The 72089-nt window shown below is 42.0% G+C and overlaps 1 protein-coding gene and 1 non-coding gene across 3 annotated transcripts; one reads left to right on the top strand and one right to left on the bottom strand.

Moving 5' to 3' along the window:
• Positions 1 to 29110: 29110 nt before the first annotated feature.
• On the top strand, positions 29111 to 29182 carry TRNAT-UGU (transfer RNA threonine (anticodon UGU)). The gene has a single exon. It is a non-coding gene; the product is annotated as a tRNA-Thr (tRNA).
• An 802-nt stretch (positions 29183 to 29984) lies between these two features.
• On the bottom strand, positions 29985 to 61722 carry LOC147608020 (U-box domain-containing protein 4-like). Of its 2 annotated transcripts, XR_015264647.1 has the most exons (6): positions 61417 to 61700; positions 59483 to 59753; positions 32881 to 32997; positions 30746 to 32749; positions 30509 to 30641; positions 29985 to 30410 (listed from the first exon to the last, which is right to left on the bottom strand). XR_015264647.1 is itself a non-coding variant. In XM_086790192.1 (5 exons), the coding sequence occupies exons 2-5, from the start codon at positions 59747 to 59749 to the stop codon at positions 30561 to 30563; spliced, it is 2469 nt and encodes an 822-aa protein (XP_086646318.1). In that variant the 5' UTR covers positions 59750 to 59753; positions 61417 to 61722; the 3' UTR covers positions 29985 to 30560. The 2 variants fall into 2 exon arrangements, 1 of the variants encoding a protein (XP_086646318.1); XM_086790192.1 differs by having other exon boundaries at positions 29985 to 30641; positions 61417 to 61722.
• Positions 61723 to 72089: the final 10367 nt, after the last annotated feature.

The raw sequence follows: 72089 nt of genomic DNA, 5'->3' as shown, positions 1-72089 counted from the left end.
TCAACCAAATTCAATGGCGTAATCTTGGGTGCATTAGGATTATGTGGACATTGAGCAATCAAATGATCTATGTCACAACAATTACATGTAAGTACCGGCATTCCTGATGTGCTCCCTTGATTTGGTTGCATCTGAGTAGCGATCTTCTGTAACCTATTAGGGCACTCCGCTACACGATGCGGTCCACCACAATCATAGCATTGAAGAGGTGGTCTCCTTGCCAAGGTATTAAGGTTTTGCCCTCTTGTGGCGAGAGCAACCGCTTGATATACAGGCTTGACTTGCCCGAAATGATCCTCCATGTAATTCCTACAAAGGCCATTCTACCATGCACAATCCTGATATTTTATGCATGCACATGTAGAGATTGGCCCTATGGCCATCCTAAAATTCACCATCATGGATGGTAGAATGGACCTAGGTCCAATCTAGGTCCAATCTTTCAAAGCACACTGTATCATGGATGCATGTGTAGAGATTGGCATAGGGCCATTCTTCCATGGACAATCTTGATGTATTTTGCATGCAAATGTAGATATTGCCCCTAGGGAGTTGACACAAGGGAGTGAAGAATGGCCCTAGGGTCAATTCTTGTAGGCACATTGTGTAGGTAGAAAGGCTCCATGGCCCCTCTAGAACACATTGTGCGTACAAGAAAGGGCCATTCTACCATGCACAGTCTAGATTGGCCCTAGGGCCATTCTTTCAAGCACATTGTGCATGGTGGAATGTCCTTATGGCCAATCTTGATGCATTTTTCATGCATGTGTAGAGAGAATGGCCCTAGGGCCAATCTAGATTGTCCATGGTAGAATGGCCCTATGACCATTCTTGTAAGAACAATGTGTTCTAGAGGGGCCATGGGGACACCATTCTATCTACACAATGTGCTTGTAATGACTCTAGGGCCATTCTTCACTCCCTTGTGTCAACTCCTTAGGGCCAATATCTATATATGCATGCAAAATACATCAAGATTGCCCATGGAAGAATGGCCCTATGGTGGCCAATCGTTACACATGCATGCATGATATAGTGTGCTTGAAATATTGGACCTAGGTCCATGCTACCATCCATGATGGGGTGAATTTTAGGATGGCCATAGGGCCAATCTCTACACGTGCATGCATAAAATATCAGGATTGTGCATGGTAGATTGGCCCTCGTAGGCCCAATGTGCTCTAGAGTTTCCATGGGGCCATTCTACCTACACAATGTGCTTGAGAATGGTCCTAGGGACATTCTTGCTAGTCTTAATATTCTAATATTTTATGCAAGAACATTTAGAGATTTTCCCAAGGACCATTCTAAAATTTACCGACAGTTGATACAAGGGAGTGGCGAACGGCCCTAGTTGTGTAGGCCGAATGGCCCCATGGCCACTCTAGAGCACATTGTGCCTACAATAATGGCCCAAGGGCCATTCTACCATGCACAATATTGATATTTTATGTATACACGTGTAGAGATTGGCCCTATGGCCATCCTAAAATTCACCATCATGGATGGTAGAATGGACCTAGCTCCAATCTTGCAAGCACACTGTATCATGCATGTATGTGTAGAGATTGGCCCTAGGAGCTGACACAAGGAGTGGAGAATGGCCCTTAGGGCCATTGTGTAGGTAGAATAGCCCCATTGCCACTCTAGAGCACATTGTGTAGGTAGAATGTCCCCATGGCCACTTTAGAGCACATTGTGTAGGTAGAATGGCCCCATGGCCACTCTAGAGCACATTGTGCCTCCAAGAATGGCTCAAGAACCATTCTACTATGCACAATCTAGACTGGCCCTAGGGTCATTACAATGGATTTTTGACACCTCACAATAGGGATTCCCCTCATCAGTGAGGCACCTACTTCACACATGTGGTGGAGTTTTAAATCATTAAAAATTGAGATATTTCATCTCTCCTCTCTCCTAATTCAAGTCTAGTTCCAAAAAGTAAGCTAAATTGACCTAAAAATGGTCAAAAATTGACTAAACTAAACTAGAAAATTCTAGAACCAGTTTGCGTAGTTAGGAGATCACTTTTTCCTACAAATAGAAGCCTCCCCCTTTGTTGAAGCTTAATAGTGTTTTATGCACTGTTACTCTACTCCTTCCAAGAGCCAAGAACTGTGAATTTCTTAATAATTCACTAGTTTTTGACCATTCCCTCTTCTAAAGATTTGGTGGCCACTCTTGTTGCAAACAAGAGTAGAACCCTCAAACCATCAAGCCAAAGGAAAGCTCCCAGAATTCATGTAAGTTAGAAATCTTATATTTTTCTTTACTCTTTTTCTTGGAAAGGCTTCCCCCTCTCTCATTCTTAAAATCAGTCCTTCTTTATCCTAGTTAAGTGATCTAATAATTGGAATTAAACTTTTCATATTATTTCTCTCTTAAAAGTGAAAACTGATTAGTTTAGAATGCTTTAAACCAATTGGGGATAACTCCTAAGTAGATTAAGATTAGAAAAATTAAAAAATGGTCAGCCATGCAAAGGAGGTTATGGCAAAATTTTCTAAAAAATTGTGAAATAAATTTCATCTTTTATTAATCAAAAAGAGTAATCCCCATCGTTTGTGTATTCTAAAAGTGTCATTTTCATTCATGCAAAGAAAGATGCATATTAATTATTATTTTTATTATAAAAGAGTGATTTTTAATAGAATTAAAATCTATGCATAGAAAGATGCATATTGATTATTTTTTTATTATAAAAGAGTGATTTTTAATAGAATTAAGTTCTATGCATAGAAAGATGCATATTGATTATTTTTTTATAAAAGAGTGATTTTCATTAGATTTAATATCTATGCATAGAAAGATGCATATTGATTATTTTTTTATTTTAAAAGAGTGACTTTCATCAATATTGATTTTTATGCATAAATAGATGCATAAAAGAATATTTTTTTATTATAAAAGTGTTACTTTCATCAATATTGATTTTTATGCATAAATAGATGCATAAAAGAATTTTTTTTAATAAAAGTGTTAATTTCATCAAAATGGATTTTTATGCATAAATAGATGCATAAAAGAATATTTTTTTATTATAAAAGTATTACTTTCATCATTATTGATTTTTATGCATAAATAAATGCATAAAAGAATAATTTTTATTATAAAAGTGTTACTTTCATCAATATTGATTTTTATGCATAAAATGATGCATAAAAGAATATTTTTTTAATAAAAGTGTTACTTTCATCATTATGGATTTTTATGCATAAATAGATGCATAAAAGAATATATTTTTATTATAAAAGTGTTACTTTCATCATTATTGATTTTTATGCATAAATAGATGCATAAAAGAATAATTTTTATTATAAAAGTGTTACTTTCATCATTATTGATTTCTATGCATAAATAGATGCATAAAAGAATAATTTTTATTATAAAAGTGTTACTTTCATCATTATTGATTTTTATGCATAAAATGATGCATAAAAGAATTTTTTTATTATAAAAGTGTTACTTTCATCAAAATGGATTTTTATGCATAAATAGATGCATACAGAAATTTTTATATCAAAATAAAAGTTCTCTTTAATCCTTGTTTAAATCCCATGAATATGGGTAAATGAATTAAGTAAATACTGTGTGAAAGAAAATTTTATCGTTTCATATTCTCTAGGATGATAATGAGAAAATTCAGAAAAACTATTGAAGTCGAAATTTTAGATAAATGACTAATTTATTCCTCCTAAGAATTCGTGTTTAGTTTTGAATTCAGTAAAGTAGTAATTGAAATATTACCTTCGAGAAAGATAGTTCAGGGAACCTTGCCAGACTCAAACCCTGAATCAGACTATGACCAAGATGTAACTCCTTCGTCAGATTCAAGAAATGACGATGTGACCAGTTCAGTAATCTACACTCAAATCACCCACCGAATCTGAAACTAAGTTAAGACCTTTGATTTTGATCTGAGGATCAAGAATTCAGAATTCGAGGAATTCTTCTTGGGAATCCAGAACTGTGATCTAGAAGTCTTGGGTTGTTACGAAATTAAGATATACTCATTGTATTCTTCAAAAGAAAATCAAAACTGAAAACTTGCATAGAAACCCTGTTTTCTTAAAGAACTGTCTTAAACACCATATTGGGGAATATGGGAATTTTCCAGTAGTTTGGGACACATGGTCAAATCTTTGGATTAATCATAACTTGAACACTGTTACTCCAAATTGAGCGCTCTATAGCTCACTAGATTCCATTTTCCAAGCGCTTTCCAACAATAGGTCACATGATATGGTTTTGAGAAACTTATAGGCATGTTATCCAGGTCCCACCTTTTTGGTATTCAAAAAATGGGAGTTGGGAAATTCCCAAACTCACGAATATAGTGTTCTTACGCCAGAATGTTGGAGGGAGCATTTGGTATATGTGTGTTCTAAGGGAAGTTCGGTTGCAACAGCTGGCGGGGAGTGTTCAAAGGACGGCTCACGTGGCAAAGCCTGCCCAAGTCTTGACCAGCCTCGGTATGGTTAAAATGGTGCGCTTCTGATACAATGGACGAGGGCCGACGAAGCAGTCCCTGAGTGAAGTGCCAGGACACCTAAGGAGGATCCTGGAGGGTTTTGACCAGGCGATGCACGGGCTCGCGGTACCAAGGACATTCATGCGTATGTCGTGGAAGATACATATGTATGATGGCGAGAAACTTATTGTAATCTGTTATTACTAGATCTCGTTGTTGACTTGCTGGTCTCAACGGAGTGTCCAGAGTGATACTATTTTGTGAGAAACAAGGATTGAATGGAAATTTTGAGTTATGATATCTGTAACCAGTAATTGTTTGACAATGGATTGTTTTATAAATTAAAGTTTAAAGAGGAGTGTGTGAGTATCTGTATTCTAAAGCAAAAGTTAAGAAAGGCATTCAATTATGGGTGGGTGAGTACTTGTTTGGTTCTACCAATTCCAGTCGTTGGGTGGTGGCTAACCCATGGGCCGGATGGGGTTAGGCTGGAATCTGTAGAGTTTTAATAATAAAATTGATAGATAGGAATACGTTTAGAACTCGAATAGTTAAATAGTAACCTGAAGACTTCTCTAATGAATAGATCAACAACTATGCCTGATTCAATCAAGAAAAAAGCATTGATTCCTTCAAGTTAAGCCTGTAATAGTTTCCCTTCTATCTGGTTTAATCAGATGAAGGTTAATTCAATATCTTGACCTCATTAGAAAGATTCGCTAAGTAATTCAAAATGGTAGAATCGTCCCCGATTTTCAAGCATGGGAATTTTCCCAGTTTCGGTTTTTGGAATGACCACCAGCTTAGTCTCGTGCTGCCCAGACATTCGAGGGCGAGGCCCCGAGTGAGAAACCCTACCCCGCGTAAGAGGAAGCCACTTCCGCTGCTACCATCCGAGAATCTAGTGCGCAGAGGGGGCAGTGGGATCTCACACATTGTGTGCATGGTATAATGGACCTAGGTACATTCTTTCAAACACATCATGGATGGCAAAGATTGGTCCTAGAGAAATGTCATAAGGGAGTGGATAATTTCCCTAGGTTCATTCTTTCAAACACATTGTGTGCATGGTATAATGGACCTAGGTACATTCTTTCAAACACATCATGGATGGCAAAGATTGGTCCTAGAGAAATGTCATGAGGGAGTGGATAATTTCCCTAGGTTCATTCTTTCGAAAACATCATGGATGGTAGAGATTGGCCCTAGGGAAATGTCATAAGGGAGTGGAGTATGGCCCTACGGGCTACTCTTGCAAGCACAATGTGCATTGGAATGGCCCTAAGGAAGTTCCACCATTCTAAAGAACATTATGGATGGTAGAGTGGACCTAGGTTCAATTTTTCAAGCACATTGTGCATTATAGAATGGCCCTATGGCCATTCTAAAGTATATTGTGGATGGGAGAATGGACCTAGAGCCATTCTAAATCACATCATGGATGGTAGATTGGCCCTAGGGCCATTCCCTCTACACATGCATGTGAAATACATCAACCTTGGCCCTAACGCCATTCTACCATGCACAATGTGCTTGAAAGAATGGCCCTAGGGCTATTCTAGAGAACATTGTACATTGTAGAATGGACCTAGGGCCATTGTCTCAAGCACATCATGGGATGGTGGAGATTGGCCCTAGGGAAATGATGCAAGGGAGTGGAGAATGGCCCTAGGGCCATTCTTGCAAGCACATAGGAGTAGAGAATGGCCTCAGGAATTGGCGTGCACATTTAGAGATTGTCTCAAGGGCCATTCTAAAATTTACTAGTAGTTAACACAATAGGAGTGGAGAATGGAGATAGGGCCATTGTCTCAAGCACATCATGGGATGGTGGAGATTGGCGCTAGGGAAATGATGCAAGGGAGTGGAGAATGGCCCTAGGGCCATTCTTGCAAGCACACAGGAGTAGAGAATGGCCTCAGGAATTGGCGTGCACATTTAGAGATTGTCCCAAGGGCCATTCTAAAATTTACTAGTAGTTAACACAATAGGAGTGGAGAATGGAGATAGGACCATTCTGGCAAGTCTTAAGATTCTAATATTTCATGCAAGTACATGTAGAGATTGGCCCAAGGACCATTCTAGAATTTACCAACCATTGATATAAGGGAGTGGAGAATGGCCCTAGGGTCATTCTCAAGCACATTGTGTAGCTATAATGGCACCATGGCCACTCTATAGCATATCGTGCCTGCAAGAATAGCCCAAGGGTCATTCTACCAAGAAACATCGTGATATTTTATGCATGAACATGTAGATATTGGCCCTATGGCTATCCTAAAATTCACCATCATGGATGGTAGAATGGACCTAGGTCCAATCCTTCAAGCACACTATAGCATGCATGCATGTGTAGAGATGGCCATAGGTCCATTCCTCCATGGAAACTCTTGGTGTATTTTGCATGCATGTGTATAGATTGGCCCTACGGAGTTGACACAAGGGAGGGGAGAATCGCTCTAGGGCCATTCTTGCAAGCACAATCTACATTGGAATGGCCCTACGGCAATTGCACCATGCACAATGTGCTTGAAGAAAGAATGGCCTTAGGCCCATTCTAAAGAGCATCATGGATGGTAGAATGGACTAGGGCCAATCTTTCAAGCACATTGTGCATGGTAGAATGGCCCAATAGCCATTATAAAGCACATTGTGGATGGTAGAATGACCCTAGGGCCATTCTAAAGCACATCATGAATGGTAGATTGGCCCTAGGGCCATTATCTCTACACATGCATGCAAAATACATCAAGATTGTCCCTAAGGCCATTCCACCATACACAATATGCCTGAAAGAAAGGCCCTAGGGCCATTCTAGGGAACATCATAGATGGTAGAATGTACCTGGGGCCATTGTCTCAAGAACATTGTGGATTGTAGAGATTGGCCCTAGCGAAATGACACAAGGGAGTGAAAGAAATAATATCCATACGGCCATTTTAGAGAACATCATGGATGGTAGAATGGACCTAGGGCCATTCTCTCAAGGACATTATGTATGGTAGAATGACCCTAGGGATCTCTCAAGCACATTATGGATGTTAGAGATTGGCCCTAGGGAAATGACAAAAGGGAGTGGAGAATGGTCGTAGGGCCTTTCTTGCAAGCACGATGTGCACTGTCATGGTCCTAAGGCCATTCCACCATGCACAGTGTGCTTAAAGGAATTACCCTAGGGCCATTCTAAAGAACATCACGGATGGTAGAATGAACCTAGGTTCAATATTTCAAGCACATTCTGCATGGTAGAATGGCCCTAGGGCCATTCTCTCAAGCATAGCATGGACGGTAGCGATTGGGCCAAGGGACATGTCACAAGAGAGTGGACAATGGACCTAGGTTCCACTGTTTAAGCACATCGTGCATTTTAGAATGGCCCTATGTCCATTCTAAAGTGCATTGTGGATAGTATAATCTGCATTTTAGAATGGCCCTGTGGCCATTCTAAAGTGCATTGTGGATGATATAATGGCCCTAGGGCCATGCTCTCAACAAATACATGTAGAATACATCAAGATTGCACTAAGGACCTAAGACCATTCCACCATGCAAAAGTGCTTGAAAGAATGGCCCTAGGGCTATTCTATTGAACCTAGGGCCATTCTCGCAAGCCATTTATGCATAGTAGAATGACCCAAGGGCCACTCTCTCGAGCACATTGTGGGATGGTAGAGATTGGTAGAGATTGACCCAAGGGCCATTCTTGCAAACACAATGTGCACTGGCATGGCCCTAAGGCCATTCCACCATACACATGCGCTTGAAGGAATGGCCCTAGGAAAATTCTAAAGAAAATCATGGATAGTAGAATGAACCTACCATTCAATCGTTCAGGCACATTGTGCTTGGTAGAATGGCTCAATGGGCAATTTAAAGCACATTGTGGATGGTAGAATGGCCCTAGGGTCATTCTAAAGCACATCATGGATGGAAGATTGACCCTAGGACCATTCTCTCTACACATACATGCAAAATACATCAAGATTAGACCTAGGGCCATTCTCTTAAGCACTTTGTGCATGGTAGAATGGCCCTAGAGCCATTCTCTCAAGGACATTGGAAATGGACCTAGGGCCATTCTCGCAAGAATATTGTTGATGGTAGAATTTCCCTAGGGCCATTCTAAAGCAAATCATGGATTGAAGATTGGCCCTATGGTCATTCTCTCTACACATACATGTAAAATACATCAAGATTGGCCCTAGGGCAATTCTCTCAAGCACTTTGTGCATGGTAGAATGGACCTTGGTCCATTCTTGCAAGTACAATGTGCATTGGAATTGGCCTAAGGCCATTCCACAATGAACAATGTGCTTGAAAGAATGCCCCTAGAACCATTATGAACAATGTGCTTGAAAGAATGCCCCTAGAACCATTATGAACAACATCATGGATAGTAGAACGGATGGTAGGGCCATTTTGTAAAGCACATTGTGCATGGTAAAATGGCCATATGGCCATTCTAAAGCACATTGTGGATGGTATAATGTCCATAGGGCCATTATCTCTACAAATGCATGTAGAATAAATCAGGATTGGCCCTAAGGCCCTAAGGCCATTCCACCATGCAAATATGCTTGAAATAATGGCCCTAGGACTATTCTGTAGAACACAGGGACATTCTTGAGCCCTTTATGCATAGTAGAATGACCCAAGGGCCATTCTCTCAAGCACATTGTTGATGGTAGAGATTGGTCTCCTAGGGAAATGAAACAAGGGAGTTGAGAATGGTCCTAGGGCCATTCTTGCAAGCACAATGTGCACTGGTATGGCACTAAGGCCATTTCACCATACACCATGTGCTTGAAGGAATTACCCTAGGGCCATTCTAAAGAACATCATGGATGGTAAAATGAACCTAGGTCTAATCTTTCAAGCACATTGTGCATGGTAGAATGACCCTAGGGCCATTCTCTCAACAAGCACAACATGGATGGTAGCGATTGGGCCTAGGTGCATGTCACAAGGGAGTGGACAATGGACCTAGGTCTAAATTTTTAAGCACATTGTGCATTTTAGAATGTCCCTATGGCCATTCTAAAGCACCTTGTGGATGGTATAATGGCCCTAGGACCATTCTCTCTACAATGCATGTAGAATACATCAAGATTGGCCCTAAGGCCCTAAGGCCATTCCACCATGCAAATGTGCTTGAAAGAATGGCCCTAGGGCTATTCTATAGAACCTAGGGCCATTCTCGCAAGCCCTTTATGCATAGTAGAATGACCCAAGGGCCATTCTCTCAAGCACATTGTGGATGGTAGAGATTGGCCCTAGGGAAATGAAACAAGGGAGTTGTGAATGGCCCTAGGGCCACAATGTGCATTGGCATGGCCCTAAGTCCATTACACCATGCACATGTGCTTGAAGGATTGGCCCTAGGGATATTTTAAAGAACATCATGGATGGTAGAATGAACCTACGTCCAATCTTTCAAGCACATTGTGCATGGTAGAATGGCCCAATGGCCAATCTAAAGCACCTTGTGGATGGTAGAATGGCCCTAGGGTCATTCTAAAGCACATCAGAGATGGAAGATTGGCCCTACAACCATAATATTCTCTCTACACATACATGCAAAATACATCGAGATTAGGCCAATCTCTTAAGCACTTTGTGCATGGTAGAATGGCCTTTGAGACATTATCTCAAGGACATTGGAATGGGCGTAGGGCCATTCTCACAAGCACATTATTGATGGTAGAATATACCTAGGCCCATGCTAAAGTAGAACATGTATGGATGATTGGCGCTAGGGCCATTCTCTCCACAAATGCATGCAAAATACATCAAGATTGGCCCTAGGGCCATTCTCTCAATCACTTTGTGCATGGTAGAATAGACCTTGGTCCATTCTTGCAAGTACAATGTGCATTATAATTGGCCTAAGGTCATTCCACCATACACAATGTGCTTGAAAGTATGGCCTTACGACCATTATGAACAACATCATGGATAGTAGAATGGATGGTAGGGCAATTCTTTAACGCACATTGTGCATGGTAAAATAGCCCTATGGCCATTCTAAAGCACATTGTGGATGGTATAATGGACCAAGGGCCATTCTCTATATAAATGCACGTAGAATACATCAAGATTGGCCCTAAGGCCGTTCATCCATGCAAATGTGCTTGAAATAATGGCCCTAGGGCTATGTTGTAGAACCAAGGGCCATTCTCGCAAGCCCTTTATGCATAGTAGAATGACCTAAGGGCTATTCTCTCAAGCACATTATGGATGGTAGAGATTGGCCCTAGGGAAATGAAATAAGGGAGTTGAGAATGGCCCTAGGGCCATTCTTGTAAGCACAATGTGCTTTGTCATGGCCCTAAGGCCATTCCACCATGCACATGTGCTTGAAGGAATGGCCGTAGGGCAATTCTAAAGAACATCATGGATGGTAGAATGAACCTAGGTCCAATCTTTGAGGCACATTGTGCATGGTAGAATGGCCCAATGGCCAATATAAAGCACATTGTGGATGGTATAATGGCCCTAGGGTCATTCTAAAAGCACATCAGAGATGGAAGATTGGCCCTGACCATTTTCTCTACACATACATGCAAAATACATCAAGATTAGCCCTGAGGCCATTCCTTAAGCACTTTGTGCATGGTAGAATGGCCCTAGAGCCATTCTCTTAATTGGAATGGACCTAGGGGCATTCCTGCAAGCACATTGTTGATGGTAGAATTGCCCTAGGGCCACTCTAAAGAAGATCATGGATGGAAGATTGGCCCTACGGCCATTTTCTCTACACATGCATACAAAACACATCAAGATTGGCCCTAGGGCCATCCTATAAAGCACTTTGTGCAAGGTCCATTCTTGCAAGTACAATGTACATTGGAATTTTCCTAAGGCCATTCCACCATGCACAATGTGCTTGAAAGAATGGCCCTAGGACCATTATAAAGAACATCAGTATAGTAGAATGGATGGTAGGGCAATTCTTTAAAGCGTATTGTACATGGTAAAATAGCCCTAGAGCCATTCTAAAGCACATTGTGCATGGTAGAATGGCCCTAGGGCCATTCTAAAAAAGCATATCATGGATGGTGGAATGGCCCTAGTAGGGACATTCTCTCAAGCACATTGTGCATGGTAGAATGGCCCTAGGACCATTCCATAATTCACCATCCATTGACATAAGGTATTACAGAATGGTCCTAGGGATTGGCATGCACATATAGAGATTGGCCCAAGGACCATTCTAAAATTTACCACTAGTTGTTACAATGGGAGTGGAGAATGGATTTTAATATTTTATTTAAGCATTCTAATTTACTAGGAGTTGAAATTTACAATTCTAAAATTTTCCAGTAGTTTACACAATGGGAGAGGAGAATGGATGTTAATATTTGCAAGCAAATGTAGAGATTGGCCCAAGAACCATTCCAAAATGTTACCAATGTCTGATACAAGGGAGTGGAGAATGGTGCTAGCCTGCCATTCTCAAGCACCACGTGTAGGTAGAATGGCCCCAGGGCCACTCTAGAGCAAATTGTGCTTGTAAGAATGGCCCAAGGAAAGATTATCCAAGCACATGGAAATATTATCCTAATGGGAGTGGAGAATGGATTTTAATATTTTATGCAAGCATTCTAATTTACTAGGAGTTAAAATTTACCATTCTAACATTTACCAGTAGTTGATACAATGGGAGGGGAGAATGGATGTTAATATTTTATGTAAGCAAATGTAGAGATTGGCCCAAGGACCATTTGAAAATGTTACCAACGGCTGATACAAGAGAGTCAAGAATGGTGCTAGCACCATTTTCAAGCATCATGTGTAGGTAGAATGGCCCCAGGGCCACTCTAGAGTAAATTTTTCTTGTAAGAATGGCCTAAGGGCCATTCTAGCATGCACAATCTTGATATGTTATCCATGCACATGGATATATTTTACCATGCACAATCTTGATGTATTTTGCGTGTAGAGATTGGCCATACGGAGTTAACGCAAGGGAGTAGAGAATGGCCCTAGGGCAATTCCACCATGCACAATGTGCTTGAAAGAATTCCCAAGGGCCATTCTAAACAACATAATGGATGGCAAAATTGACCTACGCACATTCTCTCAAGAACATTGTGCATGGTAGAATGGCCCTAGGGCCATTCTTGCAAGTACAATGTGCATTGGCATAGTCCTAAGGCCATTCCACCATTCACAATGTGCTTGAAGGAATGGCCCTAGGACCATTCTAAAGAACATCATGGATGGTAGAATGAACCTAGGTCCAATCTCTCAAGCACATTGTGCATTGTAGAATGGCCCTACGACCATTCTAAAGCACATTGTGGATGGTATAATGGGCCTAAAGCCATTCTACAATGCACAAGGGAGCGATTGGCCATAGGGAAATGTCACAAGGGAGTGGAGAATGTCCCTAGGGACATGATTGCATGAACAATGTGCATTGGAATGGCCCTAAGGCCATTCCACCATACACAATGTGCTTGAAAGCATGGCCTTAGGGCCGTTCTAAAGAAAAGCATGGATGGTAGAGTGGACCTAGGTCCAATCTTTTCCAAGCACATTGTGCATTGTAAAATGCCCCTATGGCCATTCTAAAGCACATTATGGATGGTATAATGGCCCTAGAGCCATTCTAAAGCACATCATGGATGGTAGATTGGTCCTAGGGCCATTTTACAATGCACAATGCATGTAGAATACATCAAGATTGGCCCTAAGGCCATTCCAACATGCATAATGTGCTTGAAAGAATGGCCCTAGGTCTATTGTATAGAACCTAGGGCCATTCTTGCAAGCCTTTTGTGCATAGTAGAATGGTCCTAGGGCTATTCTCTTAAGCACATTATGGATGGTAGAGATTAGCCCTAGGGAAATGACACAAGGGAGTTGAGAATGGCCCTAGGGACATTCTTGCAAGCACAATACACATTAGAATGGCCCTAAAGCCGCTCCGCCATGCACAATATGCTTGAAGGAATGGGCCTAGGGCCATTCGAAAGAACATCATGGATGGTAGAATGACCTTAGGCCCAATCTCTCAGGCACATTGTGCATGGTAAAATGGCCCAGTGGCCAATCTAAAGCAATTTGTGGATGGTAGAATGTACCTAGGGCCATTCTTAAGCACATCATGGATGGAAGATTGGCCCTAGGGACATTCTCTCTACACATACATGCAAAATGCATCTAGATTAGCCCTAAGGCCATTCTATCCCAATTTGTGCACGGTAGAATGGCCCCAGGGCCATTCTCTTGAAGGACATTGTAATGGACCTAGGGACATTCTCTCAAGCACATTTTGGATGGTAGAATGGCCCTAAGGCCATTCCACCATGCACAATGTTCTTGAAAGCATGGTCCTAACGCCATTCTAAAGAACATCATGGATGGCAGAATTGGCCTAGGTCCAATCTTTCAAGCACATTGTGCATTGTAGAATGGCCCTATGGCCATTTTTAAGCACATTGTGGGTGGTATAATGGCTCTAAAGACATTCTAAAGCACATGATGGATGGTCCTAGGCCCAATTTTAAGCACAATGTGTAGGTAGCATGGCCCCACGGCCACTTTAGAGCACATTGTGCCTGTAAGAATGGCCCAAGGCCATTCTAGGCCATTCTACGATGTACAATCTTGATATTTCATCCATGCACATGGAGAGATTGGGTCCAAGGGCCTTCCTGAAATTCACCATAGTGGATGGTAGTATGGACCTACGTCCAATCTTTTAAGCACGTTGTATTAAGCATGCATGTCTAGAGATTGGCCCTAGGGCCATTCTTCCATGGATAATCTTGATGTATTTTGCATGCATATGTACAAATTGGCCATAGGCAATTAACACAAGGGAATAGAGAATGGCCCTAGGTCCTTCCACCATGCACAATGTGCTTGAAAGAATGCCCTAAGGCCATTCTAAACAACATCATGGATGGTAGATTGGCCCTATGGCCATTCTAAAGCACATTAAGGATGGTATAATGGCCCTAGCGCCATTCTAAAGCACATCATGGATGGTAAATTGGCCCTAGGGCCATTTTGAAGCACAATGTGTACATGGTAGAATGGTCGTATATGAACATTCTGAAGCACATCGAATTGCACCTAGGGACGTTCTCTCAAGCACTTTGTGGATGGTAGAATGGTCCTAAGGCTATTCCACCATGCACAATGTTCTTGAAAGCATGGCCCTAATGCCATACTAAAGAACATCATGGATGGTAGAATGGACCTAGGTCCAATCTTTTAAGCGCATTGTGCATTGTAGACACTACAACAAAAAGAGGGATTAGTGATGGTTATAGCGTGGCTTTTATAAAAGGATTTGAAAAAGTGTCGAAGTGTAAGCATCACTATTAGTGCCACTATTTTTTGATGCTATAAACGTCACTATATCCCATGTTATGAGCGCTGCTATATTCGACGCTCAGCGGCTCTATAAAAAAAAAATATCATCGCGCTATTTTTATCACTTATCAAGAGCTGTAAAAAACATCTGCGTTATTATTTTTGCCACTCAGTGGCACTGATAAAAGATCAGTGTTACTATTTTTGCCGCTCAACGACGCTGCTAAAAAATGAAACGTCGCTATTTTTGTTGCTCAGCGGCACTATAATTTTTTACTTTGGAACAAAGATTGGGGCTAATGCCCTAATTTGCCCCAAAAAATTTTAATTCAATATATTAAAACTATTCTTATTTGTACAAATACACATATCAACATATTAAAATATAAAACAAAACATAGTAACTCACGAAATCTTTATTGTATTGAATCCCAAACGCCATGAAAGGTAAGTTACATCAAAAATGCCATAACATGCAAGTTACATTGAGTATGAAGTTACAAAACATTAAACACAATAGGCCGATATCTACTTATCCTCCTCCTCCTTATTATCATCGTCATGGTCCTCCTCGTCTTCCTTGCATATTGACTCATCATCATTTTCTTGTATCACACAAGATCAAGTAATATTAAAACACAAACACTATAACAGAATGAGGGTCTAGCAACGAAAATAGCAGTATTTTAATAACTAGAAGGGTAGCTAGGTGTCGGGCCATTTTTGCTGCTAGAAACACTGCTATTTTTGCTATGCACGGGTTCACTGCTGCTCAGCAAAGCAAAAATAGCATACGGCCTATGCATAGCCTATGCATAGCGTATGCATACCCTATACATAGTGTGTGCATACCCTATGCATAGCCTATGCATAGCATATGCATAGTCTATGCATAGGCCTGTGCATACCCTATGCATAGCATATGCATACCCTATGCATAGGCCGTATGCCATATGCATAGGGCTTATGCATAGGCCGTATGCATACACCCTACTCATAAGGCCTATGCATTTACTAAGCATAAGGCCTATGCATACCTTATGCATAGGTCGTATGCCATATGCATAGGCCTATGCATACAGCTATGCATAAGCCCTATTGCATAAGGACTATGCATATGGCCTATGTATACACTATGCATAAGCCCTATTGCATAAGGACTATGCATATGGCCTATGTATACACTATGCATAAGGCCTATAGGCTCTTGACCTAAACCTAATCCCCAGCACCCACCAGGGGTGCAAAAACACAAAGAGAAGAAGTATAAAAACAAAGAGGGCTTACCTCTACTAGAGCCGAATCCGTGAATCATTGTGTGGCCTATGCCCTTGGTGGTTATTCGCCTTGAATAGACCTACAAAAGATTATCATAATAAATCAAAACATTAGTTCATTAGTTCATAAGGCCTATGCATATAGCCTATGCATAAGCCCTATACATACGGCCTATGCATAGCCCTATTGCATAAGAGGGCTATGCATAAGGCCTGTGCATAAGCCCTATACATACTGCCTATGCATAGCCCTATTGCATGAGGGATATGCATAAGGCCTATTGCATAAGAGGGATATGCATAGGGCCTATGCATAAGGGTATGCATAAGCCCTATGCATACGGCCTATGCATAAGGCTATGCACAAGCCCTATTGCATAAGGCCCATGCATAGGGCTTATGCATAGCCTAGCCCTATTGCATAAGAGGGCTAGGCATAGGGCTTATGCATACCCTATGCATAGCCTATGCATAAGGCTATGCAGCATAAGCCCTATGTATAGCCCTATTACACATAAGGCCTATGCATAAGCCCTATGCATAAACCTATGCATACCCTATTGCATAAGTGGGCTATGCATAAGGCCCTATTGCATAAGAGGGCTATGCATAAAGTCTATTTCCTATTGACCTAACCCTAATCCCCCGGCACCCAAGGGTGCAAAAACACAAAGACAAGAAGCACAAATAAAGAAAGAGGGCTTACCATATGAGAGGCTATGCCCAAAACCTTTCTCACTTGAATAATCTTATAAAAAAAGAAACATAATAAATAAAAAAGTTAGTTCTCTCATTAATACATTAGTAATAAGCAAGAACAAGAGAAAAAAGAGGTGAGTACCCTAAACCCTACTCTTAATGCATAAGTGAATGGAAAAACTAGTTCATGTTAAGCCTAAACCCTAGCATAATGCATAGAATGCTTAATAGAAAGGTTTGATGGAGAGCTCTCAAAGCTCTCTATTAGAGCTCTATGCATTAGGCTAGGGTTAGGGAAAGGGAGAGGAAAGAGAGGGGAAGGGAGAAAAGGAGACAGGGGAAGGGAGAAAAGCTCACATAAAAATATACCTAAGCTTTCCATGAAAGCTTGGAAGAAGACATGAAACCAATGAAACCATGAAGAAAGCAAGAAAGTGCTTACCTTGGAGAGGGAGACTTGATTGATGCGAAACCGTTGAGGGATGAGTTGTGGTGGGAGGAATACTTGGGCTGTAGGCGTAGGCTGTGCATGTGTAGTATAGGGGAAGTAAATAGGTATTGACACCCACCTCGGCGTAGTAATTTAGGCGGGAGTCACAGTTCGCAGATCGCTACTGAGCAGTAAAATTTTGCTACTAGCTTTATTGCTGAGCAACCAATTTTTTGCTGATGAGCAACGTATTTTTGCTACTGTCCAGCGAAAAAACGCTACTGTGGTCGTCGCTGTTTAGCAAAACAAAACCCTGGGTAATTTTTTGTTTGCATTACTGGATGTTGTTGTGTGTTTTGTATGAATCCTAAATCAATTTTGGCTAGGTTGAAGATGTCTTACAGTGATCATCAAGGGCCGGAAGTTGGATCCGAGGAGGCATGGTTGAGAGAAAAAATTCTATGTATGTGTGATCGTCGATGATGCAAGGGCCAGTATATATAAGACAACATCGTATAACAATTGAGTATGTCCAGACATATGGTCTTCATCATGAGGCAGTGGCACGACCAAGTGCGGATGATGACATGGAAGAGAACCATAGGAGAGTTCTAGGTAACATGCCACACCATTCAATGACATCGGGTAGAGTGCGAAAGGTGGCAAGGCTTTATATGGAAAGCATGGCTGAGACTCATCTTCCCCAATTAATAAATGAGGTGCCTCCACCATTGCCATTGCCACATGAGGAGGAAGAGAATCTCATCATGGAGGACATGGTAAATGACTTCTTTGGACGGGAGGTCATAGATGATAGTGAGCAAGCTCCAATGTCACAAGAGGAGGAAACCTTGCATAGAGAGTCAAGCACCCCTTTGTATGAGAGATGTTCGTACTCCACACTTTGAGAAAACTTGGAGCTACGCTTATGGATGGAGTGATGCAAGTGTCACAAGTCTTCTTCGATAAGACCGCCTCATTCCATTGGAAATATTTCATGTTCTAATATTTTGACATATGATTTCTTACCCTATGTTATAGGCTTCTCAAGAAGATTCTTCTCCCTTAAAATCTATTACCGAACTCACGAGATGGGTGTCGTAAAATGCTCTCTATGCTAGTATGGATTACACAAAATTACATGCATGTCCCAATGATTGCATGCTATTTAGAGGGGTTAATAAAGATGCAACACAATGTCTACAATGTGGGGAGAGCCGCTATAGGGATGATTTGCAAGGAGATAAAGTTCTCCGAAAGGTTTTGAGACACTTCCCTATCATTCCTCCGCATCCAACACATGTTTAAATGTAAGGGGATTACAAAACACATGTTTAAATGTAAGGGGATTGTAGAACTCATGATGTGGCATGCTGATTCACCGGCATGGCAACATGTGGAGCATCAATGGCCAGAGTTTAAAGATGAGCCTTGTCACTTACGTCTTGGCTTGAGCATGGATGGTGTTAACCCATTTGTCTTCAAGTCCACATCATGGTCTACTTGGCCTATTGTATTGGTGAATTACAACCTCCCTCCACGGGTGGCAATCAAGAAAGGCCATATCATGCTTGCTCTCCTTGTACTACCAGGTAAGTATAAGGTGGCAAACATGGATATGTACCTCAAGCCTTTGATTGAGGAGAGCTTGCGACACTATGGCAAGGTACCAAAGTACATGACGTTTCAAGGCCAATAAATAGGCGTGGCGGAGGTGAAAGGAGTTTTGCTTTGGACGATGCATGACTATCCCGAGTTTTCGAAGTGCTCAGGTACCTACTTGAACCTTATATGCATAAGAGTTTAGCCTTTAAACTTTATAATTATATCTCTATCTCAATCATCTCAGTTTTAAAATAGGTTTGTAACCTTCGGACATCATGCATGTCCGATTTGCAAAAACCATCACTTGTTTCGAAAAGACCTTCTACACTTAAGAAGGTGGTGTATGAAAAACATCATCAATTTATCCCTCCTTCACATCCCAAGTATGTGCCACATGATGTCTCACCACTTGTGAGATGAGAGGTAGAGATTGGTTTTGAGGCATGGAGAAGCACTCCCAATCCACCACCAAATGGGATGTTTAGACACTCAATCTTCTTTCGACTTCCATATATTGGTGTGACATGAAGATCAATCATCTCTTAGATCCCATACAATTGGTAAAAGAGATACAAAGGGTGCAAGGGATGACTTACAAAACATTGGACGCCTTCAAAGTGCATGGCCAATTGAAAGTGAGAGTGGCAAAATAGTCCTACCAAAGGCACCATGGGTATTAACCAAGAGAGAGCACAATAAGGTGAAAAGTGCGATCGTTTCTTTTCGTATACCAACGGGAGTAATGCATTCATTAAAGGGTGCCTTCACAAAGACCAAAAAGAAAGGAGGGGAAAAATTATATGGCCTCAAGACACATGATTGGCACAAGATATTACAGGTATATAAATATTCACTTATTCATTTTCTCTTTGTGGTACATGATTTGTAAGCTCATATACTAACTTCCATTTTTTTATATGCATAGTTTATTCTTCCAATTGCTATAGTTAGTTGTGGAGAAAAGAAGGTGAGAGAGACTATTTGTTCTACATCGGTACCCCTTTAGGGGCGATCACATGCTATTTACAAAATGGGAAGCTTGGTGGAGGTATGAATCTTCTCTTCAATTCACTAATTTATATTGCTTATTTGGAATTCTCATGCGCTCACAAGTTATCTACTGGTAAATAGTACACATAATTGCTATGTATGTAGGTACATATCCTTAAAGGAGATAGATCCTACATCCATTGAGATGGCTCGTCTCAATGCTATTAAGGATATGTAGGTACATATCCTTAAAGGAGATAGATCCTACATCCATTGAGATGGCTCATCTCAATGCTATTAAGGTAGTGTGTATGATTGAGGACAGCTTTCCTAGAACAATTCTCACTAGCCAATTACATCTTGTGGTGCATTTGGTTGATAAACTGGCGTTGTGTGGTGTTGTTCATGTTCGATGGATGTTTTTTCTTTGAAAGGTTCATGAAAATCTTAAAGGACTTTATGAGACAAAGAGCAAGGCCAGAAACAAGCATGGCAGAGGGATGGTTGATGCAAGAGTCTCTTGTTGTATATCTCAAAACATCTATCTCGCATAGATCCTTCTATGCCACGATTGTGGAGCAATGAGGAGGATGAGCAACTAATCACTAATGTGCCTCAGGGAAAAGGAAGGCAACAAAGACTAAATGAAGCATTACGCCACAAGGTGAATACACTCTGCATTCTAAATAGTCCCATCATGGAGAGAAGTGGATTGGGAGATACAAGGATGCAATCAATAGACAAAAGGATGAGAGAAGAGCTTTCAAAAGAGCAAATAGATGCTTGCCATTGCTGCCTAGCTTGGAACCTCTACTAAATGTGATCAATATAGAATGGCTTCGTATAGTAATATCGATGGCATCGCAAAATGGAGAGATGATCACAAGAGAAGAGCATGAGTATGCAAGAGGATGTGACCCTCGAGTAAGTACATTCTTTATCTCTATCTCACGTATATACCTTGCTTAATGCACTATACTAAATGTCATGCTTTTGTTTAATGTTAGTACAAACTATATAATGCAATATAGTTTGAGGGAAGGCACTTTTACACAAAGCATGTGGATTCTAAAAGAAACACATTTGATTGTGGTGTGATAGCAACTTTTGAGCAAGAAAGTCGAGCCAGTAGACATGATACCAATGAGGACCTACTTGAATGTATAAACATTAACCTAGGGAGTGGTCAAGAAATATGTCAAGATATCTTATATAAGAATATGTCTAACGCTTGTTTCCATTGTGGTTCACAAGGACATTTGTAGAAGTGTCCTATGAAATTTTTCCCTAGATCACTCCAACCCCCAGCCCTCCTTCTGATCCTGTGACTCCTCAAGAGAATGCGTTCAAGGCAATGGTCAGAAAGGAAAGAAACAACCCTAAAACTTACCCTAAAACCCTTAATAGGTTTACTGCACTTCTGGTGGATGCCTAGGAACCACTATAGAATACTCCTTCAGGTTCTCCCTCAAGATACAATTCTGGGAGCTCAGACTATGAGAAGTATGTTCCTCACTCTCAAGACCCTCTGGAAGAAGAATTAGATAAAATGGATCTCCAAAATGAGGAAACTGTTAAGGAGTTCCCCCCTAGTAAATGTTCACAATGCTTCATCTCTAGGGTATAGTGGTCTCAAGCTGATGAAGAATCTTTCCCTAATAAGGACCAAAAGACTCTGAGTCTAGGGAAAAAGGAGAAGGGCAAAGGTAAGAAGAAGATTACTAAATGAAGATCTTATCCTATCATGTGAAAGGGATGTGTAAGATTCCTCCCTCCAGCTTTTGAGGTGTGCAGGTGCAAGAACCTCCCCTTCTGATCTTATAATTATTCCCCTCTCTGAAATAAAAGAAAGATCCTGTTTTGCCCTAGAGAGAGAAAATGTCTAGAGATATTTTCTCTAGACATTTTCTCTCTCTAGGGCAAAACAGGGTAAAACAGAAATTCAAAAAGAACTTTCCAATGTGCAATTGGAATTAATTAAAAATAGGTAAAAAGGACCTTAGCCTAAGGGCAGATTTTTAGAAATTTTTGGATTATAGTCCAATTAAGGTTCCTATGGACCAATAAGATTAATCCAAACGTAGGGAGGAGATAAATTGAAGAATAAAAGAAAAACCCCCCAAAAATGAGTAAATGCTCACATAAGATGAAGAGTGGATTAAGGACCAAAGAAAACAATTAAAAAATTAAATTTTTGACACCTCAGTGTGGGGATCTCCCCTCATGAAGTAAGCGCCATTTTTTTCATCATTACCCCAATTTTAAATCAATAAAATGAGATATTTCATCTCTCCTCTCTCCTATTTCAAAACTAGATCCAAAAAGTGAACTGACCCAAAAATGGTTACAAATTGACCAAACTGATCTGAAAAATTCTAGAATCAGTTTGCTTGGTTAGAGGCTCACTTTTCCTATAAATAAAAGCCTCCCCCTTTGTAAAAGCTTAATGGTGTTTATGCACTGTTACTCTGCTCCTGTCGTCCTGAGCCATTTACATTGAATTTTTTAATAATTCAATTGTTTTTGGCCTAATCCTCTCCAAAGAGAATTGGTGGCCACTCTTGCTTCAAACAAGAGTAGAACCCTCAATCCCTCAAGCCAAAGGAGAGCTTACAAGCTCTATGTAAGTTAATTTTCTTACTTGTTTAATTTTAAATCTATGGTTTTCTTGATTTTCATGTTTTACAGTTGATTGAATTAAATTCAAATGCTATGCCTTTGAGGAAAAGGCCACCCCCTTCTCTTCTTTACATTCCAGCCTTTCTTAATCCTAGAAAGATAACTAAGGGATTAATTAAACTCTTCTTATTGTTTAATCTCTTGAATTTAGAAAATTGTGTAGATTAGAGTTCTATGAATCTAATTTGGGTTAATTTAATTTAAAAATAGAATGATAAAAATGAGAAATGGTCAGCCATACAAAGGAGGTTGTGGCAAAATTTTCCAGAATTTTGTGGAAAAGAAAGTTGTTTTTATGTTATTCCAAAAGAGTAATTCCCACCATTTTTGCATCTAAAAGAAATATTCTAATTACTCCATGTACATATTCACCTATGAATATGCATGGATATCACTGATATTAATTATTAAATTTGATTTTTATGTATAGAAAGATGCATAAAGGAATTATTTTTATTTCAAAAGTGTTATTCTCATTAAATTTGATTTTTATGCATAGAAATATGCATAAAGGAATTATTTTTATTTCAAAAGTGTTATTCTCATTAAATTTGATTTTTATGCATAGAAAGTTGCATAAAGGAATTATTTTTATTTCAAAAGTGTTATTCTCATTAAATTTGATTTCTATGCTTAGAAAGATGCATAAAGGAATTATTTTTATTTCAAATATGGTGGTTGTTGAGGACCAATCATTTTGCCTGCCATAGATAGTTGGAAATTTATCCATTTAATTAATTTCGCTTCCAAATTTTCTTTGACCATATCCCACCTTTGATGTATGGCAACCCTGAAACCCATAGGGATCCCCAACAATCTAAAAATATTCCCTTATATGATAAAATTTCCTTATAGCCTTTCTGGATCAACCAATCCGGAGGAGGGAAGATTAGGGTAGGTTTTAATACCTATTTTGGTTTGGTTGAGTATAGAATCTGAGGCCATGCAAAAGGAGCACTCCCATAATGCTTTTATGGACCTCATTCTTGATAAGACCATTTGTGTCATTAGCAAATTGTGAAGACAAAGTTGGCCCTACCCATTAGGTAGATCCCTTGTATCTGGCCTGATTGTATCTTATCAACTAGTCCAAACCGTCGGTTGCTATGGCAAAAAGCGGAGGAGCAAGAGGACATCCTTGCCTTATGGATCTATTTAGCACAAAGGGCTCACAGATGAGACCATTCACACAAAGGGCTCACAGATGAGACCATTCACACATACTCTTGCCCTGCCATTGCCAAACAAAGTTGCCACAAAATGTATAAATTTTTGCCATAGGCCCATATTTTTGAGTGACATCAATATAAAATCCCATTCCAATCTGTAAGCTTTGTCGAAGTTAAAGGAAAAATAATCTTGCATAGATTTTTCTACATATTCTATTTATTCCCATAAAGCAATAATAGCATCCAATATGAGTCTTCCCCCCTGACAAACCCTTTCTGTTCCGTCTCTGATCCAATTGTTACGATGGCAGCCTGAAGGAAAGAGCTTGCAAAGATTTTATATGCATAGCAGAGCATGGTGATAGGTCTCTAGTTAGTCAGTTGGTCCTGCTCTCCTTTTTTGTGAATCAACTTGATCACTCCTTCATTTAATGGCATGCTTCCTACCTAGAGGCAACACAACACACACACACACACACACACTATACAACACAACACAACACACACACACACACACGTGTGCCACCACTTCCAGAGTGAGGGATCTGAAAGGCTGAGATAAGTTTCCAATTGCTAGGCCAGGCTGGGGGGACCACCTTGGTTCTAGTTACAATGATCCTTTTCATGCACTCAGTTCTTTGAGAAGAACAAGAGGGTAGGGGGCTAAATATTCTGGCAAAGAGATGATGCACAACCTCCAGATTGTCCAACTGAGAAGTAGCCAAAGATCCTTCAGCCTTTTTGAGCAAGGGGATAGCATCCTTAGCCTTCTTTTTCTTGAGTAAATCAAACATATCTTTGGAAGGTCTGTAATTTTCCCTGCCCACTAGTCTCTAAAAAATAGCTTTAAGTAGCCGGCTACACCTAATGTCCTCCTTTCTTCTTAGGTTTTCCTTCAACTTGGTTAATGTTGCAGCTTGTGGCCAGAGTTGTCCCCCCTGAGTTCACTCTACTTTCTAGCTCCTAGAGTCTTTGGTATTTAACGTTTCTCCTCTTTTGCCTAATTTGACACCTACTTCTTGATAAGCACTAAGAAGAATTGGGTCTCCTTAACTACTAAAGACCATTGTCTTGCAGGGTAGCCTCCTTCTGGAATCCAACTAGGCACTCCCAACTCCTCCTTTTTCTGCCCTACATGGTCGTACCCAGGCCTTGAAATTTGTCGGAGGCATGTTCCACCATGTTGAAATCACTAGTTACTACTATTAGAGACCCTTTGAAGACATCAAAGACATTCCCATAAAGCGGGTCTAGCAAAGGTTGGGCCTGGACATATAATGAGACTAGCATCATAGGATCCTCACCTCCCAAGGTAACTACTACGACCTATTTGTTGCACTGGTGGTTGCACACCACTTGGGTAATGTTAGAGACAATATCTTCTTTGATTCCCAAAGCACATCCAACACTGCCACTTGGGTGCTAAGAAAAAAACCAAGTATGTCCGTTGGAAATAACCTTAAGCCTTCTCAACAACTCATGACCATTGATTTTCACTTCTTGTGATTTTCACTTCTTGGAGACATATCACCTCAAGAGAAAGAATAAGATCTTTAAGCCAAGATTTGATAATGGCAGCTCTATTAGGGTCTGTCATGTTGATTCATCCTGAAAGATCCCTGTCCCCACCGCGCAACGAATCCTGGGTAGCAGCGGAAGTAGCACTTCTTGCGTGGGGCAGGGTCCTTCACTCGGGGCCTCGCTCACCATGAATATCCGGACAAGAGACTAATCCCTCGGTTCTTCCAAAACCGAACCCGGAAAAACTTCCCTCGCCCGAAAAGCAAGGGCGATTCCTCCATGATATTTTTACTCTAACGTAGTCAACAACCTTAACTAACTGAACTGATCAGATCGAGCCCGTAATAAGTATCATAGTCAGATCAAGGAAAAGACTTGCACTTTGGATCATAGAGACCAACGCTTTTTTCCTCATTGAGAGACACATCCGTTGATTCTTTTCCATAGAACAATTTTTATCCGGGATTTACTTCATCTATCGTACTATAAAAGGATTAAGTCTCATTTTAGGGATCCATCAGTCCAGTCTAACCCCATCCAATCCCGTGGGTTAGCCAACCAACCACTATAGTGATGGGATCCATTTAAGAATTTGGTTAGGTTTTGTCCCAGGTACCAGGGAAAAGAGTTCCCAGGCCCCCTAACCGGATATTCATGCAAACTTAAAACTAGTCACACCACTTACACACCCAATATGAAATTGCCTTTTTCACAGATTCAGCTGTCTTTAAAACAATCTTTTGATGAAACTATAGTATTACTGATCATAATCTTCCAAAATTATCCGGTTGAATCCTAATTTTCCATTTTTCCTTCATCGGTGTACCTATGGCATCATTGGCAACCAGAACGCTCACCACCTGTCCACTCAGGGGTCTTTTCGATAGTTCCTAGCTCATAGTACCAGGCAATATATTCACTTACAAAAATCAAAATGGAATCTCCGTTGAAGATCAGCAAGATCAACCAACATATCCATATAAAGGAGCCATGGACTCATCTGTTTTGAGGACCAGCAAGGTCAATCAACCAAATCCATGCCTGAATTCAGAAAACAACTCTTACTCCTTGTTCCAATATCTTCCACGACATACGTGTGGGTATCTTTGGCGGCAGCACCGTATGGTCAGCACCCTCTAGGATCCTTCGCAGGTCACCTTGCGCTTCACTCATAGGCTGCTTTCTTAGTCCCTCATCCACCGTACCGGACGCTCACCATTTAAATCGAACCGAGGCTAGTCAAGACCTCGGTCAACCTTGCTACGCGAGACGTCCTCCGTTGACTCTTCGTCAGCTATTGAAACTTTATCAGATAGGTCTCCACGACCTCATTCACAAGACGGTCAAAATGCTTCCCCAGCATTTTTGACATAAAACAGTCATTTAAAAACAGGTCATAAATACAATTTCTATAATGAACTCTCGTCTTTCCACATTGTTCCACATCAATCCTCATTTATTTCATATGTATTCCCATTCTCATCACATCATTTTCCATCTCATCACATCTGTTCTCATTTATCCGCATCAGATCTCATCCACTCGCATCTACCCATATCCACATATCACATCATATTCATTCACATCACATATCACATCTATCCCAATTTACATCACATCTCATTCATTCACATCCCGATTCACATGACATCACATCTCATTCATTCACATCCCGATTCACATGACATCACATCTCATTCATTCACATCCCGATTCACATCACATCACATCTATTCACGTCCATCACATTCATTTACATCACATCACATCACATCACATTCATTCATATCCACCACATTCATTCTCATAACCATCCCATCACATACATTCTATCCACATTATATGACATCACTTCTATCCACATTATATCTCATTCATACACATATCTCATTGATCCACATCCATCCAATCGTTCACACGTACGACTACTCACATCTATCCATACATTCATATCTATCACTTCACATCCACATATATTCATGTCACATCACATCTCTTTACATCACATCACATTCTTTCACATACACATCCACATCCATTCTTCACATACACATTCACATCCATTCTTCACATACACATCTACATCCATTCTTCATATCCACATCCACATCCATTCTTCACATCCCATATTATTCATTTACATCCCGATTCCCATGACATCACATCTCATTCATTCATATCCCGTTTCACATCACTTTACATCTCATCCATTCATTCATTCACATCTATCCTGATTCATATGTCATCACATCTCATTCATTCACATCACATTGCATCTCATCCATTCATTCACATCTATCTGATTCACATCGTATCTCATCACATCTATTCACATCACATATCATCACATCTATTCACATCACATCTCATTTCTATGCAGTTTTCAGTTTGATTTTCTTTTGAATACAAGGAGTATTTCTTGAATCAGTATCCCCAAAACTTCTTGATCGGAATTCTGAATTTCATACCAGAATTCCTCGAATTCTATAACCTCGATCCATAGATCAATTTGAAGGGTCTCAAACTTAGTTTCAGATTTGGCGGGAGTTTTGAGTGTATTTTTCTAAACTGGTCACTCCTTCTTTCCTCGAAACTGATGAAAGAGTTTGGTCTTGGTCATAGTCTGATTCAAGATTCGAGTCGGATAAGATTTTTCCTGAACTATCTTTCTCGAAAAGGTTTGATAATTCAGTTACTATTTTATTGAATTTCTTTCGTTGAATATTCACTTAACTGATTTCTAAATTAGTTACGAATTCCAATGAGGAATAGATTAATCATTTATCTGAATATTTCGATCTCGATAGATTCCCTGAATTCTCTTTTTACAATCCGTGTGAATATAAAACGATAGAAATTTCTCTCTTAGAGTATTTAATTATTCATTTATCAAATACTCATAGAATTTAAACATAGAGTAACACTTTTGAAATAAAAATAGATCCTTTATGCATCTTTCTATGCATAAAAATCAATTTTTAATGAGAATAACAAGGAGGGATTTGTGGGAGCGTGGCCTTTGCTCTTTACTTCAAGGCCCCCCCTGGAGCTATTTCTCTTATGTACAATGGATTAAGGATAAGCCTATTCTCCCTATCCCCCAATTAACAGAAAACCCCCCATCCATGTTAAACTAAACAGCAGATGGAACCTTCTTCTAGATACGAAACAATGGTACTTTAAGTTTAGACAACTCTGGCAAAAGGAAGTTGAACCCAAAAAGTCATGTCTCCTTTGGTTGATCCATCATAAATCAATATGGACCAATGGCATAGCTCACTCAATTGGCATAGGCACTACTATTTTCCCAAGATGTAAATCCGGAATGGAGGATATAGTCCACCTATTTTTATCTCGTCCTTGTAATAAAAAAAACAATAAAGTTGGTACAGGAGTGCCTAATCCCTGTTCCCAAAAGAGATCTCAACTGAAAACAGGTCATATTAGGGCATTGCTCTTCCTCCAGATGGAACATCATAAGGGCTGAGCTTATACGAAAGATGTGGTTGCAAAGGAATGCTATGGTCTTCAATAACGAGCTTCCCAACTCACACTCGGGTTTGAGATCCAACATTGGTTGCGCAGGCTACGGCTATCTCCAGGTTGGGTAAGGAAAAGATAGAGAAGACCTGGAGGGCATATCAACAAGGTGCCCACTGGTCCATTACAGTAGAAGATTACGAGAGCTGAACTTCAACACCTCAAAGAGGTGGAAACCCCAGATATTCAAATCCAATGCTTGGATCTCTTTGAGATATTTCTATTAATACAATTCTCTGCCAAAATTTTAAAAAAAAATAAGGCCTAAATTAATCAATTGATTTCTCTTGTCTACACATCACAATTTCGTACTCTGCATGTAGTAGAGATGACTCCGATAGAGATTTAAATTTGAAACTTTATTTATATTTGTTTTGTGGACTACGAGCAAACAGTTGCCTTTATAGCTCAGTGGTAGAGCGTCAGTCTTGTAAACTGAAGGTCCAGAGTTCGATCCTCTGTGGAGGCATTTTTCCTGTTTTCGTGTCGTTATTTTCTCGTGAGAGTATTAATTATTCCTATCTTGCCCTCCACCTAACTACGAACCTAGCTTGTGAGGTGAGTCGCAAAGAAAGCATGCATTTTTGTTCACACACAGAGCAAACAGACATTAATCAAAAGATAAACTGAAGGTCCAGAGTTCAGGCAGTTTTTCTTTTTTTCTCGTTATTCTTTTGAATTCGTTGATAAATGGTTACATCATATAACCTACCTTGTAACTAAGGGCCTAGCTTGTGAAGTGAGTTGCCTGTTGTTGAAGATGAACTTCCACCCTTTTCATAGATAGTGATTTCGTTGATAAATTGTTACATTATATAACCTACCTTGTAACTAAGGGCCTAGCCTGTGAGGTGAGTTGCCTCTTGTTGAAAAGAAAACATGCATTTTGATCCATGCCACGTTTGAACAGGAGATTATTAACCTCCAAAAAAAAAACCATACCCAAACACAACAACAACAAACAGACATTAATCAAAAGATGAACTTCAAAGGTGTCCATGAATTGCCAAGAAAAGGATGCGTTTCAAAGGTGCTCATGTATTGCCAATATTTTTTAAAACCAAATTAAATTTGGAACATAATTTTGGTGCAAAATGAACCCAGTGGCTAATAAAGAAACATATCTTCGGTACACTGTAGGGCAGGGAAGCAATTATTGGACAGCCCCTATTTTGAACTCAATGCCCACCCCAACTTTAAAGACATCTAAGCAGTCTGCATGTAGATCCACAATAACAGAACTTCAAGAGCTTCAAAATCTAACTAACACATCAAGGTAAGACTACTGTATATCTGTATCATAAAATACAAAATGTCACACCAACTTGAAGAGCCACACGGCCAAAGCCGATAGATTCACATCACAGGCCTCTTGTAGCCAATCCTTTCAAGCCATCTGGAGCTATAGCTTGAGGCACCTTCTGAAAGATGATGACCAAATCAACAGTGAAAGCTGAAGCTAATGAATGAGAGACTGACTCCACCCACAAAAGGGAAGTCTAGTATACATACATACAAACCAACAAGACTCCTCTGAGAGCAAGTCTCTGGACCGCATTATTGGCCACAACCAAGCTTTTGGGAGGCTCATGGAGACAGCTGATGTCAACCTTACCAAGAGCCTGCTTAATGATGCCTATGAATTGTCCATCGTGCATCCCACTTTATACCACATCCCATCAACTTTGACCTCAAAACTGTTGCATGCAGTTTACCCTTCAGCTGTATGATTACAAACCCTCCTAAGAAGGCTCAAACACATACATTGCAACAAACCAGTTGCACTTACAGGTACCTCTAAAGAGCATCTCCCTTAAAAACTGCAAAATATATCAGTATTGAAGAAGTCAACGGTGGCGATCAGCATGCATGTCTGCCCCTCCTCTGCCATGCCGTTGCTCTCTGAAAAGGCGTAGGAGGGCTGAAGCCTGAAATACAGCAAGAGGGTTATGCTGACCATTAGAAAAGCCAAAAAGCAACATTAAGCTATTAAAACCAGTAAAAAACTTTAGCCCAAAAGACAGAAAAGGACCTTTTCTTTTGCCCTGGCTGTTCCCGACTTTGTCAGTGCAACTAGAGGAGGAATAACCCCTTCTTGCAGAACCTTTGCTCGGAACCTATTGCTATTCGTACATAAATGAAGAAGCGCTGCTGCTGCATTCTCTTTGCCACGCTGTGATCCCAATTCCACCACTTCCACCAAGGCAGGAATCCCCTCTTCTTCACCAATAGAGAACCTCCCCTCTTGGATGGTGGCAAGGTTGGAAAGAACTGCAACGGCCTTGTCTACCATCCCCGCAGCAGGGTCAGACATCAATATCACCAGTGGTTTGACAGCATTGGCCCGCACAATCCTCACCTTGTTTTCATGAAGTATCGAGAGATTGAATAACGCAGTGGCTGCATCCTTCTTGCCTCGTGGCGTACCATGCATGAGAAGATCCACTAGTGGAGCAATGGCACCAGACTGACCAATAGTCAATTTGTTATCATCCATGACTGACAAACTGAAGAGTGTTGCAGCAGCATTCTCCCTAGCCTCAGAGGTACCCACGTTGAGAACGTGGACTAAAGAATCAATTGCATTAGCTGCAGCAATCATAGACTTATTATTATCATTGATTGACAGGTTCAGCAAAGATGTTACAGCATTCTCTTGTATGTGAGAATCTGCAGAATGCAGCAATGAAACTAGAGGTGCAATGGCTCCAGAGTTAGCAATGATAATCCTGTTCTCCACATTATACTTGGCAAGGAACCTCAGTTCTGTAGCAGCATTCCTCTGAGCATCTCTTGAAGATGATTGAAGGTCCACCACCAAGGCCTGCACTCTTAATTGCACATTGTTTTCATCATCCCCTACCATGTCAGCATCTGATGGCACAATTCTAGGCATCCCTGAGCCACCATTACCAGTCCGCCTCCCCCTTGAGACAGAACCATGATCAGCTATGTTTACACCTGATCCATACTCTTCGCTACGTGATGGGACACTTGCAGATGCAACAGTCGACATATCCAACTCCCCTGATACATCACTAACATAAGGAGAGGAGTCATTCGGCAAGCTTAACGTGTTCTCAATATTATTGGTTGTCAGAGCATCATCAAGACTAGATCCAAAACTTGAAGTAGAAGCATTTCGGCTGTGACTATCTGTACCATCCAGAAAATTTTCCCCCTCTCGAAAAAGTGTTGCTGGTGGGCAGTGTATATCTGAATCCCCAACAGCAGCAGCTCTAGAATTCCCATGCAAAAAGCCCCTATTTTCATTAGGACCCCCTATCGCAGATCTGGTCTCTCTCCTACTCAAATCAAAATCTTCACGACTTCGAATCCGTATGGTTCGTACTGATCTTACAGTAGGCCTGCTCCCAGTAGACAGTTGCTGCACACTCTCTCTGTGATTCACATTGCTGTTTATGGATGGAAGAAGCTGAGATGAAGTCGTCTGTGGCTTTTCTGGTTCAGGAAGAGAGACACCATTTGCTTCACACCAGGTTGTGATCAATGCCTTCACAGTGTAGTTAGGAATAAGGTTCAAGTGGCTCAAGGTCTGTCTACTTTTGGGACAAGTAGTATTGCCTTGATCCAGCCACTGCTGAATGTATGTTCTTTCATAAGTCTGTCCAGATGCAACAATTACCGGGTCTGACATCAGCTCTAGAGAGAGAGGGCACCGGAAATCCGCAGGGATAGGAATCCCTCCCTTTTGTGCCTGCACTTGCTTCTGCTCTGCCAAATCATCTCCCATCTGTGTCAGCAAAATGATCAACAGGTTGAGCAACTCCTCTTCACCTTTATCTTTATTCAAGTGAGCTTTATTCTTTTCCTTCTCCAGCAAAGACACTTCCCTTAGAATCTCCTGGTTGGACTTCAAATCGAGCTTTCCTGCAAGATACACAAGCATTCCATGGCTCATCTTTACCCCTCTTTTGATCTCTGTCAAAACACTTCCAAGCTCTTCTGAGAGGCCTTCTTCCAAAACAACTATATGGTAATCTGCTGTCTGAAGACAGTTAGCACACTGCTCGACCTACAACAACCAAGGGGAAAAAAAGAGTAAAAATTTTAAAACAATGCTGATTCTTGAAAAACAAATGGCAAGTAGAACTGTGATCTCTGACCATAATTTCCACCGTTTGCTAAAGATGGTAAAACTCATACTTGCTCTTGAGTGTGATCTGATAAGTGAAGAGTCTTCAATGGCAAAGACCTCACAAGGCACAGCAATTCCAATGATAGTTCTTGAAAACTCTTCAAAACTTGCTGCGTCTGTAACACCTGACACCAAATTACAACCTTTTAGACGTCTGGAAGATTACAAAATGATAAGCAACTGCTCGCTCACATAACATCTGCAGCCAGATTTGTACCATGTTCACATGTGGCCAGGCCAATGCCCCATGTGAAAGGGTCAGTCATCTTGTGTCACATGGACGGAAACCAGTTTTGTGCCACCCGTGTGTGATCAGTATTGTGCCATATGGGCGGGAGCTTGTTTGCTGCCACCCGTGTATGACTAGGATTGTATCTTACCCATGGGACTGTCACTCCATGGTAGGACTGATATTTGTGCCGAGCTTTGTGTATGGGATTGTCACCCCATAGAAAAGCCCATGCCAAGATTTGTGTTTTGCCTATGGGATTATCACTCCATGGGGAGACCAGGACTTCACATTTCTGTCGCGCCAGTTTTTTGCCCGTCAAGAATATCTTGTACAAGTTTCATGAAAGGGAGATTTCGTCCATTACATGTGCACATGCATTCATGTTTGCATGCACAAACTTGTTTTCGTGTGTTTGCCTGCTATGACGTGCCAGTACACTGGAGGGGGACGCCCCCAGTGTATTGTGGGTGTGTTGTCTGCTGACAAGTTGATGTGGCGTGTGAACAAGTGGTAAGTATTGCCTTTTTGGTCCTTTTCAAATGTCAAATCTATTAAGTAGTCACTAGTGTAAACCTTAATCTTTATAAGGTGGGGTGTTCACAATGCACACATATTTAAAATATGGACTGGACACCTTTTTAGTGTGGGTGCCCTAAGAGTTAACCTTTGATTAAGGCCTAATCATACTTAAAATTAAGGATTGCATGGGAAGAAATCCTCCCCACACGTGGATGGTAAGTGGGGGGTGGTTGATGGAAAGTAGGCGCCTCCTCCAATCCGCCTGGCTACTGCCCTGAACCCGTCTCCTCCAACTTGCCTAGCTGCTGTTGCAACAGTACCCGCCTTCTCACACCTGATTGGTTGCATCTGTACCTGCCTGCAGTTTAGTACCTGCCTGTTGCCCAGTATCCGCCTACAGTTTAGTACCCGCCTGCTAATCTGTATCTGTTGCAGTACTGTACCCGCATATGTGCTACAGTTTTGTACCTGGCTGCAGCTGTACCCGACTACTGTACCTGCTGGCTGCCACAATTGTACCTTGTACCTGTTGGCTGCCACCTCTATTCCTGCTGGCTGCCACATCTGTACCTACTGCTATCTTTATCAAGTACTTGTTTTTATATTTCAAATTCAGATAATATTAAATTTAAATGTTGTTTTTACAAGTCTTGTGTAGGCAAGTATCACCCCCAATTGCCTTCACCATGGAAGGCCACTCGGATGGTGATCTTTTCCCGTGAATACCCTGATCGTGCCTTCACATTCAGAGGAGCCAGTGAAGGTCATTGGGGTATAAGGAAAACTGTGAGCAAAGCTTACTTGAGAGTACCAGGTATCACTCCCTCTGCGGTGTTTCACCCTGCCAGGCGTTAGTACGGGCGTGCCTCTTGGTGCACGGTCCCGGAAGACGAGTGAGGGGCGGGTGTTCACCCAGAGAAGGTGGGAGATTGCCTCTGATTTGGTCTACTCCGACAACCGATTCTTCATCGACAAAAATCTTATTGTTTTTCAGTTGTATTCACTCCATGTTATGGAGAAATCTGGCCTTGGGACCCGTGAACACTTGTACATATAAATACTCCAAGAAATACAAACTGTATTGAGGGGGAGGGAAGGGCGGCCCTTTCCGGCCCTAGTGATGGTGTCAAGTGTTCTTTGTCATTTCCAGTTTTAATGTTGCGAGTATTGTCCATTGTTTGTATTAGTTAAGTGATCTAAAAATGTGTGTTTTATCTTCCGATTTGTAGGCGTCCTGTAGGGAGCGGTTACATTGGTGTCAGAGCACGATCGTCTCTCTTTCTCAAGAGGAGACACGGTGTTTTGAGATTGGAAGCAAACATAGACACTTGACTCAATGGACAGCCAAGGCAACCCTTTGGAAGTGCCAAATCCAAGAGGTCAATCAAGTCTCTCGTGATTCGGATGCATTGCATGGAAGGCACACTTGAGAGAGTTTATGACAGTGCTTTGATGGGACAGCCATCTCGTGGTAAAGAGCCTATGCATGAGGATGAGCCCAATGCATTGAGGGCTGAATTGGAGCAAATGAAGAAGCTTTTGAAACCGACCTTCAGAAATTTGACGGGCGGTGAAACAAACACTCGCACACAAAACACTTCATCACCCATGGGGACCTCAAAAAGGAAACAAACAGGGGGAGCTAGAGTGCTCCTGCAATTAGTACAAGGACACCGATTGGCCCCAAAACGCAGTGGCGTCCCTTGCGGTATTTCTTTAATTGATCAAATTCGAGTACAAAGTACAACTTGTAGAATCCTCTACCAATAGGATCCCTTATAGTTTCACCCAGGACTTCCAAAAAAGAACTCTCGTTATTACATCACAACATACCATAGAGAAGGCACACCTGTACAACACCTCCCTGCTTGAAAATCTTCTCCATCTCTACCATGGATCCCTCAAACCCTTTCCCAAGCAGCAGTAGAGCTTTACCAAACCATATGTCCTTTCCTATAGTCACAGCTTGCATGTAACCTCAGGAAAACTATAACCTGTTCACATGAATCCAAAGACATGTTTTCCACATGAAACCAAAGACCTGTATCCGATAACCCAAAGACCTGTATCCCATAAACCATAGGCCTGTTTCCTCGAAACTAAAGTCCTGTTTCCTCTCGAAAACCAATGTCTTGTTTCCATGACAGATCTACCATCCAAGCACGGTTGCCAAACCCCAGAGAGAGAAAGATAGAGGACGTGTCAAGCAATCCCTGAATACACATAAGTCCAAGATGGAGAGGAACAGTACATCTCTTCAAAGGACATCATCCCTTGCATCTTAGCTTGATCCTCTGTGTCCCAATCTCTTCAACAGAGCCTGCAATTCATGATGAGAGAGAGAGAAAGAAAGAAGGAAAGAAAGAAAGACCTGTATCCGATAACCCAAAGACCTGTATCCCATAAACCATAGGCCTGTTTCCTCGAAACCAAAGTCCTGTTTCCTCTCGAAAACCAATGTCTTGTTTCCTTGACAGATCTACCATCCAAGCACGGTTGCCAAAAGCCACAGAGAGAAAGATAGAGGACGTGTCAAGCAATCCCTGAATACACATAAGTCCAAGATGGAGAGGAAAAGTACATCTCTTCAAAGGACATCATCCCGTGCATCTTAGCTTGATCCTCTGTGTCCCAATCTCTTCAACAGAGCCTGCAATTCATGAGAGAGAGAGAGAGAGAGAGAGAGAGAGAGAGAGAAAGCCTATCTCTATTCTCCTGCACCAAAAAGGTTTCGGGAATAAGGCCACCACCACCTGCACCCCATGGTTTGTAAACAACAACACTATCATACAACATCAGCAGGAGCATCAACAGCAATCCTGTGCGGCTGTATAACCCACACAAAGCTGCCACAAAAATAGTCGAGATCAATAGTGCCTCCTCCAACAACCCATGCGCGCCTACGAGCGCCCACTGATGTACATACATACATGCGAGCATGCGCCCACATGAGAGAGAGAACCTGCAGCCGAGAGCAACATGGAGGTGCGCACAACAGCAGACCACATGTGCGCTTCCTATCCTGCAGTCGCCGGCCTACCCCTGCTGTCCTACGTAGCCACACAGTCCTGCCTGCCGGATTGCGAGAGAGAGAGAGAAAGGAAGCGAGCGCTGTCCAGCCTTGTGCTTTTCTGTAGCCCGCCAGTCCCCTTCCAAGGGAGAGATGGAAGGAAGTGTATTCAGCCCGGTGCTTCCTGCAGCCCATCCCGCCTGCACTGCTGCTCTGAAGTTGCCTATGCTGATCTGTCCCATAGGTCGGATTCGGCCTCCCGTGGACGTTAATATAACTTTCTTTCTTTCTTTCTTTCTTGCCTTGCCACTTGCTGTGCCTTGGTTGCCGTGTTCCAATGACCATGCCATCCATGGAGAAGAAGCACCACACGCGACACGCCACCACAATGACGACCCACCTCGAATTCTGCCAACCTTCGCTTTATAAACTTGGATGCGATTCGCTTTCTCAAAAAAGCCAAAAGCAGATAGCAAAAACGCATGCCTTTAAATATAATAATATTATTTTATCATCAAAGGTTTTAAAACCTTATAAACTTTAAAATCCCCTTTTTGTCTCTTTCACACTTGGGCTGGCCACATATGGGTTTCTTTTTCATATCCAAATGGATGCCATTCACACTGTCCATCCCATGCCCGTGCCCACCTGCTTGTTGTCCAGAGAAAAACACAGGGTCATAACATACCCCCCTTGAAAAAAAGCAAGCGTCCTCGATTGCACTCAATAACACAGTAAGGCATCTTATGAGCAAAGATTCCCCATATGACAAAAGCAATGCCCCTCCAGTGCATCTAGGTGATGAAACAATCATCTCGGACAATAAGGCCACACCGTCACGTCATAGTGACAAACAACTCTTGCTTGTTCCTTCAGAACCTGCAGCAAAAGTCCAAAACCAAGTGGAAACACGTAACCTGTGTTAGCCAAAAACAAAACCATGCATCATTCTACATATGACAAACATATGCATGACACATATATGCATTCGCAAACAATATGCTCCTCAAAATGCTCTACCTACTCCAATATAACAGTCTCAGGGTTGCTCTCAAGCCTTATGCCCATGGACATCCACGACTGAAGGTACAACATGAGCATATGAAAGCACTCAATGCATCTAAACTATACATCCACGAAGTACTTCCCACATATGTCTCATGGGTATCCCACAGGAGTCACACCCAGTGGTGCATCCATGCACATAATAAAGTACTTGATGTATCATCCCAATATACATGCATCACACGACACAATCTAGAGTATTACCCAATGTACTCTCAATGGTACCAGGATCCAATGGCACCAGAATACAATAATACCTCAAAAAGTGTATGCATACACGCACAAATAGAGTTCGATCCATATATCCATGAACCAAACCAACTCTAGGATTGCTCGCAAGACTTATGCCCTTCATAGAGTCTTGAAGTGTTAGCTCCTCAGGTTGCCATAGACTTTGAGCTCAACCAAACCATGCCATTCCAAAGGAGACCAACTCCACAAATAGCATCATCTCAATATCCAAGTGACCAATCCTGTGGTCAAGAACAGCCAGAACCATATGACAAAGATCAATGTCCCAATCTTCCTCAGTCATACCTTAGTTCCAAAGGCAAAAACCATTCATAGTTGCAGTTATAGTTCATGGTGCGGCCGACTATGACCCATACCCAACTTTACCATCTCATGTGACTAGTACACAATATCATAGAAGTCCCATAAGCAGATGTACTGTCAGCCTAAGTACCTTCGGGTGAATACAAAAATGTCACCAAGCGACTCCTAGATAACAACTAAGCCTGTCTGTAACAAGGGAGCGGAGGTGCTACCCCCCTCATGAGCATCAGGCAATGCTTCAGACCCCAGCTCTGCTGAACCTGAATGAGCCATAGCAAGAGTCGGCTCCAACTCAAAGGCATCAAGACAAAGCTGCAATACCTGAGGTGAATCTGCTAAGTCACCCTCCTCCATCCACTTCGCATCCATCGGTGAATAGTTCTTGAACTTCACAAGATAGCGACGGGAAACTTTACCTCGTACCTTTTTTTCCTTGTGTGCCAGTATCTGCTCGGGAATAAGAACCTCATCAAGTTCCTCCGCTTCTGTCTGAGCCTCATCTGATACATCCACAGGCACCCAAAACCTGCTTGCACTCTACCCAAGTGGTAAGCACAAGTCCCCAATGACGCATACTAGATCACCACTACTAAACATAGAAAGAAGCTGCCTTCCGAACCCATGAAGCCTCTGTGAAGATACCACTGGCGACAAAATGTCGAAAGCCATAGCCTTTAACCCATGTTTTGCACCATAACACTTCAATAACTGCTTCTTGTTCCTGGCTGACTACTTCCTGTCCTTGGTGTCTTTTCTCCTGAGCTTCATCTTTAGCTTTTGCTCTTCACCTCATATAGGCAAAGACACACAATCCTGCACTGTCTCCTACACTTCCTTTTCACTTTCCACAAGTTGAAGCTTTTGATGTGACAACCACGGACTCACCTCCTTGAGAGAGTAGACGATATCCCAACAATGGAACCATGAAACCGGCCTTCAGAAATTTGACGGGCGGTGAAACAAACACTCGCACACAAAAATCTTCATCACCCATAGGGACCTCGAAAAGGAAACAAACAGGGGGAGCTAGAGTGCTCCTGCAATTAGTACAAGGACACCGATTGGCCCCAAAACGCAGGGGCGTCCCTTGCGGTATTTCTTTAATTGATCAAATTCGAGTACAAAGTACAACTTGTAGAATCCTCTACCAATAGGATCCCTTATAGTTTCAACCAGGACTTCCAAAAGAGAACTCTCGTTATTATAGCACAACATACCATAGAGAAGGCACACCTGTACAATATTATAGCACAACATACCATAGAGAAGGCACACCTGTACAACACCTCCCTGCTTGAAAAGATCTTCTCCATCTCTACCATGGATCCCTCAAACCCTTTCCCAAACAACAGTAGGGCTGTATCAAACCATATGTCCTTTCCTCTAGTCACAGCTTGCATGTAACCTCAAGAAAATTATAACCTATTCACATGAATCCAAAGACATGTTTTCCACATGAAACCAAAGACCTGTATCCGATAAACCTGTGTGGGAGAAACCAGGAATTAGGGTTAGAGTTCATGTGGGAGACATACACAGAGAAACAAGGGGGAGAGAGAGAGAGTTGTGGGGATAAGTCAACTCATGATAATGAGTGTGTGACTCCCCTATCACACATGTATATTGCACTAGTACACATAGTGCACTTAGTACATTAAAAGTACTAAGTGTACTATGTACTTAACTTATGGGCTTGTACACACTATAAGGGTGGGCATTATGCCTTTACCCCAACAACCTCCCACTTAAAGGCAAAGTGCCCTTAAATGAAGGAAAAGAAAAATCAGCATGTACATGATAATATACAAGGCCATATCAAGGCTGAAACTGGCCTCATCCAATGCCCATCAAGTGTCTGCAATGAGCAAACCGCTCCGGAGGCAAACTCTTTGTCAACAGATCAGCCGGGTTGTCATCCGTATGAATCTTAACAAGCTGAATTTGCTTGTTCTCTATCACCTCTCTGATGAAGTGATACTTCACATCCACATGTTTCGTCTTTGCATGAAAGACAGGGTTCTTTGCCAACTGGATGGCACTCTGACTGTCACAATGCAACAATGGAATATCCCCTGTATAACCCAAATCAACCACTAACCGAGATAGCCATAATGCCTCCTTGCAAGCCTCTGTGGCTGCAATATACTCGACCTCTGTAGTAGATAAGGCTGTGCACTTCTGCATCCTAGATATCCATGACACAGTACCTCCTGTGAATGTAAACACATAACCGGTAGTAGACTTCCGGTTATCTGGATGACCGGCATAATCCGAATCCGTATAACCATGCACTAATGCATCCTGTTTGCCAAAACATATGCACATATCCTGTGTGCCCTTCAGGTATCTCATGACACCTTTCACTGCTTCCCAATGCTTCTTGCCAGGGTTGGCCATGTATCTAGAAACCACTCCCACTGCAAATGCAATGTCCGGCCTAGTAGCAACCATGGCATACATGAGACTGCCACAAGCTGAAGCATACGGAATCTTGGCCATATCAGCCCTATCACTATCTGACTGTGGGCTGTCCATAGCACTGAGTTTCACATATGGAGGCAAAGGAGTACTAGTCTTCTTCCCCCCGTCCATATTGAACCTCTGCAAGACTTTGCCAATGTATTCCTTCTGAGACAAATACAACACACGCTGATTTCTGTCCCAATCAAATTTATGATACCATTCCATTGGTGCCTGTTTGAGCCCATAAAGACTCTTTTTCAGCTTGCATACAAGCTTCTCCTTTCCACTCACTCAATAACCCTCTGGCTGTTGCATATATATCTCCTCATGGAGATCACCGTGAAGAAAAGCAGTCTTCACATCCATCTGAATCAAGTCCAGATCATCATGCGCAACCAAAGCTAACACAGCTCTAAGTGTGGTCATTTTGACCACTGGAGAGAAGATTTCATCAAAGTCCACACCATATTCTTGCTTGAAGCCCTTAGCCACTAACCTGGCTTTGTATCTTGGCTTTGCATCTGGTGCAACTTTGAGCCTGTATACCCACTTGCATGGCAAAACCTTCTTGCCTGCAGGCAAATGCACCAACTTCCAAGTTCCATTTTTATGCAGAGAATCCATCTCTGACTTCATGGCACGCTCCCATAGAGCCTTGTCTGCCCTCTATAAAGCCTCCTTGTAACATGAGGGCTCCCCACAGTCAGTGAGCATCAAGTAGTCAACCCCTGGAACAAGCCTGTCAGGGGCTCTGGAGGGTCTTGTGGACCTCCGTACCCAATGACCATCATTTGCAGGTTGCTGTCCAGCCTGCATATCACCCATTGGTGGCTCCTGTTCCATGCCATAAGGCTGAAAAATCATGCCCGGTATTTCTTCTAACTGTGGTATATCCATAGGGATATCTTCTGCCATCTCTGGCTGTCCATTTGGACCATTTTCAGCACCATTTAAGGGCTGGTTTTGCTGCTGTAATGGCTGATTTACAGCCCTTGGTTGTTGTCCATGATGTCCATCATCATCAAAGATGACTCTGCCAGGCTCCTGTTGCCTTGCAGGCTCCTTATACATGCATGTTTCATCAAAAATGACATCATTGCTGCGTATAATCTTTCTATTCACAGGATCCCAAAGTCTATACCCCATTTCACCTCTGTCACCATATCCTAGGAATATGCATTTGTGAGACTTAGGATCAAGTTTGGTGCGCATTTCCCTGCGTATGTGCACGTACTCAACGCAACCAAACACTCTCAAGTGCTTGTATGACGGAGGCTTCCCTGTCCATACTTCCTCTGGCACTTTCCCACCAAGCCTCGTGTTAGGTGACCTGTTTATAAGGTGAACGGCTGTCATAACAGCTTCAGCCCAAAAACCATGAGGTAACGCAGCATGTGACAACATAGAACGGACCTTCTCCTGAATGGTCCTGTTCATCCTCTCTGCTGTCCCGTTTTGTGGAGGATCATAAGGAGTAGAGAGCTCCCTCTTGATGCCTTTAGCATCACAAAAGTCCTGAAACTGTTTGGACATATACTCTCCACCATTGTCGGAACGCAAAGCCTTCAGTGTTTTGCCAGTTTGATTCTCAACAAGAGCAACAAACTTCTCAAACATTGAGAATGTATCACTCTTCAAACGAAGAGGATAAACCCACACCTTGCGTGTGGCATCATCTATAAAAGACACAAAGTATTTTGCCCCTCCCAAAGAAAGCTGAGGCATCTCACATACATCTGTATGCACAAGCTCTAACTGAGCATCTTTCTGTCCAAGAGCTTTCTTGTGGGGGCACTGCAGTTGCCTGCCATATATACAATGCTCACAAAACTGAAAACTTGAAAACTTTAGAGAAGGCAAGTAACCCAAACGAGACAATTGCTCCATTCCTTTGACACTCATGTGTCCCAACCGGCTATGCCACATAGAGATTTCCGGCAGCTCGGTTGCATTTACATTAGCATGGTGACAAACACCTGCATGCATGAAATAAAGAGTGTCCACCTTAGAGCCTCTGGCAACAACCAGTGAGCCCTTACTAATTTTCCACTTTCCACGACCAAATGTGGTAACATAATCAGCATCATCAAGCTGTCCAGTAGAAAGCAGATTCTTCTTGATCTCAGGCACATGCCTGACATCATGGAGCATAAGCTGTGAGCCATCTGAAAATACAAGCCTCACATCACCTCTGCCAAGAATCTTGCATGCATGGTTATCACCCAAATAAACCACTCCTTCATTGCCAATAGTATACCTGACAAACAAGTCTCTGCAACCTGTGACATGAAAGGAGGCACCTGAATCAATGATCCATGAGTGCATACCATGACCACCTGTAAGAAGTGAATGGGCATCAAGTGAAGACGTAAATAGGACCTCATCCTCACTGCCACCTGCATGTGACACATTGATTTCTTCAATCTTGACTCCACTTTTGCCCTTTGGCTTTACATCTTTGGCTTCATCTTTCTCTTTGTCTTTGCCTTTTCCCTTTTCCTTTTGATCATTTTTCCATTTGTAGCATTGCTTTTTAATGTGTCCCTTCTTGCCACAATAATGGCATTCCAAGTCCTTTTTGGAGCGAGACTTGCTCCTTCCCCGTTCTTGGCTTTTACCCCTTTGCTGGGATCTCCCACGTGCATTCATTGCATTGGACTTTCCAACAGAGTTGTTTTTCCTGTTCATCTCTTCTTGAAGAAGAGCACCCTCAACATCTGCATATGACAGCATAGCATGCGAATTGCTAGTGGCTGTCCTGAATGTGTCCCAACTCTCTGGCAAAGTGCATAACAGAAAAGTGGCTTTGAACTCATCGTCCATTGCCAACTTTTGATTAATGACCTGGCTGACAATACCATTAAACTCATTTAGATGGGCTGTCATAGACGCCCCTTCCTTCATCTGAAGACCTATGAGTTTCTTCAACCAATACACTTTGCTTGAGGCACTTTGTTGGGCATACAAGTCCTGCAATCTCTGCCACATTCCCCAAGCTGTCTTCTCTTCACGAATGCTAAAAAGTAATGAGTCTGACACAGACAACATGATAGTAGATCTTGCCAGCTCATCCATATCTTCCCACTCTTCAGTAGTAAGAGAAGCAAATATCATAATTATGCGAGCCTTCAAGCTTCTTGATGTGAAGCAATGAAGAGCTCTCACCTGTGGTTGCCATAGCAATATGCAACCTGTCAATGCCTGACTCCCTGCAAAATGTGCAAACACTGCACCAAAAGCACACAAAGTGCTCACAGTTGTTCTCCCAAGCTTTATCTCCCACTGCGGAAGCAAGAATGCAACTTTTCTCCCACTTTATGTGATGAAATCACCAAAATCTGGTTGCTGCAAATTTTGGACAGCACCTTAAATGTGCTCTGTTGCCCTTCCAAAGTATTGTACAGCAGTACCAAGTGCTCACTAATGATGTACCAAACCTGTACCGGCAAGTACAGCAGCTGAAATTGAACCTTTTCCTCACTCAAATCAGTGTACAGCCATGCCAAAACTTGCACAAAGCTGTGCCAAATCTGTACCAGCAGGTACAATAGCAATAAATGCTCTCCTGGCTGTCCAAATGAGTGAAAATCAGACTTTTACAGTCCCGTACACTACATATAACAGTCCCGAACAGAAATTTGGCAAAAGCCCCTTGACTGCAAGCTGATTTTTGAGGATTCAAGGCATAAATGTCTTGCCTGCTGCTTTGCCAAGCTCAACAAGCATACGAACTTGAAAAGCCCCTTGATTTAAGATCAATTTCTGATCATACATGGTACATTGACGCACATGAAGGCATCCAGAGTGTTCACGATGCTTCCCCCTGGCCACATATACATCAAATACATGAAACCCCCTTGATTTACAGGCACATTGAGTGCTTAACAGGCATCAACACATTGCCCAAAGCATCAACTGCGAGTGCCTGCATGCAAATCAACCAAATCGGCACAAAAGCCCCTTGATTTGCACTGCAATTTGCTGCAAATTTTGCAAATCAATACAATCGGCACAAAAGCCCCTTGATTTGCACTGCAATTTGCTGCAATTTTGCCCAAATGTGCAATTTCTCACATCATACAGCATGTATGACTGCTTAATTGCACAAATACATCAAAATCTCCAAATTTCGACATCCAATTTTCTGCAAATTGATCCTGATTGTGACCAATGTCACCCAATTTTGCCAATTTTGCTCAAAATTGAGCAATTCGGCACCTGTACCTGCTCAATTGATGATTGTACTTGCTCAATTGCAAATCCCAAAGAAAAATTGAAGCAGAATACCTTGTAATTTTTGATTTTTTTGTTGCAGAAAAAAAGGGGTTGATGATGTTGCTGCTGCTTTTGCAGAAATGGGCAATTGAAGGAGCTGCTGTGCAGGTTCTTGGAGGTGATCCTTGCTGCAGATTTGATGGCTGCTCCAATCAAGCTGATGCGTTTGCTGCTGTACGGATGACGGAGGGCTGGGCGACTGTACTTGCAGCTGACGGGTACAGTCGTGCAGAGAACGTGGCTTGGGCTGGTCACAGACGTGGCCCCAGTCTAGCTTCGACGAGTTGGCGTCTCAAGCTGTTGACGCTGCCCAGCTACGTATCTGCCTGCTTCGCTTGAATGCGCTGGCCTCCTTCAGGCTTGCCTGCCTTCGCCTAGCGCCTAGTAGCCAGCGCTTGTTCGCCAACGCCTTCGCCCAACGCTTCTTCGCTCGCCTGCCTTCGCCTAGTGGTGTTATCGCTACTGAGCGCCACTCGCATAGGTGGCCAGCGCTTCTACACGCCGTGCGCTGCTACGTTCACCACTTGTGACCAAGCGTCTGCTGTAGGCGCCTGCTGGGCAGCGTAGGCTACCTGCTCAGCTGCCTTTTGGTCGCTTCTGGCCTCTTCACACACAGGCTGCTGAATGGGAGAGTCTAGCTGCTGCCTGCCTGCGTCAGAGAGGTGATAGAAGAAGAAACCCCTACGAGCCAGTGATTCAGCACTCAAGAACAAAAAAAAAACCCTAAACCAGGGCTCTGATACTAGTTGTGTGGGAGTATGAATTAGGGTTAGGTTAATTCATGTGGGAGACATACACAGAGAAACAAGGGAGAGAGAGAGAGAGTTGTGGGGATAAGTCAACTCATGATAATGAGTGTGTGACTCCCCCATCACACATGTATATTGCACTAGTACACATAGTGCACTTAGTACATTAAAAGTACTAAGTGTACTATGTACTATAACTTATGGGCTTGTACACACTATAAGGGTGGGCATTATTCCTTTACCCCAACAAAACCAAAGACTTGTATCCCATAAACCATAGGCCTATTTCCTCGAAACCAAAGTCATGTTTCCTCTCGAAAACCAATGTCCTGTTTTCATGACAGATATACCATCCAAGCACATGGGCCTATGCAAACTCCGTCAATTGGTAAACACTTGTACTTCGTGACTTTCATTGATGATTACTCAAGGCATGCATGGGTATATCCACTAAAGGCAAAGTCCAAAGTGTTTTTGTGCTTCAAACAGTTTTTGCTTATGGTTGAAAATGTATCCAATTGTACTGTGGGCACCCTCCGTTCTGATCGAGGGGGGGAGTACATGTCTAAAGAGTTTGATGCATTTCTGGCTAGTCGTGGGATAAAACACCAATATACAGTGCCGTATACCCCTCAGCAAAATGGTGTTGCTGAGATGAAAAACAGGTCACTTATGGAGATGGCACGATGTATGGTCAAGAGCCAAGCTTTGCCACATGCGTTTTGGCTTGAGGCTGTCATGTGTGCTGCATATGTACTCAACAGGGGTCCCACTAAGGCCTTGCAGTCTGTTACTCCATATGAAGCTTGGCATGGCAGGAAGCCTTCTATTGGTCACTTGAATGACAAGGCTGTCAAATGCATTTTTGTTGGTTACAGTGCTGAGAGCAAGGATTACAGATTGTATCATCCGCAGTCAAAGCGTATCTTGATTAGTCGAGATGTTGTTTTTGTGGAAGATGATGTGCAGCCTTTGTTATCATGTACCAAAGAGACAGGTGTGAGCTCACGGGATGTATTTGATACGTTGTTGCCTCTGTTTACAGGTGGAAATTCAAATGTAAGTCCTAATGAGGCAAATATTCAGCCTATGCAGATTTCAAACGACATCATAGATCAGCCTATTTCTGATGCAGATTTACAGGATGTAATTTATGAGGATAGGGCTGAAAATGAGCAGGCTAGAGATATGCCTGAATGGCTGGTGCAAACCTTGCGTGATAGTAAAATTGATGCACATATTTCTAGTCATACTCGTTCAGGTTTTCAGCATGGCTCTTATGCATCAGATTGTTATGCTTTGGCTGTGTCTAGTATGTGTGAAGAGGAAGAACCTCTTTCATTTGATGAGGCACAAAAATAAAAAAATTGGTTGGCTGCAATGCAAACTGAATATGATGCTATAATGAAGAATGGTACATGGTCTTTGTGTGATTTGCCTATTGGTAAAAAGGTCATTGGATGTAAGTGGGTTTTTAAGTTGAAACGAAAGCCAGATGGTAGTGTTGATCGCTATAAGGCTAGACTTGTTGCAAAGGGTTATGCTCAAGAAAAGGGCATTGATTTTGATGAGACCTTTGCTCCCACTTGTCGTATGACTACCATTCGTAGCATTTGTGCATTGGCAGCTCATAATGGTTGGAATGTACATCAGTTGGACATAATGACTGCGTTCTTGAATGGAGATTTGCATGAGGAGGTGTATGTATCGCAGCCTCGTGGTTTTGTTCAAAGAGGGCAGGAAAACAAAGTGTGCAGGTTGAAAAAGGCTTTGTATGGTTTAAAGCAAGCTCCACGAGCTCGGTATGAAAAGATACATGCATATTTGACTACACATGGTTTTCAGAATAGTCCAACAGAAAGCACTTTGTATGTTAAACGTGTGGATGATGTACATCTAATCATTGCTCTCTATGTCAATGACATGGACCAAATGAGAGTCATATTGCTGATTTTAAGGCTGATTTGAATGCCTCTTTTGAGATGTCAGATTTGGGGCATTTGCATCATTATTTGGGGATACAATTTAAGCAGTGTGATGGAGGTATTGCTTTGTGTCGGACAAAGTATATTGAGACATTGTTGCGGAGATTTGACCTTGAAGACTGCAAACCTATTGCTACTCCAATGGAGACAGGTTTGAAGTTGAGTCTTCATGATTCTGGAGATCACTTTGATGTCACACTATCAGACAGCTATTGGTTGTCTCATTTATGTATGCATTACGAGGCCGGACATTCAGTTTGCAGTCTCACAGGTTTATGCATAGCCCAGGGTCTCAGCATTGGAAGGCAGTTAAACGCATCTTTCGCTACTTGAGCAGCACCATACATCTTGGGTTGTTTTATCCCGTTTAAAGGATCCTAGCGTGCTTTACAGCACCGTGTTCACCTATCCAGAGCTCCTGTGGTCCTCAAAACGGGATCGTTGCCGCCAGATTTACATGCTTTTTCGGACTCAGATTGGGCTGGTTGCTATGACACAAGAGTGTCCACAAGTGGTTTTTGTTTCATGCTCGGTAGCTCATGCATATCTTGGTTGAGCAAGAAGCAACCTACTGTGGCCACTTCTAGTTGTGAAGCTGAGTACAGGGCAGCTTTCACAGCTACGGTTGAGTGTGTGTGGCTCAGACGGCTTATGACTGACTTGGGTGTTGTACAGGAGTCTGCCACCTCTATCTACACTGACAGTCAGAGCGCATTGGCAGTTGCGATAAACCCAGTTTTTCATACTCGCACAAAGCATATTGAGGTGCATTATCACTACTTCCCTATACATGAGTGCCAGCTCTCGTTCACACCATCACTCCCAGGGGGGATTTGTTGCCATATATATAGGCAGTGATGTGTGTGAACACACTTAGGACCGCCGGGGTACTTTTTTCCTCTTTAGGAGGTTTTTTCCCCGGCTCGTATATACGCCCATTATTCTAGGGTTAACTTATCTTTGTACATTGACACAATCTAATACACTGTGTGTTGTGTGCATTCTTGCTTCTTCTTCTCCAAGCTTTGTGTGCTTTCCTGCAACCCTAATTCCAACAGACTTTCTCAAGTGGGCGATTCCGTGGTTGCTCTGGTCGGGACAATCGCCAACTTTCCTAAGGGGGCAAGATCGTGGTTGTCTCTTGAGAGTCACATCAAAAGCTTCAACGTGTGGAAAGTGAAAAGGAAGTGCAGGAGACAGTGCAGGATTGTGTGTCTTTGTCTATATGAGGTGAAGAGCAAAAGCTGAAGATGAAGCTCAGGAGAAAAGACACCAAGGACAGGAAGTAGTCAGCTAGGAACAAGAAAGCAGTTGAAGTGTTATGGTGCACGAGATGGGTTGAAGGCTATGGCTTTTGACACTTTGTCATCGGTGGTATCTTCACGGAGGCTTCATGGGTTCGGAAGACAATTTCTTTCTATGTTTAGCAGTGGTGGTCTACTATGCTTCGTCGGGGACTTGTGCTTACCACTTGGATGGAGTGCAAGCAGATTTTGGGTGCCTGAGGATGTATCAGATGAGGCTCAGACGGAAGCGGAGGAACTTTATGAGGTTCTTATTCCCGAGCAGATACTGGCACATAAGGAAAGAAAGGTACAGGGTAAAGTTTCCCGTCGCTATCCTGTGAAGTTCAATAACTGTTCACCGATGGATGCGAAGTGGATAGAGGAGGGTGACTTAGCAGATTCACCTTAGGTATTGCAGCTTTATCTTGATGCCTTTGAGTTCGAGCCGACTCTTGCTATGGCTCATTCAGGTTTAGCAGAGCATAGGTTTGAAGCATTGCCTGATGCTCAAGAGGGGGGTAGCACCTCCGCTCCCTTGTTTCAGGCAGGCTCAGTTGTCATCTAGGAGTCGCTTGGTGACATCTTTGTATTCACCCAAAGGTACTGGAGGCTGCTAGTACATCTGCTTATGGGACTCCTATGATATTGTGTACTAGTCACATGAGATGGTACAGTTGGGTATGGTTCACAGTCGGCCGCACCTTGAACTATAACTGCAACTATGGATAACTCTGTGGAGGGCATAAGTCTTGCGAGCAGTCCTAGAGTTGGTTTGGTTCATCGATATATGAATCGAACTCTATTTGTGCATGTATGCATACACTTTTTGAGGTATTATTGTATTTTGGTGCCATTGGATCCTGGTACCATTGAGAATACATTGAGTAATACTCTGGATTGTGTCATGTGATGCATGTATATTGATATGATACATCAAGTACTTTACTATGTTCATGGATGCACCACTGGGTGTGACTCCTGCGGGATGGCCATGAGACATATGTGGGAAGTACTTAGTGGATGTATTGTTTGGATGCATTGAGTGCTTTCATATGCTCATGTTGTACCATCAGTCGTGGGTCCTGCGGGATGTCCATGGGCGTAAGGCTTGCGAGCAGCCCTTAGACTGTTACTTTAGAGTAGGTAGAGCATTTTGAGGAGCATATTGTTTGCGAATGCATATATGTATCATGTATATGTGTGTCATATGTAGAATGATGCATGGTTTTGTTTTTGGCTAACACAGTTAACGTGTTTCCACCTGGTTTTAGACCTTTGCCAGTTAACGTGTTTCCACTTGGTTTTAGACCTTTGCTGCAGGTTCTGCAAGAACAAGCAAGAGTTGCTCGTCACTTTGACGTGACGGTGTGACCTTATTGTGCAGGATGATTTTTTTTCATCACCCAGATGCACTTGAGGGCCATTGCTTTTGTCATATGGGGAATCTTTGCTCATAAGATGCCTTACTGTGCCATTGAGTGCAATCGAGGACGCTTGCTATTTTTCAAGAGGGGGGTATGTCACGACCCTGTGTTTTTCTCTGGACAGTATGCAGGTGTGCACGGGGACATGGTGGACAGTGTGAATGGCATCAGTTTGGAGTTGAAAAGGAAACCCATGTGTGGACAACCCCAAGTGTGAAGGGGACAAAGAGATTTTAATTAAAAAGGTTTTATAGCCTTTGGTGGCCCAAAAAGGCTATTTTTGGGGAGGCTACTCTCTCTTGGAGGATGCGCCTATTTTTCTCTCTCTCTTGCTTTTTGTAAAAAAGAAGGGGCTGGTGGGCTGTTTTCAGGCGCCTCTCTCTTGGTATACATGCGCTGGGGCTTTCTCTCTCGCACACTTGGAAAGGAGGCGAGCAGATGGCATGGCTGCTTATGCTTACAGGCGCCTTTTGATGGGTGAAAAAGCACACGGCTGCAGGCACTTCTCTATTTTTGGTGCAAAGGCGGAAGGCTGAATAGGAGGCGGCGGGCTGGAGCTGCGGTACATGCTCTCTCTCTCACTCTTTTGCTTGGCACACGGAGGACTGGACTGCTTATACACACTGGCTTCCTCTTTTGCACAGAGGCGGCTGCTGGACAGAGGAGCACACGTGGGCTGGTTCTCTTTTGCAAGGACAGCAGGCTCTGCAGGCTCTTGATGGTTGCAGAAGGGAAGGTGTTAGGTGGTTGCTGGACTGGCTGCAGGTGGACTGGACAGCCGCTGCAGGTTCAGGTGTCAACACGTCATGCTTTCTCTCTCTTTCTCTTGGCAAACGAGCGGCTGAAGGCAGCGCTGGACAGACAGTGCACGCTTTTCTCCTAGGTGGCCAGGAGGCTGGTTTCACTAGACATAAAGGCAGACAGGGGCTGGTTTTTCATGAACATAGACATCATGTCGATGGCGTTCAACTGATGGAACTTTCAGCTTCTCTTTGCTTTGGTTCGGGACTGTTTTGGAAAGGGTTTATGGACTGTTTCGCTCTTTATAGATCTCTATATAGATCCTCTCCTCCTCATCCTGCTCTTTATGGGCACTCTCAAGAGTGTCCCCTATCACCTTGAATGCATCCACATTCACCTACAATTTACAAATTACATAATCACGTTAATGATTATACACATATTAGTAAATACATTGCAAATTGCAATATGACAACTTGACAAGCCTTATACCTGTCTTGAAGATTCCATCTTGTGCATGGCACGCACCATCAAGTTAGCGTGGCAATACATTGGCCGCTCTAATTGTCACGTGCTCAAACAATTGTGTATCTTCGTGTGTATAAGTGAGTAGGAACTCTAGTTCCTCTCACATGCACCCGAAGAGCAATCCTACGCTAAGAGGCTCAAAGCCACCTTTTGGAGATGGCTATGCACATACCCAAATGTCTCCCACCAAAAGAGAGGCTTCACTAGTGATTTCCTCTTTCAGCAAGTGGGAGATGCAAATGCGGCTTCTCCCCTTTGGTCGTTGTAGCTAATGAGTTCCTCGAGAAACTTCCCATGATGCTCCTCTGGCAATGCTTTCAACAAGAAAGCATCGCCATCCTGAAGCAACTCCATGTCGCTGAAGAGGACGATGCTCTAAGCTCTAGGAGTCTTCTTTCAGCCCTAAACACTACTGGCAACATGCTGATGCAAATCACAGATATAGAGAGAGAGTAGAGAGAGAGATGTGTGCTGGAAATTCTATATATTGCTATAGTACAAAAAGGTACTCTTACACACAGCCCTAGGCTGCCTTGAATAAAAGGTGAATCACACCCAAAACTGTCCCCCTATGGGACTCCTACTGACCCAGACATCATCCCCTACTTGCTGGCTTCCTATTTGGTGTCCTATTTTAGCCTCTAGGGCTGACCATGTTAGTCAGAGGGGCTGGTCACCCCTCACTCATATTTTACCCATATTTATTCCCCATTTTATGGTCTTGGGATTTTCCCCAGTCGTGGAGGTCTTTTATCCCTAGTCGGCTGCCTTCATGTAGAGGTATATATAGCCGGCATGCCTCCCTCATATTCTTACTGCTTGCATTGCTTGCCTAGCTTGTCTAGTTGCAGTCCCTCACTTACGAGGTTCTCCCCTCTTGCTCGGGACATGTATTTCTTTTGATGATGATATTGAGAGCAGGTTCTCACCTGTGTTTCCTCTCCATCTTTCTCTCTCTCTCTCTCCCTCCTGTGTTTCCACTTTCCCTTCTTCCGCTGCACATTCTATCATGGTATCAGAGCGCCGGTGATTTTCAGCGTTGGATGCTCCCTCCTATACCTCTTCATATCTGCGTTTTTTCTGCCCCTGGACAGACCTGCGTTTTTGCGTTTTCAGCAAGGGCAGAAGCACATAGGTTGCTGCGTTTTTTCTTCAGGTGGCTGTCTACAGCAGTTTTCAGCAATTCTCGGCATTCATACCCCCCCCTGTAGTGCTGGTCGCCTGTTTTGTACAGGCCCAACAGCAGCATATTTGCTGCGTTTTTTTCTTCTACAGGTTTCTGATGCTGATTTGCTGATCTGAGGCTCGGGTGTACCTATTTCTTCAGCGTTTCCATATTCAGCCCCTTATACCTCTGCGTTTTCAGATTTGCAGCCATGATTGCTGCGTTTTTTCTGAACCGATCTTGCTGGTAGCTCTACCTTCAACTGGGCTTCATCTGTTGGACCCGAAGGTACCTTCTCTTCAGCGTTTTTCCTCATAGGAGGTGTGGACACTAGTTGGCCTGAATTTTCAGGTTTGTAGCCCTTGTTTGGCTGCGTTTTCTTCTCCAATGGACACAGATCACTTGCAGAGGGGGTTTCTTGATTGGATTGTGGCTGTGGAGGCAGTTTGGTACTTGAGGAGGATTCTGAATTTCTGATTTCAGTCAGCGTTTTGCTGATTTTGAAGCATCTATACCTGTGTTTTGTTCTTGGCCTACACGGTTTCCCAGTTTCTACATGTTCCTTGCCTTCTATTTGGCGGTGGAGTGCTATTTTTGTTGGATAGCAGTGTTTTGGCTGCGTTTTGCTTCCCACAGGAGTTTTCTACACTCAGAGGGGGCCTTTCTCCATCTACTTCACTTGAGGATCAGTTTCGGGAGCTGTGTTGTACCTGTGGAGACATTCTTCTTTGACAGGAGTTTACAGTTATCTGGAGGAGAGCAGTGATCTTTTCAGAGATCCTGAGCAGAGTTTATTTTGTCCGAGCTTGTGTTCTTTGCAATATTTGCAGAACAAGGAGGGTGTTTTGCCCTTTTGCGGTGTGATCCTTTCACATGGATCTTTTATCTGTTGCTGATTCTTGGGATCTGTTTCTACTTCTGGAACAGTCTTCTGCTATCTGTGATGCTTTTGAGGACTTCGTTGCCACTGCAGTTTATATTCCTGCTTCCCTTCCTCATTGTGAGGAGTCTACCTCTGCCGCTCTTTGTGATGCTTTTGAGGATGCCCCTCCCCCTGCCTATTCTGATGGCTTGTTGTTTTGGAGGATGGTTTTTTGGACCCGGTGGGATGCTTTGGATCTGTGGTTGCTAACCGTGCCTGGGGCACAGTGGTACTTTCAGAGTTTTTTGGATTTGGATCAGAATCAGGTTGGGCTTGTACCAGTCCGACGATATCATTTTTCAGAGGGGGATGTGGAGTCCTTTCATCTTGCGATGCCCACCTCAGTGGCGTGTACTTATGTACAGCATTGGGCAACTCATGTTATGGAGTTTGAGCAGATGGACCCCATATTTTCTACACAGTCTACACATCTTGCGATGCCGACTTTTTCAGAGGATGCATTTATACAGCATTTGGCTACTCTTGGTACAAAGTTGGAGCAGATTGACTCTTTCTTTTGAGGATTCCAGTGAGGAGCAGTTTGCTTCTCCCAGGATTGGTTATATACAGGATCTGATCTTGGTTGGTTATGAGGTTTTTCATACTTTCTCCAGGCTGGATACACGACATTCGACTTCGGGGAGTGTTCTTACACTTGGGTTTGGAACCATTATTTGGAGCAGCACGTCGCAACTTATATGGTTGTTTTCTTCCAGAGGAACGGTGTACCTGGCAGCTTGTTCTGTTGCTTTTGTAGCTGAGTTGCTGAGGAGATTGCTTGTGGAGCTTTCTTGGTACCTGTTTCTGCAGTCTTTCATCTTTGATCGAGGACGGCGTCTCTGGCTTCTTGGAGTTTGCTCAGCATCCGGTGCTGAGAGGGGGTGTTAGACATCATCCCCTACTTGTTGGCTTCCTATTTGGTGTCCTATTTTAGCCTCTAGGGCTGACCATGTTAGTCAGAGGGGCTGGTCACCCCTCACTCATATTTTACCCATATTTATTCCCCATTTTATGGTCTTGCGATTTTCCCCAGTCGTGGAGGTCTTTTATCCCTAGTCGGCTGCCTTCATGTAGAGGTATATATAGCCGGCATGCCTCCCTCATATTCTTATTGCTTGCATTGCTTGCCTAGCTTGTCTAGTTGCAGTCCCTCACTTACGAGGTTCTCCCCTCTTGCTCGGGCCATGTATTTCTTTTGATGATGATATTGAGAGCAGGTTCTCAATATCATCAAAAGTATTTCTTTTGATGATGATATTGAGAGCAGGTTCTCCCCTCTTGCTCGGGCCATGTATTTCTTTTGATGGAGAGGAAACACAGGTTCTCACCTGTGTTTCCTCTCCATCTTTCTCTCTCTCTCTCTCTCCCTCCTGTGTTTCCACTTTCCCTTCTTCCGCTGCACATTCTATCAACCCAAACCCCTAGAGGGTTGAATGGTTCTAACAATGAGCACATGGTCCCTTTTATAGGGCCTCTTTAAGGCTTGGCCAACTGGCCGACTGCTGGTCGGCCAGTCCACCTTCCATAAAATATCCTCAGCGCTGCCCGACCTGAAATACCACCCTTGCTCATCATGCCCCGGCTCCTGCCTTCCTCTGGTTCAGCCGACCAATGCTGGTTCAACCGACCCCATGTCCTGGCTCCTAACGCATGGTCATGAAGCTCCTCCAGGCCTTGCTCTGAATCCACCTTTGTCCTCTTGTGCTCCTAGCTGGTTCATAGTCTTTATCTGGCTACCTCCTCTGGATCAACACCTGAGAAGGTACATGGCATTGATCATGCACATGACATCCGCCTCTGCTAAACTTGATGATGGGATTCTAACCTGCTCTTGGATAACTGTCATCATCCCAATCCTTTCCCGAAGTCCCTCTATCATCCATCCATCCCTGGCAACCCTTTTTCTCTGAAAGCCCGGCCTGTTCTCCAAAACACTCTGTCTCAGACGAAGATCTATGCATATGTTCCATCTAGTCCACAATCCATTCCTGTCCCGACTCTGAACACTGTCTTGGTCTTCATTCCTGAGAAATGAGTCTGGCACTCTCACATCACCCTTGGAGGATAAACCTCCCTTGAGACCGTTGCCTGAGAACCTATCTGGCTCACAGGACTGCCATCCCCTTTGGCTTTGTGGAACACCACCAACAAACCTCCTGGGATCTCTTCCCGATTCTGTGTTCCTTGCCTTGGGCTTCGTCTCCCTATACTTTCCTATACCTTGGACCTGTACACCATCATATGGGACTGAATCAGTGTTTAGCTTTGCTGAGCCTGATGCTCTAAGCTTTGGGAGTCTTCTTTCAGCCCTAAACACTACTGGCAACATGCTGATGCAAATCGCAGATATAGAGAGAGAGTAGAGAGAGAGATGTGTGCTAGAAATTCAGTATATTGCTATAGTACAAAAAGGTACTCTTACACACAGCCCTAGGCTGCCTTGAATAAAAGGTGAATCACACCCAAAACTGTCCCCCTATGGGACTCCTACTGACCCAAACCCCTAGAGGGTTGAATGGTTCTAACAATGAGCACATGGTCCCTTTTATAGGGCCTCTTTAAGGCTTGGCCAACTGGCCGACTGGTGGTCGGCCAGTCCACCATAAAATATCCTCAACACTGCCCGACCTGAAAAACCACCCTTACTCATTGTGCACCGGCTCCTGCCTTCCTCTAGTTCAGCCGACCAATGCTGGTTCAGCCGACCCCATGTCCTGGCTCCTAGCGCATGGTCATGAAGCTCCTCCAGGCCTTGCTCTGAATCCACCTTTGTCCTCATGTGCTCCTAGCTGGTTCATAGTCTTTATCTAGCTGCCTCCTCTCGATCAACACCTGAGAAGGTACATGGCATTGATCATGCACATGACACATATGGAGCATCTCAAATTGCCAAATAATTCATGGAGAATGCATTCAAGTTGCATGGATTGCCACTCAACATAGTGTGTGATAGACACCAAGTTCATGGGGACTTTTTGGAGATCTTTGTATAAGAACATGGACACACAAATCACTCCATCTACAGCCTATCATCCTCAAACGGATGGGCAAACGAAGTGTACCAACAAGTGACTTGAGGTGTACTTAAGGCATTATTGTCATGACATACAAGCTTCATGGGATGAATGGTTGCATCCTACTAAATTTTGTCATAATTCAAGCAAGTATTTGAGTATTGAAATGTCTCCTTTTAGGCTCTTTATGGATACCAAGTGCATATGCTATCTATAGCCTTTCAAGAGGACAAGGTGGTTAATCCTTTAGCCAAATATGAATTGGAAAGGATGAGACAGCTTCTTCAACTTTGCAAGGACAACATGAAAAAGACTCAAGATGTCATGAAGGTTAATGCCGATGAGCATAGACGCAATGTGAAGTTTCAAGAATGTGTTGTTGAAGCTTCCAAAGAGCCGTCATAACATTCTCAAAGGCTCCACCAACCCAAAGTTTGCTCATAGATATTATGGGCCATAGTTGGTGCTCAAGAAGATTGGTGACTTGGCCTATAAGCTTGATTTACCCACTTCTACAAGAATCCACAATGTATTTCATGTATCTAATCTTAAAAAATTTGTGGAGCCTATACCTCAAGAGAAGGAGGAGCTTCCATCCATGGATGAAGAAGAGGAGATCATATATGAGCCGGAGAGGATTATTGGGAAGAGAACAAGAGAATTGAGGAATAGGAGCATCGAAGAATTCCTCATCAAATGGAAGCACTTATCCTTGGATGAGACTACATCTTACGTGCAACAACAAGGTTTATCTATGGAGGGTTTTCCTTGACTATGTAGCATGCTTTTCTTTGGGTTTACAAGGATTTCATGAGGAAGTATACATGCTAGAATTTTTTGGACAGATTTTGCAAAAGTTCATTTGAAGGCTTCTTCTCATTGATATTAGACTTTAATGGCCATCATAATGAGTGTATACATTGAGGAGAATGTTGGCTACTTGATCGATGCATTTGCAGCCTATTATGAGCTCATTACCATCCTCTCCATTGATGTATATTGGAGGATGTATCCAAGATATTACTTTAATGGGGAAAGTTTTTGAGAATTGACACATGGTGCAATAGGCCATATGCTCCACCAGAGATCAAATTATCTACTTGGGCATTTTTTATTCTAGGGCATATGATCTGAGATGAGATGGAGATCCCCATGCTAATGAAGTTGCATTAAAGAGTAATCATAGTACACATTAACAAAGTGGCTGCCATGAAACTCATCATGGAGATTAAGCCAAAGAAATTGAATGGCAATATAGCTCTGCCTCTATTATGCTGCTAAGAGGCTCACAAGAAAGAAAACTATAAGCAGAGCTGCAAAGGGGGACAAGGGAGGATGTGAAGCCATACAGTCATGGGGATTTGTCACCTTTCATTGAAGCATGCATAGTTGGTGACATCAGCACTCACAAATCATCCCCACATTGTATGCATAGTTGGTGATGTCAGCCCTCAAAAAAGTCATCCCCAGAGTGTGAACCGGTGTCTTCAAAGAGTCAATGCAAATAACCAGCATAGCAAAGGTTTTCTCTTGACTTTTGCTGGGCGCCATTCGCCTATGAACCTGCTGAGGTGCCAGGTAAGGCCATAAATAAACTCTCCATGTCTCTAGTACAGCCCCTTGTATGGCATTACCCATCCACTCTGCCCCTTGCTCTAGAGTTGCTATTTTATTTGCAACTCAACCCGACAAGGTCTAGGCCAGTCATGTTAAAGAAGGAGAAGCAACCAGCCTTAGGGCTGACCCAGCACCTGTAAAAGTGGTACCCCTTCACGCAAACACTCCCACTGGCATTGCAGCCCACGACAGTTCTTACAAGTATCTCCAGAAGTCTTGTCCAGTAGTTCTCTCTTTTGTCATTGGCCCAAAAAAAAAAAAAAAGATTCATGGGTACATCAAACCCGACGGTTGACAGGACAGACAAGAACCCTGGCTCTTTATTATTCATGTCGCAACCAGCTGCAGCAAGTGGAGGTCAAGCCCACCACCTCTGCGTTGGGACTTCAAAGAGTCAATGCAAATAACCAGCGTAGCAATGGTTTTCTCTTGATTTTTTCTGGGCGCCATTTGCCTATGAACCTGCTGAGGTGCCAGGTAAGGCCATAAATAAACTCTGTCTCTAGTACAGCCCCTTGTAAGGGATCCACTCTGCCCCTTGCTCTAGAGTTGCTATTTTATTTGCAACTCAACCCAGCAAGATCTGGGCCAGTCATGTTAAAGAAGGACAAGTAACCAGCCTTGGGGCTGACCCAACACCTGTAAAAGTGGTACCCCTTCACGCAAACGCTCCGACTGGCATTGCAGCCCACGACAGTTCTTACAAGTATCTCCAGAAGTCCTGTCCAGTAGTTTCTCTCTTTTGTCATTGGCCAAAAAAAAAAAAAGAGAGAGATTCATGGGTACATCAACCGCGACGGTTGACATGACAGACTAGAACCCCGGCTCTTTATTCATCATGTCACAACCACCACCTCTGCATTGGGACTTTGATCCCCTTAAACGACTACACAGCAGGAGATTTGTCATTGGCCTCCTGCTTAAGAGAATGTAGCAAGGAAATTGCAGCCATAATTGTAATGCAAAGACTATGCAGTAACCCCTTATTGTTTTGGTTACATAAAAACTAGAGACGATGAACCACAAAAGCAACTCTAGTCACAAAGCTGTTAGGGTTTACCAAAATAGATTTGCCGGCCTTTCCTGCACACCTTTCCAAAAGCTCCTTCATCTTCAAGCATGTAGACTCCATCATGTCAAAGGTAGATAATTCTTCACCACTCAAAGGCATCTTATTTTCTTGAAGCTCTTCGAAAAGGGGTCTCAGCAAGTTGATGCAAGCAGCCCATTCTTGACAATTTGTTTTGTAGTATATGGCTTTTTCTGAGAGCATATCCTGCACCTGGATCAGGTGGGATATCTTTTGCATTATGAGCAAGGAATCCATGTTCCTGCAGAGATCAAACAACAAGATCTATTAAGGTCAACACCTAACGTAATGATTCAAAGAGCCTTAATCTTTGAAAACGACAAAACAAAGTAAACCATAATGACTCTCAAATGCATATCATGCATGCAAGATACATACATACATAGATAGACATGCAGTCATGCATAGAGTTGCTCTCTTAAGAGTGCTAGTAGCCTTCCCACATTCTGATGAAAAGCCTTATATGGATTATTGCAGTGAGCAACACATAATCCAAGAAATCTAGCCAGTCAATGGGATTTTTTTGAAGAAATTGTTGCTCAAACAGCCACATGTGTGCATTTATTTTCTCAATGGAATGGCATGTACAAATGTGGGCCCCCACAATCTTACTATGCAAGCTTAGGTAAGAGCCCTTAGCTTCAAAACCCTTACTGCATACAGCTGGTAAACATATACAAATACCTAGCTGTTTTGAAAAATAAGCACCAGTTCCAAATAGCACAAGAAGATGCAAAGATCAAGCCTCCTTCAGAAGCTGCTATAGGGATGCACCCAGTATAAGAGTAAAGGCCTGGGAGAAGCAAAGATCAAGCCCCTCTCAGGAATGAATACAGCAAGCTACTGATTCTGCAAGGACAGGTATGGCAAGCCATCTAGGACAAGTTTAACACATATGGCTAGCAACCTCTATTTAAGTTCTGATTCCTAGTAGAGGGTACAAGAAAAGCAGGACGATACGTAGACAGAGCCCCCTCTAGGTACAAGTACCAATTCTGCTGCCATCTTCGTGATCACTCCACCTTGGTGCAATCTAAACTAGCAGTCCTTGTGTAGAAAAGCCATCAAGGACAGGTTTGACAGACGCGATGAGGCACACGTGACTAAGAGATTGAGGCCCTTCCAGAACCAAATATAGCAATGCACCAGTACAACGCTGATAGGTGGTGATCGCCCCACTGCAGGAAATTGCAGAAACTGATCCTCTTTTGAAGGCAAAGTACACCATGCTACCAAATTTTCTCTGCCTGCTGCTGATCGCCATCAATCATCCCCATGACCTCTTTGCGGACAGAAATGACAAGCCATCTGCAGAAACCACCCCCACCGTGATACAAAAGTGACATGGACCACAAGCATTCTAGGTCATATAAAACGGATACAGCAGGCAAGCCACGCAGAACATGTGCAAGCCATCTAGCACAGGTACAGCAGGCCATGTGCTTTCAATCCCATCTCCGTTGCCTGCAACTCTTTCTCCTTTTCTTCCAGGCGCAGGCGGCTGTCTTCCTCATTACTGAGTTTGTTCCTTCAGGGGCGCCTGGAACATGCGCGACCAAAACACACACACAGTGTGCTACAAGAGCCGCTTCTAGGACAGATATAGCAAGCCATCTATGTCATGTAGGTAAGCCATGTAGGACATGTACGGCAAACCAGGGACACTTACCAAAGGTACGGCAAGTCACCTAATCTGACGCTCTACCAGCTGAAGAGCCTTGATGCACTGCAAAGGCATCTCATCCATGTGCTGCAGGTTTCCTTTTCTTCACACGTGGATGCTCCGTTGTCATCACTTGGATGGAAATGCATACACTCTAACTGCAGAGAGGGCTGTGTAGATGTGCAGACTCTCTGCGCAAAGCTTCGAAATTGAAAGCAAATAAGAAGTCGATGGAACGTACCCAATTCTGGCTCGATTCGAGTGATCGATCTTCCGCGCTTGTTTCTGAGGAGACCCTAAAATTTGGCCTGGGCCTGTCTGTGCAGATGTGTGTGTGTGTGCGTGTGTGTGTGTGTGTGTGTGAGAGAGAGAGAGAGAAACAGAGAGAATCCTTTGAGAACAATTCAAGTAAATCCGCCGGCTCTTTGGCTTTGAGAAGCCCAGCAGGAGAGGAGAGCCAACACGTATGAAAGGAGGAGACGAGACCGAGAGGAGTCTTCTTTTTTTTCGCACTTTCCTCGCAATGCCAATGGAACATTACTCTTTTAGAACCTTCCATACAGTCAAAGCATTTTGTTTGAAGACAACATTAATGTTCACACTATTCAACGTGGTACAAGACTCAATGCCTTAACCTAGGAAGTTGAATGGGCAACATTTCTTATTCAAGTTTGCATAGTACTCCTTACCCATCATCAAAATTTATCATGAGTAAGGCGAGGTCGCAAGTACACACGAGTCAATGTGGAGAAAGATGGGAGGTGGGACTTTTCCATGGACGAACAACATTGCATGTCCAAGTTTGAAAGTGGGACTTTTCCATGGACGAGCAACATTGCATGTCCAAGCTTGCCTACTCTCCGCCCATTGTCAAAGTTCTCAAGGGTGGGCGGATGTGGCAAGTCTTTAATAAGGGGCTCGTCGCCAGGGATCATTTATTTAATTTTGAATAGGAAAACCTGCCATTAATTCAAGGACTAGTCTTAAAGTCTTAAAGTCTTAAGTGAATGTATCAATAGCCTCACTAGTATGTGAAAGATAGGTCATATGTGTAGGTAAGGTTTTACGATACACTATCTCAAATAGTGCCTTTTTAGTAGCTGAATGGGTGGTATTATTCAAGCAAACTAAAGAATATGTAAATATATATCCCATTGCCTAGGCTATGATGAAGATCCAAGATTGTGCTATTGGTCACTTCGAACCGGCCAGTAGATTGAGGGTGAAAAGAAATAGGGAATTCTGATTTTGTACCCAAATTATTTAACAAGGTAGTTTGAAATCACTACAAAATTTAGAATCTCTATTTGAAACAATAACCCTTGGTAAATCATGATAAAAAAATATGTGCTTTAAAAATAGATGTGCAGCTTGATTAGCAATATATGTATATGTATATGTATATACACACACATATATATATATACACACATATATATATGTATATATATATATATGTGTATATATATATATGTATATATATGTGTGTGTATATATATATGTATATACACATATGTATGTATGTATATATGTATATATATACATACATATGTGTTTATATACACACACACATATATATATGTATATATATACATACATATGTGTTTATATACACACACATATATATATATATATACATGTATATGTGTGTGTGTGTGTGTGTGTGTATACGTATATACATATATATATATATGTATATACGTATGTATGTATGTATGTATGTATGTATGTATGTATATATATATATATATATATATATATACATACATATACATATACATATATGTATGTGTGTGTGTGTGTGTGTATACATATACACATATGTATGTATGTGTATATGTATAAACATATATACATATATCTGTATATATATATAATATATATGTATGTATGTATGTATGTATGTATGTATGTGTATATATATATGTATATATACATATGTATATATGTACATATATGCGTATATATATATACGCATATATGTACATATATACATATGTATATATACATATATATATACATATGTATATATGTACATATATGCGTATATATATGTACATATATATACGCATATATGTACATATATACATATGTATATATACATATATATATACACATACATACATACATACATACATATATATACATAATAGGTGAAAGGGAGCATCTAAGTGATGTCATGGGTGATATCATGCGATGATGTCATGGATAACATCATGTGATGTTGTCGTGAGTGACATCATGCTTATAAGCATCATCAATGACATCATGTGATGATGCCATGGGTGATATCATACGATGATGTCATGGGTCACATCATGCTTACATCATATATTGACATCATGTTTAGGCCATGTAATGACATCATGCTTATGTCATTACACCTCTTACTAGAGTAGCTTCAAGGACAACCCTCTATTTGTACCCTACCCATCTCCTAACCATACGGTCACAACTACGACCGCTTCTAGCATCTAAGCTGGGTTTCCCACTAAAGATATGTGCACCAATGGCTTCTCCTCTTAATGAGGGCCATACAAATGTGCACCATACATCAATGTGAGATACATTGTGAGAGGCGAGCATTGAATATATACTAACACGGAACTAGTGAGGAGTCCTCTGAGAATCACGAATAGCTGCATTCTCTTCAATTAATGCATCACCCAAGGTGTCTAGATTAAAGGGTTGCTGAGCCAGAGCAATATGGATATTGTTGAAGTGCTGAATCTATGGATGGGCTACAGTTGTAGGAGGCTGAGTCGGAGCCATGGCGGGCTTAGAGGAGTCAACACTAGTACCAAACAAAGGTAACAATGTATCAAATACATCCGGAGCATCAATGGGGATGGATGTATAGCTAGATAGAAAAGCATGAGTTGATATGCATATCATCAAAGATGACATCTCTCGATACAATCAACTTTTGACTGAACAGAACATATAGCTAATATCCTTTGCTCTCACTACTATACCCCACAAAGATACATTGCTTCAAGCTTATGTCTATAATGTGTTGGTAAATGCACATAAGAGCCAGATAACCAAAAGCATGCATATGAGTAATGACTAGGATTCTACCATTCCAAGTTTCATAAGCTATAGATTTCAAAGCTTTAATTGGATAGCACTTCAGTACATAATTGGCACACATGATCGCTTTAAGCCAAAATCTAGAAGGGAGATCCTTGCTTTTGAGCGTACATCTGGCCATTTCCATGAGTGTCCGATTTCGACGATAAGCCACGCCATTCTGCGGTGGTGTATAAAGAGTAGTATACTAATGAGAAATGCCATGAGACATCATGAAAGCAATAAACTCATTTGACAAAGATTCCCCCCCTCTATCGGTACGCAATGTCAATAGCTTATAATTGCAAGTGTTTTCAGCAAGAGGAAGAAACTAATAGAAGTCTGAAAAGGCATATAACTTGACTTTCAGACCATACACCCAACTGAAGAGTGTGTAGTCATCAATGAAAGTTGACCATGAAGTACAAATGTCTGCCCAAAAGATGGAGCCCACATAGTACCACAGAGATCACTGTACACTAGCTGCAAGTAGCACAGACAGTGCCATGTTTCGAAAAGGACTGATGATGCATCTTTCCCAGTATATATCCCTTGGATACATGCTTGTGGGGGAGCTACATAGGCAACAGCTCATGAACCAGCATCAGAATCAGTTCTGTTGTTTTGAATGGAACATGAATGATCAGAAAGCTGGATCTTCAAGCCAGTTTTGGCAAGTGCTAAGATAGAAATGAGATTTTTACGGATTTTGGGTACATACAAGGTGTCAGAAAGAGTATAAGGATCCCCAGAGCATGATGGTAATTCCACATTGCCGATGCCTTTGATGACATAGGATGCATTGTTAGCACACAAAATTGTTCTACCTGATGGAGCATCTGTCAAGGTAGTAAACAACTACTTGCATGATGTAATGTGCTTAGTGGCACCGAAATCAAAGTACCAGTCAACATTTGACCAAGGATACTGACCAAGGATAGACAAGAGGCAGGGAGATCATTGTATGTTACTATTAGTGTGTAGCCATCATGTGTAAAATTTGCTTCCTCTGCATTATCACTTGCAATGGCAACAAGTCTTTGCTACTTCTTCTTCTTCTCACTCTCCGCTTCCGACAGTCCTATAAAACATGACCAGGTTTTCGATAATAATACATCTCTTCTTCTTCTCAGCTGTCTCTTCTTTAGGCTTAGGGTTATCTGACTAGTCTGGTGCTTTGCCTTTAGGCCTAGCATGAGACAGAGCCCTAAATTTGCCTTTACCATGATGGGAGGCAGCAAATGCTTGATCGGAAGCAAGAATATTGTTCCTATTGGAACGAGATTGCTCTTCCTGAAGAAGCAGGAGAGCCACCAACTCATCAAAGGTATAAAACTTTGAATTGCTCTTTATTAGGAGGCAAAGTGTGATAAAAAATCCCTGATATGATTCAAGCAAGCCATTGAGAATAGTAGAGACAAGAGAACTGTCCAGAATAACCTCATCAATATTGATCAATTGTTCCCTTAGATCCTTGACACACGAGTTAGAAATGCATCCATAGATTCACCCTCTGTCACATGTTCCAAGTCAAGCTTTTCCTGAAGATAGACAACTCAACTTCATTGAGCAGATTTGATATAGAGACGCAAGGACATCCAAATGCACTCTTAGCAAATGTACATGATCGGATGTGAGGAATAACTTGCCATTTGTAGGAGAGAGCAATAAGCGCATGCGCTTGTGCATCTTTGGCATCCTATTTGAGTTGTTCTGATGTAGAAGGAACAGGTGTGCAGGATGTACACTAGAACCAGATTCACTGGCTCCAATAGTGGATCCACTGGACATGTTGATTGAAGATATGGGCCTAGCAAGTCGGAGGTTAGCACCAAACATATATACCCATAAGTTCTTTGCCAAACCAAAACATGATGCATCATATATACCCACATATGATAGTTGGTTCCATCCAACTTGTCCTCAATGGACATCATGCCAACCAACTCATTGGTGTTTCCAGACATGTTGCATAGCAAAGGAATATACAAGCTAAAGTGTATTTGACACAAGGAGTACCTACAAGGGAGTTGGTTCCATCCAACTTGTCCTCAAAGACATCATGCCAACCAACTCATTGGTGTTTCCAGACATGTTGCATAGCAAAGGAATATACAAGCTGAAGTGTATTTGACACAAGGAGTACCTGCAAGGGAGTCAAAGTACTTAAAATGTCTGTAGAGGGATGTGCAAACTTACCAAAAGCAAGTAACAGAATCGACAGGTGTAAAATCGAATGGGGAAATAGTAGGTCAGAATCAACTAGCCGAAAGTTGACGTGGAAGCTAAGTGTTGAATGATGAAGACTGAAAGCCAGATATTGAATGCAAAAAGCGAAGGACTAAGCTATAGACAAGGCAAAACTGACTGACGCAACTAAATGAGCTGACCAAGTAAAATCAATTGATGCAAAAGTAAAATTCTCAAAAAGAATGCTGAGAATTTGACAGGTCAAAGCTGACGGACATAGAAGTCCAATGTCAAAAGAAATCTGAATGACTAAATAGTACCAGCAAGAGTAGTACCAGTTGAAAAATTCTAATGAAAGCTGAGTGAAGAGCTAGTGCCAAGGTGAGCCTTGAATGTTTGGTTGTATTAACAAAAATAACACCAATGCACAAAAGAAGGCAAAACCCTATATTTGAGTGAAAGTGCGCAGAGCAAGATCTTACCCATAATGTGTGGTGCCGCCAATGAGATGAAGACCAGCAGAGCCAATGCCAACAAATGGATAACATCAAGGCCAGCAGGGGATTGTCAAGGTGAGTATGGCAAGAGAGTGTATGCAAGAGCGGCAATAGAATGAGACAGTGATTGTAGCGACAAAGAGCTATTGGCTGAGAAGCCAAACTCTAAACCCTAGGCACAATCTTCAAGACAACAAGGCTTTGATACCAAGAGAGTGTAGCAAGAGCGACAACAGAATGAGACAGTGATTGTGGTGGTGACAAAGAGCGATTGGCTGAGAAGCCAAACTCTAAACCCTCATGCACTAGATACTTCTCTAAGTGGTTGAAGAGTCTCCCTTAGGAAGCTCTAAATGGATTTCCCTTGCATCCCCACAACAAGTAAGTTGTTTCATCTCTTTCTCTCATGTTGAGCCTTTTAATGGTGCGTGCATAATACCATTTCTTGAGTTTTCTTGAGAGTGTGGTGAAATGAGCTTAACATTGGTGCCACTGTCAGGGAGGTAAGGTCTTAACTCTTAGTTGCATTCTTGCTTCTAGTGCTTTCTCTTATATTTTCTTCCATTTTTTCCCACTCTGTGTGTATGACATAGTGGATAAGGTAAGAGAGGGAAGGGGAAAAGGAAGAGATAAGGTTGATTGGTTATGTATTTATTTTGATTTTTATTGTGTGGGTTGTTTTTCTTGGTTAATGTGGGTTTAGTGTGTAGGATTTGATATGGTTTTTGTGGTATTTGGTTGTTTAATGTATCGATTGAGTTCTTTGTAAGAAAAACAAAAAATAAATTTCATTTTTACATTGGGTTTAATTAGCCCCGAATTAGGTTTTTTGGCTTTAATCTTGCCACCACATTAATATATTCGCTATTAGCATTGCATTTCTATCATTACAGTAGCATCTAAACTTGCATTTGCATTAATATTGGGTGAAATATGATTTTCGTTTTTTGGCTTAAAGTCCCTTTACATAGTGCTTAATTAACCCAAAATTAGATATTTAGCATAAAAACTAACTAATGAATCCATCTACAAGGTAATAGACTTGAATTCTAAGCATAATAGATGCATAATAGACTTGAATTCTAAGCATAACTAATGAATCCATCTACAAGTTAATAGACTTGAATTCTAAGCATAATAGATGCATTTAGACTTGTATTTCATGCATTTTGCATTAGATTAAGCATTTACTAATTACTCCATAAAGAGAGATTAGTGAGCTTAATATCTAAATAACTCAATTAATAGGGCTCGAATTCAAAATCCAAGCTTAGATTTGGAATCAAGACACCTAAACATTGAGTTATTTCAAGCCTCAAAACCACATTTGATCACTCTTGAACTTTTGATAGGGTGATTAAGACATTACTTAAGTTTAACTCAATTTAAATTGAATTCTATAGCTTAAACGTAAAAACGGAAGATACACTAGCATCTCACATTAATAAGATGAAGAACTTTATGTGATATCTTGGAGAGCAAGTCTTGGGTTGTTTTGAGGGTAAATAATGAAGATTATAGCTATTGGAGCGCATTACAATCGTGCTTTGCAAATTATAATGATGCTTTCACAATTACAATGTTCAGAACTTCTCTTGAATGGATTTAGAGTTTTTAATTGCTTCTAATTGATCTTTATCCATTCCATGTACTATTGAGGGAGTTGGAGAGACACCATTCATTCGACATTTGGGAGGCTTCTATGAGATATCAAGAGATGTTGAGCTCTCCAAGTAAGCTCTAGAATCTAATCCATGCATGATTTTATCCCAACTTATCATATGTAAGCTTACTTGGAGATATCAAGAGATGTTCAGCTCTCTAAGTAAGCTCTAGACTTAAGGGCACAACAATCAATTCAAGTAACGACGGAGATATCAAGAGATGTTCAGCTCTCTAAGTAAGCTCTAGACTCTAATCCATGCATGATTTTATCCCAACTTATGATATCTAAGCTTACTTAAGGGAAAAACAATCAACTCAGGTAACGAAGGAGTCATTTGGGTTAGGGAAAGCGCTTAAGAATAGGGTTGAAAAGTTGCAGTTTCTTGAACTGCATAACTTTTGGACAGAGAATGCAGTTTTGCACAGTTTTTGCAGATTTGGATTCATTGTTTTTTGTAGATACCTTTTGACTGCTTGAACACCCTAGTCAGAGTAAAAAGTTACGACTGTCTGAAGTTTACTATGTCCATGAAGGAGCTGCCCAAGAGGGGCTTGGGAGCCTCCACCTTTGGATTTTGCGCTCACACTAGGTATCCAAACTCAGTTTTGACTTTTGGCTTAGGCTAGATACCTTGGACTAAGTTTCTACCAAGTCTCACCCCCCGATTGGCCAAATTTAGAAATTTGTTATTTTAGGTACCCTATCCAAGTTGGTTTTTCAGGCTGGCTATAATTAGCCATAGAGATTCTTGGATCTTAACCTTGGGTACTAGACTTGTAGACCTCATAAAGTACTATGACCATACGAAGCCATGGAGTGATTAGATTATTCCTGATTCATTTACAGAAACTCCAAAAGTGCAAGTTCTCTTGCCAGGTGTTGGTTAAGAGTTAAAGAGTGTAAAAACCCTCTCTCAAGAGGGATTTTGGTTGGGCTCTACTAGCTAAGCTACTTAACTGATTTTACCAAGGGCTGATAGGTGGAAAGAACTTTATAGGGGCTATTAGCCTAGCACATCTAGCCTAGAAGAAGTGCTTTAATATGCTAGTTGTGATAGGCTCAAAAACTCTTCCAAGCCAATTTTGCATTTGAGTGTTGCAAAAAACCTCCTTATGGAGAAGCTTAAGTTTGATTTTGCTAGTTAGGGGATTAAATGAACCTTGAAAAGGATTTGCAGATGATTGGACCACAGTTAGACCCACCCAAGGGTGTGTTCCCTTATCCTCTACTGAAGTACCCTCTATTGTCAGTACAAGGGAGACCACAAAGAAAACAAAGGGAAACTATGTAGAAAGTTACAATTTTCTGAATTGCAATAAATTTTGATAGAAAATCCAAAACTGGATAGTTTGTGTAGATTTAGATTTCTTATTTTCTGTAGATAACCTTTGACTACTTGAACACCCCAATCGGAGTTCAGAGTCAAAAGTTATGACCCAATCAAGTTGATTTTGTTTGAAAAGGTGCAATTATAGAGAGCTTCAAGAGCCTCCACGTTTGGCTCTCATAGTCACACCAGGTATCCAAACTTAATTCTAACTTTTGCTTGGTGTTACTAACCTTAAGGACTAGGACTCTACCAAGTTTGGTCCCAATTTGTCAAAAATAGAAATTTACCATTTTGGGCTCCTTGGGCCAACTAGGCAAAAGGGAGCTACTATAAATAGTAAGTGAGAACCCCAAACAAGAGTTCAAAGTGCCAAGCCTATTGACAATAGGTTGGACTACAACCATACTATAAATAGTAAGTGAGAACCCCAAACAAGAGTTCAAAGTGCCAAGCCTATTGACAATAGGTTGGACTACAACCATACCAAGCCATGCACGGATTGGACTCTTTAGGACCTTAGTTTAGTGACCTCCACAAACGGACTCTATGCACGGACTAAGCTGAAAATTTTATTTATTTTGGACTCATTTTTCGCCCTTATTCACTTGGCGGTACCCTTTAGGATCTTAGTTTAGTGCCCTCTGAAAACAGACTCTACGCGTGGACTAAGCTGAAAATTTTGTTTATTTTGGACTCATTTTCAGCCCTTATTCACTTGACAGTTGTTCCTAGATAAATTATTGGTTTGGAGCAAGCACTTGGGTGGCAGTAGCCCTTACTTGGCCCTACAACCCTACTTTAGCAGAGTTAGCATTTTGCTGGCAAAAAACCCTTCTTCAAAGGGTAGGAAAGTCTTTGTTTGACTCCAGTGAGCCAAATGGGCATCTTTTCGTGGAGCTAAGTTTACCAAGTCTCTAGTTACACTTCAGACTTGGTACCTGCCCAGTTTAGTTCAACTCTGACATCATTGGTCTAACTGCTATTTTTAGTAAATTTGAGAAAAAGCCTAGTAACTAACTAGACTAAGCCCTTTTGAGTTTTAGAATCGTTCGGGCACACTTTTTTAATGCACCTAAGAAGTGGTAGAGTGACCGGCTGGCTCTTTAAGAAGCACATCGGACAAAGTTTCACACGCTCCTATGGCGGCAGCAGCATAAAAGAACCAATTAAAAGAAACTCTTCCGGGGACACAACTAACCTTGGGAGATCTTAGTAAGTCGAATCGCCTTTCCTTCTCAAGTGACGATTCTTGGTTCTAAGAACCCATTCTTAAAATATCTGAGGAATGCTTGAATCCTTTCCTTGAGATCCCTTGTGATGAGCCTGGTCAGAAAACTCTAAGCGAACCAATGCCATGTGATTGGGCAAGAGTCCTAGAGGACACGACAATATTGAAAAGACACTACATGGCTTCTTTAAGCAAGCATGTGTATGTGGACGAAGCCCACAGGGTCTTTAATCTAGTACCTTGTGAAGGATCTTGCAATGTAAACCCCTTGAATCCCGTAGTTTTCAAGATTGAAAATCTAGATTTAGGATTCTATTTTTACAAAGATGTTTGGAAGAACAGGCATTTTCCTTGTGAAGGGTTTGATTTTTTTGCGAGCTTTATTTGGTGAGCTTTTTGGAGATAAGATAGTTTTATGCGAGCTTGTAAGAAAAATGATACATTTTGGTGAGCTTTTATATAGTAAGTATTTATGAAAGAGAAATAAATACATTCACATACATACATACATATATACATGCATATTCTCAAACACACCTACCTACCTACCTACCTACATATTCTCAAACACACCTACCTACCTTCCTACATATATACATACATACATATATACACACATTTGTACAATACATACATACATATATGCATGCATACTCCCAAACATATACATGCATGCATACATACATACCTACATACCTACATACCTACCTACATATAAACACACATTTTATGTCAAAGAAACTTAAATATAGGCACAAACATATCTATCTATGTACCTTTCTTCCAATATTTATTTCAACACAAGGAAAAACAAGTATACCCGGATCATATTTTCTTACAAAAAGATTGAGTTCACATTTCCTACAAGAAGATATATGGTTGGTATAACTCCTTTACCATAGCGTCGCAAGCTACCTACAATAAGACTTTA

The sequence above is a fragment of the Cibotium barometz genome, chromosome 54 (genome assembly GCF_041138505.1).
Source record: "Cibotium barometz isolate CiBa-2024 chromosome 54, ASM4113850v1, whole genome shotgun sequence".
Classification (NCBI taxonomy): Eukaryota; Viridiplantae; Streptophyta; class Polypodiopsida; order Cyatheales; family Cibotiaceae; genus Cibotium; species Cibotium barometz.
This window is presented reverse-complemented; position numbering and strand designations above follow the sequence as displayed.

Coding starts and splice junctions, on each gene's coding strand:
- LOC147608020 (XM_086790192.1), bottom strand. CDS start 59,749: ATGGATTCCTTGCTCATAATGCAAAAGATATCCCACCTGATCCAGGTG. Junction 32,998..59,482: donor AGGCCGGCAAATCTATTTTG/GTAAACCCTAAC, acceptor ATTTGGTGTCAG/GTGTTACAGACGCAGCAAGT. Junction 32,750..32,880: donor CAGATCACACTCAAGAGCAA/GTATGAGTTTTA, acceptor TGGTTGTTGTAG/GTCGAGCAGTGTGCTAACTG.